The sequence below is a fragment of the Dendrobium catenatum genome, unplaced genomic scaffold, assembly GCF_001605985.2.
Source record: "Dendrobium catenatum unplaced genomic scaffold, ASM160598v2 fragScaff_scaffold_1220, whole genome shotgun sequence".
Taxonomy (NCBI): domain Eukaryota; kingdom Viridiplantae; phylum Streptophyta; class Magnoliopsida; order Asparagales; family Orchidaceae; genus Dendrobium; species Dendrobium catenatum.
Window position 1 is genome coordinate 675,564 of NW_021319682.1, and position 72,089 is coordinate 747,652.

Below are 72,089 nucleotides of genomic sequence, written 5' to 3' on the forward strand. Positions count from 1 at the left end.
TTACCTTGTTTAAGTTAATTTTTTTAAAACATCAATTCACCCCCCACCCCCCCCTCCCTCTTTGTTAGCCTCAGGCTAGTTCGTAAGGGCTTAACAACCCCTAACAAACTTACAAACCATGCACGACAGTCAAAATACTCACCAGCCATTTGCATGTCCTCATATACCTATTTTGTCAGAGTGGTCTTACCATGTCCGCCCATGCCTAACGTAGAGATGACCCTACACTGCTGCTCAACCCAAATAAGTTAATTTTTAAGATTTCTTCGAGGTTCATCAATGCCCACCAATTGATCCTCTTGCATTAACAAGGCATGAAGTCAATGTTCAACCAAGCGAAGGCCCATTGAACTAGAAGCATTATTGGAGCCTGAGGGTATTGCAGAAATGCCATAAAGCAATTTGCAATCACTTGAGTGAGCAATCCTATATTTGAGGTCTTGAATCTCAACTGCGATCTGGTGGCTAACATGTAACGTGCAAAGCGGTCGAAGCTAAAAACCCAACCAATTTAAAATGTTGCTGTAATAAAACAACAAACAATCTTAAGTAGTGCTCGTTTAGAAATGTTTAATGTTAACAAGTTATGGGTTTAAACATATCCCAAATTTCACCAAATGATAATAGCGATCTAATTTTAATAAGGTTCCTCTAAATTAATAAAAAAATATTTATTAAGTTTAATAAATTTAATTAGCTAATTTTTTAGTCTACACATTTGATAATAAGTAATCAGGTTTAATATATTTTAATGAAACTTATAATATCCAACAAAAAAAAAACTAAATCTTAAGATATGATTTAATTATTTTAAGATTTATTTATTTTTCTTTAATAAGGAATGGAGTTTAATTGGTATCTATATCTTAATAGGGATCAATTTGACAAAAGTATCCAAAATGCATATTTGACATCAAATCTAATTAAAGCTCGTCGAAACATAGAGCTCACTATGGAGGACTTATCAAGCCATCCTAATTAGGGTATTTGCATAAGAGGATGATTACGAGTTATTAAATTGCAAGGTCCTAATTCACATATTGAACTCTAACTTAATAGAGAAACCATACATTTAGTGTAATTATCTTGACATCTCGAATAAAATTAGTGTGAAATCCCCGGTAAAATTAATCTAACCCTTTATTTACTCTAGAACATAAGTACAAATTCTTATTAAATATTCTTCAGCCATTTATAAGTACTTATCCCATTTAAACTCTATCTTCTAAAATGATATTTTAAATCATACCAAATTAGCCTAAAATTTATTAGTCTTATTATTCCTTCAACCATATCCCTTTAAATCCCTCATCTTTTTATTACAAACTCAAGATTATCTTGTTAAACTTAAAACTAATGGCCCATAATTTTGTATTACTTTTAATATAACAAAAGGGCTACTCACCATCTTATATATTGTATTAAAGTGAAGCAAAGAAAGAGAAAAATATTATTAAAATATTTTGACAACAAATATTAAATTTTATATGGAGTTGCCTCAAAAAACTTGTGAGTCAATCTAAAAAGTTTAAGATTAGGGATTCCTTTTTGTTTTGTAAGAGTTTCATTTTATATCTATAGCTTGGAGATCCAAAATGATTTTTCCAAGTCTATATTGGTGGTATACAATCTGATCAATGAGTTTCACCAAAACACCTAAACAATATCCTTTTTGTCATGTTGAGTGAAAAACTTTCTAAGGCAGTGCACAACTTTAAGAAAATAAAACTTTACCCAATGCAAATAAAACCATATGCAACTTGCTTTATGGTAGTGTTCTTCTTTAAGAAAATATTGAGTTTAAAATATTATATGGTAAAATTAGGGCGATATTAGACCAACAAAGAAAAGATTGGATCTTTGAAGTTAGCAAATGGAGCCATCGTGGATATTATTTTTCAAATAACTTATTCTGTACTTATCAAAAAGTCTAAAATTTAATTAAATGCAAAGAAAAATATTTTGAAAGAACTAATGATTATTTTTGAAATCAACTTAATACTATACCTTTATTCATGTCAGTACTAGTTGTATTCATAATATATAGTTATTTTATACTATTACTTGTATGCATTCTTCATGTCATAAACTTGAAAAGTCTCTTTCATTAATAAGGAAAAGGGCTTAAATATATGCCTTGATATGGCTAATAAATACCGAGGTGAACAAGCCAAATGATGGTTATTGACTAAACAAGGATGACATGGCCTAAGAATGACGTGTCATCAAGACATTAAGAAATATTCGTTTTTTAGGCAATTTTTCTTCTTTCTCTTTGGGATAGGGTATGAAAAAAATTAGGTGTTTCACTTCCACAAAAGCTCATCGTCAACTTTAAGCCCATCAAGGGTTTTTCAATTCTAGGATACGAGTTAAGTTTCTTTATAAACATTTTTTATACTATATAAGTTTATTTAAATATATAAAATTATATATTTAAATCTTGTAATATATTATTATTTTTAATTATCATAATTTTGTTCTGTAAAAAAAATCACACACGCACAAGTTAAATGATTCTGAAGTAAAATTATATTATTAATCCCAAGTGAATCTTTGTGAAAATCATTCAGTTAGAAAAATTAGCAGCAAACATAATGAAATGAAATATGTGTCGACGTTTTAAGTAGATTTCAAACTTTTCCATGCAATTCTCCATGTCAAAGGAGACCTCTCTGAAGCGTCGCAGCCATACCCTCGCCATGGAATCCGTTTCCTGCTTCTCTTCTGCACTTTTGATCTCAAGCTCCTCAATTATATTGGTGATTTCCCTCCAAACACCTAGCAAAAGGCCCGCTTCCTTTGATGCTAGATTATTCAGGTTTGTCAGGTTTGAACTTATCACTCCCTGCACGAATAAAGTGATAACGTTCCGAGCTAGTGCCTCCACCATATCAGCTTGTCTCTAGTTCTTCTGCATATGAAGAAGAGCTACTGGGCTATTTATAGTCCTTAGAAATGATTAATACTTGAAAGCTAAGAATAGTTCGTTAAATTAATCAAGTAATGCTAAAAGTGTACTTAAAGTAAACATAATGCATAAGATAAAAAAGTGAAATTGTTCTTCCATAAAGCAAGTTGTTCCTTCCTCCAGCCTTGGACAACTTCAAATTTCTACTATTATTTTTTCTCTTTGAAATATTAAATGCGTCATTTACTTATTTAATTGTGCATAAGCTGAGTTAGTGAATCAAATCTGTCAACGGATGATCGCATACCCTACTTGAAAACTTGTTGGGCTATCACATAATAGAAAAGAAGAAAAGTGCATGTAAATGAAAGAGCATTGAAACTTTGATGCTCTATTCAAGTTGCTCTATGTGAATAATGAACTATTCAATCTGGAGATTGGGTCTGCGACCAATTGGTCAGCATAAGCAATTCCTCCCCTCTCACTCACACTTGAATCCCCTAAACATACCGAAAAAAAAAACCAATCTTAAATCTTTAAAGAATTGTGCTATTGGAAATACTACTATAAAAATATAATGATAAAACAATAGATGAGTTGGTTGTTATACATATGTGAAAGCATTAGCGATTAAACATTGATGATATATATCATACAATATCATATGTTATTTCTTATCTTTTTGTTTTATTTTTCATTATTTAATACTACATAATTAGTTGAATTTTTAAGAAAATAATCATAGAATTAATATAATCTAGACCATATAGTATGATTCCTGGGAGAAAAAAGTATTTTAACTAACTTTTAATTTGCTTCTATAAATTTATTTTATGCCCTTGTCTATATATATGAGGTTGTTTAGCCCACTGTATACCTGTACAACTATAACTAGACTAAAGAAAATGAAATTTTATAATTTGACACAACACTTCACCTTTTGAGATCTTCTTGTCTTTACCTGCTTCATATATATTTTTTTAGGGTCAATCAACCCTTTTCCTCATCCTCTGCCTTGCTTGTAAATATCACTTTGTTGTTCGCCTTTCCTTCCATTTAAAGTGTTAGTTTAGATATGAACAACCTACATAACCTGCTTCGGGTCCGGGTTTGAAAAATAATCAAGAATTTTAGACCAACTTAGTTTATATGAAAAATAATTAATAAATCCATTTAAACCATCCAATATCCATAAGCTAAACACCTAGTTATTGATTGCTTTTTACTTGGGCCTTTTTTAATCTTTTACATTCTTAGCATTTGAATGTTTATCTTTGGTGCTTTAATTATATTTAAATATTTAAGTCCTAATTCCATGATTAATGAGCTTAAATATTGAGGTTTGTATTGACCAACATTTTATTTTGCACGGAAACTGAGTTAGTATATTACCGTTTGATTTTGATTTAGTTTGTTATGATAGGTTGACGACCATTATGCCATCTATTTAATATTTTGGTTGAAAATTTTATCTCAAAAATTTTATCAAGAAAATTTTAAATAACTCTTCAAGGATTTTATTAAGCTAACTAATTTGTAAGTTTACCGCTGAGAAATTCAGATATATAGTATGTTTGTGTATGCTACAAAGTATGTAGTTCTCATTTGAGGACTGATTGTCAATCAAAAGATAAATATTGTCCATTCCATTCCATTCGTGAATTTCATTTTGGGCATGCCGCAATAATAATGAGCAATCCATTTTACTCGATTTTCTCAAACTCTCTCGACTATGAATATGATAAGAAAAATATTTCCACTAAAAGCTGGGCAAGAAGTATCACTATTCATGAGCATAGGTTTTTCGGGTCGGGTTCGAGTTGGGCGTTCGGGTCATGTCAAATATTGGCCACCTACATATATATAGGTATGAGCATAGGTTTGTAAAGTTAAAAAATACAAAAATAATTTTGCCTCTAGATGATTTTTTAAATATATTTTAATCTTAATTGCTTGAGAATATATTAATCAATAATTAAAATTAAAAAAACATTAATATATAATTGCAAAATTACTAAAATAGTTATTCTATGTAAGTTTATACATAAATCAAGATTTTAGAATATCCAATTCACCCCACTTAGTTTATATGAAAAATAATCAATAAATCCATTTAAACGATCCAATATCCTTATGCTAAACACCTAGTTATTAATTGCTTTTTTAAATATTGAAGTCCTAATTCCATGATTATTGAGTTTAACCATTGAGCATTGTATTGACCAACATTTTATTTTGCATCGAAACTGAGTTAGTATATTAACGTTTGATTTTGATTTAGCTTGTTATAATTGGTTGACCACCATTATTATGCGCTAATCATTTATTAATAAGAATCAATCTATCATATCATTTGAGTCTACAGCCTAGCTATATCCAGTCCTTTTCTGTCTTATACGGTTTATATTGTTTATCATGATATTTGTTTTGATTTTCATTTTCTTAATGATAAATGATTATTTTTAGTTCTTGACTATTTATGAAACTATTTATGAACTACAAAATCAACTTTTGAGTTTTTTTTCAAATACTATAATTCATGCTTGCTAATAAAAAATATCTTATTAGGCCAGGTTGACAATTTATTATTAAGTAGATCTAGATTTAATTATTTGATTTAATGAATTGTATAAATCACGATCTAAAATTTTCAAAATATCATACAAATATTCAACAAAACTTTTAGCACAGTCATTCCATTTGGAGTATAATTGGAATCAATTCCTCCATTGCTAAATCAAAACAATCATAATTTTGTTATTAAAAGAACAATAATTTTTTGAGAGATTTAAACCCCATACTAATTTTAAAAATATATTAAAAAAATCAATTTTCTCTAACATATATTGTCTAAAATACAAGTTTAGACCTCTTTCTTTATCTGTCGATATCAGGAACTTCCTTATACAAATTGGACTTAGATGGGAATATTGAACTTATAGTGATTAGGTTTTATTGCATTTGACCTTTTATTTTATGTTTATTTTAAGCTCACTATGTTTAAAAATCCTCCTAACAGCTTATCTAAAAAAATCATTCATTCAAAATTTTTATACAATCTAGCTGATCATTTGCCACTCCGTCTATGCAAATGCAGTCATTTTAGATATTACAACATACTACATGATATTCTCACATTAGCAACATATTACATGATTAAAACCATTCCAAGTTAATTTGATTAACTATGATTAAAATCATTCCAAATATTTCTAACTCTTAAGATTTAAGTTGGAAACAACCATCAAATCTCTTATTATGGCATGTAGGTAAACATTTTTTTTACTAGTTAATTGTAATAATTTCTTTCTATCAATTTAATTTGAAGAATCAGCATGTATATGATGTTCAAAAAGTTCTCTAGCATGGAGGTGTGAAAATACCCCTAGGCATATGCCTATTTGGAATGAGCTACCAGCTGTGGGCTCCAAAAATTCGACCCCAGCCACCGCCCTCGTGCTTTTCTTTTGGAGGAGTTTTAACACAATTATGTTACGGGGTAAATTTTGGGAAGGCAGATGGGTTTGTAGATACGACACTACCCATAGATTTTGCCCTTATTTTGTGAGGACTTTATGATCTGAGTTCTGATTTCCTATAGGTGCAAGGCCCTATAGTAAATTACCCCTCCCGATAATAAAGATAGAACTTTTGATTAACGCTAGTCGTCAACTAGATATATATGAATATGTGTTATCTGGCATATAGTAGTAGCATGGGCTTAATAATTTGAATATTTTATATTTAAAATAGAAATTTCATCATCTTGCATTTAAAGCAGATGGTAGGGGAATGGATGGTGGGCCTAATCAAGATCCCATGGTTCGTCATCCAGACCTGTCATGGTCCATGGTCTACTTAGTCAGAGGAGGTAGTCGACCCAACCTAACATAAAGAACCTTATCGGCAGCTATGGGTTACTTCATCCAAGGGGACCTTATAGACCTGGGGTGAATGTTTTTCTATGAGGACAAATTTGAATTCACCTTAGCTAACAGAGGGCTTTGTATCCCATCAATTATATCATATTGATTCATATCTCAAGTATTTGATGCCACTAAGGAATGTATTGGATATTGCCATAACCGCTATCTCGTGATGCCATTTGGCATTAAAACCACTCATTTCAAAGGGCCTTGGGTCATAATCGTTTATTCTACGGTGCCATTTAGTGGCAAAACTGCCTGTTATAGGACACGTACCACATCCTTATTGGTAGAAGACTTTTTAAAAATGGATCCTAGTTATATTTTCGACTACACATTAGCTCTATGTGAGCTGAAATAAATTTTAATTTTTTCCACCTCGATAAACTATTACAAAAGGTTGATGAATTTTTCTTTATGTAGTTTGATGGATTATTTCAACTTTAAATATTTGGATTTTGGGAATTTGGATTTTCATAGACGTTCAGGTGGAATTTAAAATATTTGAAATTGGCCTCTCGAATTGAGATTTACATTCAACACGGTCATCATCGGGGTGACTATGGGGTCATTCATTGACTAAATCTTGTCGACCCTATCAACTTGCCAATAGGAGATCGAGTTTTGTAGGCTTTATACCTTTGTTATAAAAATTTGTTTATTGAAGACCTATAAGGCCTTATGTGAACGTACAAAATGAATATTCCGGTCAACACCTTGACCATATATTTGTTTGAAAATTTGAACTGTATCGACTCTTATCTATCTATATAAAAGCATCAGGCTTAAACTACATTCATTTATAGACCTGCACTCTATCTCTAGACGTCACGTGTGTATCCCAAACACTCTCACCGGGGTCCATGTGAGTCTTTTTACTGCACTTACCCTCTTATGTGTGCATATGTATACAAATTACGGTGTATGTGTAATGGCATTTTAAGATATTTGCATGCAATACGAAGGGGTGTCCAACTGCATAAGTGACTATTATTATTATTCAATGCGAGGGGATTTATTTTAAGCTTTGTTTATGCCTTCTATATGCTTGTACAAAGGTTGCAGTTTACGTGGCATGGCATCTTGCTTCAGCGGCCTATAGACTTTTACTACTGGTTCACCACTTTTGCTTACAGGTAAATTATAGCGTTAATCTCTACATGTGATGAGGGACCTCATCATCCTGATGTTGACTCCCTTTTTTCATTCACTGGAAGATTTTTTTAGGCTCGTATAGGAATCTATAAGTAGCTCCTTAATTATGTCATCATCATTTTTTATTATTGGCTTAAATAAAGAATCAATCATTTCAACCTTAAATAATTTTATTCATACCAGCATCCTATATTTTGAAATCAGTGATCGTTCCATTCAAAATACTTATTTTTAGAGTCTTCAGTATATTGGATTTTTATAATATGTAGCTTCCATAGTTAAATAGTTGGCCTCTAAGATAAGCTGAGGTATCTGGGTGCTCTTGCCATTCCTGACTTCTTCAATAAGAATAATAATTTGATCTTCATGGAGGCATTGAAGGGATTTACACTTTCTTAAAGGAACGTTTGAACAGCAGGAAGTTTAGTTTTAATTTGCTCAAACATCTCCTCCATTCTTACAGGAGGTGTCCTTCTCATAGGAGGATTCTGTCCGAGTAGGTACTTATACTCCTTGGTTGAATAGTGTTAGAAAATGCATAGCACTATCAGTGTGTATGGTATATTGTGTCCCAATGCCAAACTTTGAAGGTCATTTGAACTTCCATGGCCCACATATTTCAGAGATGTTTTCTCTCACACAAAAGGCAAAGAAAAACTTTGGAACACCAGGAAGTTTAGTTCGAATTTGCTCAAATATCTCCTCCATTCTTATAGGAGGTGTCTTTATCATGGGAGGATTATGTCCAAGCAGGTACTTGTACACATTGGTTGAACAATGTTGACAAAGGCAGTACCATAGCACTATCACAATGTATGGTACATTATGTTGCAATGCCAAACTTTGATGGTCATTTGCACTTCTAAGGGCCATAGATGTCAGAGATATTTTTTATCACACGAAAGACAAAGAAAAAACTTTTATACACTAGGAATTGGAAACAGTTGTAAGAGTCTCTTGCATTTGAATCATGTCCACCTTCATCAATCTTAGTTCTCATTTCACTTGTTTGCAATGACAAGTCTTCTACTATTGATTCCCAGTGTCGCCTTTTTCAATTAACAGGCGTAGTGTTGCTTGTGTTAAGGATTTCATTAATGCATATGGGAGACACCTGTGCATCAACTATTATCATTTGTTTTGTTACGCATTATGCATTTGCAGGTTGTTGATGATTGATCCTTACTTTACAATTTCTTATCATTCATTCTCTCTTCGGTCTGCAGGCTGAGAGTTTTCCACCATGATTCCCCTGTTATTGACGTGATGTTTGTTTTTATTCATTTCAATGAATTAAATTGTTATTTGGCATTTGCATATTGATTTTGATTATGCATTTTAAGGTTTAGGGTTCAATTTCTTGTAATTCAGTTCAAGTCCAAGTTCTATGCAATTCAGTTCAAGTGCAGGTCCTTTGTTGTTCAAATTTGATCTCTTGCTCTTCATACAAGTTCTCTGTATTTTGTCCAAGTTCATTTTACTTGTATATAGATACAGGTCCTCTATATTGCTGCTTAAGTGAGGTCTTCTTATTGATTAAGCTTTGTGCACTTAAGTATAAATTTCGGCAGCATCCCAGCTTATCCCCTGTTTGGGGGAAATGTAGGGAACTGGGTATTCCACCACGCTACTAGAGCATGTATAGTAGGAGTCAGGGGTACAACGGGCCATACATCTTTTCATTCTGCTATGCTATAAGAGCGTGTATGGGGTCTTCAACAATACCCATATGAGAACTCTAGTGGCTTGATCCACCACGCTACAAGAGCCTGTATAGGGGTTACCCACCTCACCGTATGCATCACACCGGGCTCCCTCCTACCGTGCTACGAGAGCGCATATAAGTAGTTCTTTGGTCCACTGCAAACATCGAAATGGGATTTAAAATATTATACCTTGTGTAGCAGCCGTCGGCGGTGTCGATTTTGAGTACGAGGAAAGAGAAGATCTCGTGCAATTTAAGTTTGTCCCCACCATGCTACAAGAGCTCGTATAGGGCCTACCTGCCTAATCACTCCTGTTGAATCGGATCCCCCCCCCACTGTGTTACATTGAGTGCGTATTAGGCGATTCACTAGCACATCAAGCGCATCATGGCTGAATTTAGAGAGTAATTATACCTGCCATAGGAGTGATTGATGACTCTCAACGGTGTTGGCTCGTGGATTGATGCAAGGTAGGTGAAGGTATTTTATTATCATTATTAACTACAATTAATCATAATTAATTATTGTAATTTATAATTAATTATAATTAATGGTGTTTAATTATGAATAATTAATCACAATTAATGATATTTAATTATAAAAAAATATAATTACTTATATCAAACATAGTTAATAATAAATAATTATGAATAACTTAATTTAAAATCATAAAGTTATAATTAATTAAATCATAATAAATATTATTTATAATTTATAATTATAATTAATATAAGTATAATCAGATTATAATGATTTAGCTTATTCATAATTAAACTATAATTTAATTTAAATAATCTTAAATACAATTTAATTTACATTAATTTATAATCATCATAACCTTAAATTAAATTAGAATTAATGTAATTATTATAATTTAACTTATATAATTATCATCAAAATTATGATTATCATAACTATAAATTAAAAAAAAAAGTTAAAGCAATTAAAATATTAAAACAAATTACAGTTACTCTTAATTATAATTTTCTTATTATAAACTAAATTAAAAAGATCATCATAATTGTAATTATTTTAATCTTAATGATAAGTTACAGTTAACATATTCAAAACTTACACAATTATAACGTAGTTATATTAATCCGATATTACTAATATTAACTAAATAGTAAGAACAAATGATAATAGAAATAGTAAGTACCCGTTAGACTATGCAAGAGATACGTAGTAGCTGGATGGTTAAGGCTTAGGCCTTCTCCAGCAGTTCGGCAAACAGGCGAATGGAGAGTCTCAGACGTGCCAACCGAACTCCATTTTTGCCGGCATTCAGTCACTTATGAACAGCGTGACACCAATATTGGTGTCGCACTGTTCATTTTCGCCATTTCTTTCTCTCTACCGAACTCCGTCTGAGAAAGGCGCGAAAGAAACTACGATGATTTTGGGGCAAAATGGCATTCCACTGGAGATGAATAAAGACACTTTTTGGTTTTACTGCATTTTGCAGTGAAAAATGAGAGTTTCCGTTGGAGATGCCCTTAAGGTGACGAATGGAAGGAAGAAGAGGCCGGAGTTCCTCTCCTCGTTTTGGTGGGGATAGTGGTTGTAGGAAGGCTTCTTGGAAAGGCAACAATTGTCAAGTTTTTGAAAGGCAAGGGCACCGAGGCATGCGAACTGGTATTTCATTCAAGCAGCTGGTTTTGACACTTTAGGGTTGTTTGGTAGCATCCTGGATTTGATTTAAGTAGGATTTCGTAAATCCTCTAAATCCGAATTTCGGAAATCCTGAGAGGCTTAAATCCTAAAAACTGTTTGGTAACATTCATGATAAATCCTCTTAAATCTCATGTGACTGTTTGGCTATAGAGCATGATTTATTGAGCGGATTCTTCCTCTAGCACCATGGATTTCGTAAATCCAATAAAATACAGGATTTTGAAAATCTGGGATTTAGAGCGAATCGGCGGAATTTTTCGTCTAGGGAGGATTTTGTTTGCCGTGAGATTTGGATTTGCATTTTAGGCCGTTTGGCTGGATTTCGCTCAAATCCGCCTCAAATCCAGCCTAATCCTGCTACCAAACAGCCCCTTTGGCTGCAGAAGTTTCATCTGAGGAGCTGGAATAGATCTCTTTGAAGACCAGAATCTCAGATCGACTATGATGTCTATTCCAAAATTTTCGTCCGTTCGTGAGTTAACAGACAACTCCGTTCGGGAAATTTTGCCAGTTCGCATATTGCAGGACTCTTCAGTCCCGTCTATGGATGTTCTGAATGTGCTTGTATCTGGAAGTTTTGTTGATTCTGGGGTAGTTTGTGTGAATAGGTGTATAATTTCATTTGGTTTCATGTAAAACAATTCATAATCATGTTACAATATGTTTAGTCTAAATTGCTTTACTTCATTTGTCCCTTCGTAAGTAATACAAAGTCTATCCCATATGTCATTTACACTTTTGCAAGTGGAAACCCGCATGTAGTCTTCTGGCTTAAGTGCACAAAGAAACTATTTATAAATTTTACGTTAAATTATGTTAAGTCACATTCTTCTATAGTCCAATCTACAAAGGGTGTTTAAACTCTAATAACATCAACTAATCTAGTTGGTTTTATATACCCTTCTAAAACTAAAATACACATATGATAATCTAGTGACTGTAAAAATATAGACAAGCGTGTTTTTCAAAAATTAAAAGGAATATTATCAAACAAAGTAGGTATAGTGATCGAGTAATTATCTGGTGTGTTTTGGTTTCCAAATGTAGCAAAGTTCATTTTTTAAAAAGTAGTCTAAACTTATAATTTTGAAACAAATCTCTGATACCACTTGCTGAATCTTGAATATATTATTAAACCCAAGCTAATGTCCCACGACTAACCAAGAGGGGGGGGGGGGGGGGGAATTGATAATTTTAAAAATTCTATTGGATTTAAAATTAAAAACCTTTTAAGATTTTAAGCAAGTTAAATAAAGTTAAAAAATAACTTTTCAACCACAGAATAAAAACATGCAGAAAATAAGTAGCAGAAATTTAAATGACATAAAGATTTATAGTGGTTCGGTCAAACACGACCTACATCCACTCCCTAAAGACTCACTTCAGGTATTGCACTATTACCAAAAGTTTCTCTCCCTTTTCCCCCACAGCAAGGCGGAGAATCCTTTACAAAACTCTCTTCCACTAATCCCCAGTTCTGTAGAGAACCATCATCCTTTTACACTCTCCAAGTGTCGACAGAGAACCGTCGGCTGTTCACACTCTCTAAGTGTCACTACAGAACCGTTGTCCTTTTATACTCTTCAAGTGCCGGCAGAGAACTGTCATCCTTTTATTCTCTCCATGTGTCAGAAGAGAACTGTCGGCAGTTCACACTCTCTAAGTGTTGATAGAGAACCTTCGACTGTTCACGTTCTCCAAGTGTAGGCAGAGAACCTTTGGCTATTCACACTCTCTAAGTGTAGGTAGAGAACCTTCATCCTTTCACACTTTCTAAGTGTCGATAGAGAACCGAATCTTCTTCAAAGATCTACTCACGAGCAATCTAGAAAGACAAGAGGAAGAGTTAAAAAGACAAATCACACTAAGATCCTTATCTTTGAGTAACCTTGTGAATCCTTCACACTCAACTTGCAAGAAATCTCTCTCAAACACTCTCTCACACTCTCTCTTTCAATTTTCCTTGAAAAATCATGAAGACAAGACTCTTTCATGTCAGTTTTAGTGGATGTTTTATACTCAAGACATGAAAAATCATCTTAAAATTAAAAATTTTCAAATTTTAAGCGTACACGATCGTACAACATGATCGAATTTCGTATGTATGAACTGTTCAATAACTATTGTGTATGAACCTATTTTGAATTGATACAAAATCATTTTGTACGCGATCATCATTTGGTACAAACCAAGTTTGTTCGGGTCCAACAGTATGAATATTTTCAAATTTATCTATATGGAAGGTCAGGACAAAATGAGCAAGAATGAACCTGAGTTGTTCGTTCTTGTACGAAACTGTGATCGTCCCATACGAACCATACTTAGAAAAAATATTTTGTGCAAGAACAGATCTGAGACATTTATCATTAGATGAAACTAGGATCGTCCTGTATGAACCATACTTAGAAAAAATATTTCATGCAAGAAAAGACCCGAGACATTTGTCCTTGTATGAAACTGGAATCATTCTATATGAACCATACTTAGAAAAAATATTTCATGCGAGAACATACCCTAGACGTTCATCCTTGTACGAAATTGGAATCGTCCCGTACAAACAATAATTAGAAAAAAATATTCATTTATGTTCGTTCGACTGCTCATCGGTGAAAATACATGATAAGATTGTTTCGTACGAAGTACGAAGTGATATCGTACAGTACGATTAGTTTAAAAAATATGAATTTTAAACTCTCCTCCGGTGTGTGTGTGTGCTCAGTTACTCAATTACAATCACACTCTTTTAGACTATATAAAATGAAAAATATAGACTTCAACCATAATAAACTCTAAATTGATCTTGATTTAAAGTCTTCAACAATCTGTAGTAAGTTTTCCCTGAAATGTTAGTATACACAAGAGAAAAATAATTCTTCTGAAATATGTTAGGAGAAGTAATAATCAAAGTAATAATATTTGGAATCATAAAAAATATATAAGTTGCATAATATCAAACAGGAAGAACTAAGTAGCAACAATCTCAACAAGTGGACATCTTGGTTCTTAACTTTATTCATGACAGTTATTTGTTTACCACTGCCGCATCATTATATGATCGTTTTGAGCTTGGCCTATGACCCAGAGTATTATTGTTAGAGGGGAATGCAGAGCCTTCTTTACATGGTTACAGGTCTCCCACATTGGCAGGTATCGATGAGGATTTAATTTTGGCAGGGTTCTTAGCTACATGGTTATGCACTTTTTGTTCTCCCACTTAGTGTGGGATTTATACGTTGCAGTGTTTTCCTAGCAGCTAGTCAGCTTTCACAGGGGTAGTGCCTTTCTTTAGCTCCACCAATGCTTGCTAGGATTTTTAGGACTCTTCGTGTAGCTTTTGAGGTGAGTTCCCTTGAGCAACGTGATCAAGTTTTACCATGGAATTACCTTCACGGTTGGGTCCATCTACACATTAGAGGTGAGTTTTCTTTCCTGGAGTGCCCTCGATACTTCTTGAAGAGGGGATACCAGAAAGTCATGCATTTGGCATAGGCTACCTCTAATTTGGAGTCAGATTTAGTACGACTTTTCTTCTTTGCTCTGCACCTAGATTTGGACCATTTTGCTATGATTCATCAACCAAATTTTGTTAGTTTGACATATTATATGAGAGAGAAATTTATTACTGATGAACTTTACGGATAGAGGAGTTGTACTTTACTATGGAGTAGGAGCACTTTGAGGGTAACTGAGTACTTTGCCAATATGCATCCAGGCTGGCTATATTACCATTATGGCAACACCATGATATTGGAGGGATATCAAAAAAAAAAAGTTGCTCGCCATTTTGGCTTCTCACAGGCTACAACATATGATGGATAGGGGCTTATTCCTGTGGTTGTAGATACTAGGAACATGGACAGTGTTCCTCTAGATGTTCGGTTCTACGTGGCTTCTATAGTATGGTTGTATTTACTGAGATTTGGTACTAGCTCTACTTTTTACATAGCTCCTTCACACAGTTAGACTAGTGTAAGCTACACACACTTTACTTGGGTATAACTTTTTTTTGCCCTTTTTCTATAGTGTGGTGCTCAGACATATGAGCACCAAGTATAAAATTTGGTGTTGCCAAGGGGAAAAAGTCTCATGAGTCTCTTCATGAACCCTCGAATATAGAGGTAACTCATTTACTAATTTTTTCTTTTCCTTTTTTTTGTATTTAATTTATTGATTGATAATTTTAGTTTGAATCTTCTTTTAACTTTGATACAGGGAGACACGATGATTGTCATGCTACCATCGAGGGTAGTGCACCCTTTATTGTTAGGGCACGAGTTATAGGTTCTGACTCAGATCGTACCGAGGTACCTCAATCTTCTTGCATGCATTTTGGTTCCCAACAAGTTGAGCCTTCTTATACATATGTATATCATATAGCTAGTTCTACGCCATAGCACTTTTTGACTCCTGAGGAGGTATTAGTGGGCCATCGGATGTCTAAGGATGCACCATTTCTAGAGAGGACATCCATGGTCCTAGGATGTTAGGCTTTACTATATATAGTATGCAAACCCTTTTTTAGAGTTTAGTTTTCAGGTGGACCTGTAAGAGTCATTCTGGCATGGAGAGATGCCCGAATCTAGTATAAGTTCACCTGTGGAGCCTCTTGACGTGCCATCGTACATTCTTACTATCTTGGACCTAGTGTCAGTTTCTACAGTATCTTACCCTGAGGCAGATCTGTTATACACGCCTACAGTCTTGGACTTAGTACCAGTGGCTGCATTACCTTACCCTGAGACAAAGCTGTCATACACGCCTATGGTCTTGGACTTAGTACCAATAGCTGTAGTACCTTACCCTAAGGCTCTTCCTAGTGACCTTGCTAGCTTCTTCCTAGAGACTAATCCCAGTCACCTTGCTAGCTTCTCTTGAGGTATGCTATTATTATATTTTAATTTAATATTTCATGTATTTTTCATTAGTCTTTTCTTATGTTTAATGCTTGTGAGTTTCTTGTAGTACCCGTAGGAGCAGATTATATATCAGAGATTCAATGCCATGCTCCTGTAGCTCCTAACCCTTGGCATTGAGACATATTCGACCACTGTACAAATTTTTTATAGGACTTGATAGCTCGAGTAGATCCTGGATCACCTTATTCCATAGAGTAGTTCACTTCTACATCAAATTACACCTTGATTTACTAGCATAACTTGGATTAGAGACTTCGAAGATACAGTACTAGAAAACCATGTGCAGAGAGGCTGTGTTTCAAATAAAGAGGTTACAGTTCCTTTCAATTTTATGCACCAGAGTTTCACTATCAGAGTTACAGGAGAAAGTTGATTGGTGTCGGGCAGCAGTAAATTTGGCACATGATAAGCTTGATAGGAGCACTGAGGCACTTAGGAGGCACCATGAGAGTTCATCCAGTATGGTTGGTGAGATTGAGTGGTTTATATCTCATTTGAAGGACCATTGGAGGGACATCAAGGGAGTGATGTCTCATAAGACAAACCTTCAAGAGGCACATGATCGAAGTGAGCGGCTCATCAGAAGGGAGGACCAATGCAACTAGTTGTTATGTCAAGCAATGTAAGCTATCGATACTACACTTACTCGAGCTATAGAGGAACTGCACACTTCTAAGGCTGAGTAATAGATTTTGGATGAGGTTACTTCATAGTTGGGGGCTTTGTGAGCTCGTCTCCCCTGGTGTACTTTTCTCTTTTTAATCTTTCATGAGATCGACTTTTCCACCTCCTTTATTGATTATATTTTATCTAGATGATATTTCTTGATTATTACAATGAGCTTTTTCTATACTTTCTCTTTCTTCTTGTTATATCTTCATAAAATTTTAAATATTTATTTAGGAATTTTGGTATGCTGCATGATGTCGACCCAAATAAATATTTAAAATGTTCCCCTATCTTTAAGACCACTTGTAGATGTTATTAAGGGTACCCCTTCCATAATTTTGTCTGGAGTCCTAAGATTTTGGCTCCTTCAGCTCCGTACTTTGTGTGACACACTTAGTGAAGGATTTGCAAGCTTTGAGTTGAATTAATAGTACCATATGTATATAGTATTCGAACCCTTAACCGATCAAAAAGACATTAATCTGGGTTACATGAGTTCACCAGACTGGAAGATCTAGGACTCATTAGCTCTTCATCATTCAACTATTGAAATGAGGGTTCCATTATTATGGCCTTTTTTATAGCTTATTGAGTAAACATAGCTGTCAGCGATGGCCATATATCAGCTTGTCGAGTTTGACCTCACACACCTGTTCAAGCTTCAAACTTGAGCTATAGAGAAACGTACTCTCCAAACTGAGTTTGTTAAAGTTTGCAGGTTTGATGTCGGCCTTCATGGTTGTAGGTTTCAGAGCCTACCACATTTGATAACAATGCTTATTGGGAATGCATGCTTCCCATTATAGCTTTGACATTTTGTTCAATTAGAAGGATCTTGTCGACTACGAATATTGTCGCTTATTAAGTTAGATAAACCTCCATACTTTTTGCTATTCCTACAATCGAGTTGTCAAAGTGGGGGTTCCGCTACTATGTCTTTTCTTATGACTTGTTGAGTAGACAGAGCTGCTAGTAAATCGGCTAGTTCTTGGATTATTGAGTTCGACCACATATACCCATTCGAACCTTAAACTTCATGCTGCATAAGAACTTGTATTGCTACAACGTGATTTGCTGGAGTGCATAGCTAAGAAAGCCTTCTCTTCTAACCTTTAAAATCTTCGGATACTTGATAAGTTGATATCTTATGTATCTTAGATAATCAACCGTACGTATGTGTTGAAACCGAAGTTATTATTATTATTTTTTTTGACATTTATGAATGGTCTTTTGGGTCAACCAAAGGTTTTTTATATTTATCTAGGGATCTTAGCATGAAGTATGATGTCAACCTAGATAAATAAGATAACCCCCTATCATGACAGAGATCAGTAACTCTTGCTGTATACTCCTAGGTTTCAACTCATCTCTCTCATCAATTCCCTTCAAGTAGGTCTCCGGCTACGTCAAAATGACCACTTCAACGTGCCTCGCTGACAAAAAGATCGCTAAATTTCAGAAGAACATAACAAAGTGAGGATCTGTTCCTGAAACCACTATAAAGAAATGGAACGATTATCCTGTTGGCCCTATAGTTATTGGCTTCTTCGTTTTTGTGGTCATTGGATCATCTTTGTTTCAGATAATTAGGGCGGCCACTAGTGGCGGGATGGCTTGAGGAGAGAACCAACTGATGGATGGGAGTAGCTATTGGTTGGAAAAAAATAGAGTAATTGTTCTATAATATTCACAATTTGTAAGGTTTGAAAACTATATTACAGCGTGAGGGAGTTTAGAATTTGACCTTTGTTAGGTGTAATCATGTTACAATTGACAGTATGAACTTAGATCTGGATGAACAGTGTGTGTGTGCGTCCTATCTCTTTTTTTTTAAAAAAAAAAAACCAATTATGGAAGAAAGGGTAATATAGTTCTTTTTTAATATTTATTTATGTATCTCTGCCTGAAGCATAATATTGACCAAAATAAATAACAGGATGTCCCATATATTATAGGAGAGAATTTTATATTTCATAATTTTTAAAAATATTTTTTGGGGATCTCAGCATGCGGCGCGATGTGAACCTAAATAAAAATTTAAAAATCCTACTATGTTAGAGGCTTATTTTGAATATGCCTTGTACTTTGAGATTTTAAATATTTATTTTGAGATTTTGACACGTAGCATTATATTGACCAAGAGAAATATTTAAAAAGCCCCTAATCTGATGGAGGATTTTGAAATGTATTCTAGCTACACAAGAGAATTTCATAATATGAAATGTATATGCTAATAAACATGTATGAAATATAGCACATTAAGCATAACATTTTCTTGGAAAATTTTATAAATAGTATTTCTTTAGGTATCGACCATTGATCGGCAGCATGGGCCTCTAACCATTTAGATTTATCATCTGAGAAGCTCCTTCTTGGTACACCTTCTTGATAATGAAGGGTCCCTTCTAGTTGATATGAAATTACCACCAATCTTTTTGGTACGGGATGATTATCCTTCTATACACCAAGACTAATTCCCCTTCTTGAAATGATCGAGGACATATCATTCGATCAAAGGACTTTGTCAACCTTGCTCGAAAAATCTCTAGGTTTTGTTGATCATGTTACCTGGCTTCATCGAGCTCTTCCTTTCTCAACCAAGCATTTCGTTCTTAAGTATTCTCATTATAGATAGTGACCCAAAGAGACGATAGTTTAACTTCTAATGAAAATACTACTTCAACTCCAAATACCAGTGAATAAGAAGTGGCTTTGGTCGGGGTTTCGTAGGATGTACGATACGCCTAGAACACCTCTTCCATCATTATATGCCATTCTCTTTTATTCATGAAAAGAATCTTCTTCAACAATTTTACTAGTGTTTTGTTAAAGGCTTCTACCAGCACATATTCTATTGGATAGTATATGGATGAATACCACCAATCAATCTTATGACGATTGATAAATCTATTAATCTTAGTGCTTTTGAAAGTTATACTATTTTCCGAGATTATGCGGTATGGTACACTGAATCTGTATAAAATATTATGAGTGAAGAAATTAATAAGCTCAAAAACTTTTTAAGATAATAGGCCAAATTAAACTTGGTGATTTTGTAAACTTCTAGTACATGATTTATAACAAGTAGATAATCACCATAGATTTTTATATTTAAAATTCTAACATTGATTACAATCTCTAATCCTGTTATTAAAGCTTCATATTTAGCCTCATTGTTGGTCCAAAATTTAGTCAAGCTGAGTGAGAATCTCATTATACCTTCTTCAGGTGATACAAAATGAGACAGATTTTGTCTTGAGCTTTTTCCAAATTTGGAGGAAGAGTGCACTTAATTGACGATGCTCCATCGAAGTACATTTCCCATGCTCGTAACATCTCCTCCTCTTTGACATTCATGATCTGCTTGTCAGACAGATACTCATTGAGCAGTGAATTTGCAGGGATAGGATGAGCAACGAGAAAATCTGCCAACACCTATCCTTTCACTTACTTTTGTGGAATGTATGTGATATCGAATTGTAGGAGTATTACTACCCACTTGGCTAAATGACCTATCAATGCTGGTTTTATCATTAAGAACTTTAGCGGATCGATCTTTCAAGATCATTTTGAGAGATAACATATAATTGCGAAGTTTCTGAACTATAAAAATTAGGGCCAAGCAATACTTCTCAATTGAAGAGTAGCGTATTTCCGCTCCAATCAAACTCGTGCTAATGTAGTAGAGCGCATTTTCCTTGCTCTCTTTATTGTGCTAAGTTAATAATACTATGAGGGACTCTTTTAGTGTTGCGATATACAAAATTAGAGGCTTCCCTAAAATTTGAATCATAAGAATAGGCATGTTTAATAAGTATCTCTTAATTCTATCATATTCTTCCCAGCACTCTGCATCCCTCCCATTTGAAAAAAAAAAACATATTTCATTATAAACTTGGAAAATGGCTGACACATACCCGTAGTTTCGCGTTAAACTACCGAATGAAAGCTAGTTATCCTTGAGGAGCAAAATTATAGAAGGTTCTTTGGCGGCGGGATCTCTATGATTGTATCAATCTTGTTTAGGTCAACTTCAATTTGTCGATGGCAAACGACTTACCCCAGAAATTTCCCTAAGGATATCCCCAATGGACACTTGAGGGAGTTCATTTTCTGATCATATTTTTTTATCCTCTCGAACACTATTCTTAGTTCATTAAGATGATATTTATGGTCCATGCTTTTAATGACCATATCATCTACATAGTATTCAAGTTTTTTATGAATCAGCTCATCAAATATGTTCATCATTGCCCATTGATATGTGGCACCAATATTCTTCACGCTTAAGGGCATGACCGTGTAGCAAAATATGCTTATAAGTGTTCTGAATGATGTATGCTTTTCATCTTCAATCTCCGTTTCGATTTTGTTGTAGCCCGAAAATCCATCCATGAAGGAGAATATATCATAATTAGAAGTGTTGTCAACTAGAAGTTCTAATACTAGGAGCGAAAAGTCATCTTTCAAACATGCCTTTTTGAGGTCCCTAAAGTCGATGCAGATACAAATTTGATCGTTCTTTTTCTTCATGTGGATAATGTTGGAAATCCAGTCGGCATATTTTCCTTCTCAAATGAAGATCGCTTCTATAAGCTTCTTTATTTCTGCAATCACATATTCTTCAATCTCCAATCTCATTCTCCTTAGAGCTTGTTTGACGGATGTTTCATCTGCTTTGATGGCTAATCTCTGAACTTCTACATAAGGGGATAAGCCGGGCATCTCAGCATATGTCTAGTTAATAAATTCATAGAGAAGCTTCTTCATTTCTTCTACTTGCTATTCTTGCTGAATATAACTAATGAAGGTTGGGCGAGGGTCTTCCTTAATCCATAAGTTGACTTCTTTTAGCTCATCCATAGTAGCAGCCTTTCCACCATCTTCCCCGCATGTGATTACTTGGAAAGTCTCTTTCTGGAGGTATTTTCCTTTAATGAATTTGATACCTTCATACGCAGCTATATCCTTCTATCATAATGGACACGGATTCCTTCTCTACCAGAGGCTTAGGCATATACGAAGTTGTCAATTAGTTGTAGGAACATTGATTTACTTTTGTAGCATTCTTTGAATATCTTTGGTATTAAACCTAGTAGCCTCGTAAGTAGTAACTCTTCAGAATTAAGGAGTATACAACACCAGTAAGGATTATGTTCTTTACGCTTTCTCGCAAGAATCTGAACCTAATCCTACATTGACATGATGAATGTAGGCTGGGAGAACCTAGTTCATGGGGTCTTTACATATAACCAACATCTCCTACCAATGCCGTATGTGGAGTGGGTTTTCAAACTAAGTTATCTATATTAGAATATTTGATGTTTCTAATTCACTAACATATATAAAACTGTAGGGTATAAGTAGTCACATATAATACATCTTATCATGGAGATCCTTTCAAAACTACATTTGTGAAATGCAGAAATCATATGAATATCTTGTCTATAATCGATTAGATACATATGTACTAGTAGTATTCATAAAGTCGAGAAAATAACCTCCCTTTTAGTCCAAAAAGTCCAAAAATGTCGATGTGGCCAATATAACATGTCTTATAACATTAGCATTCAATGTATTCAAATATATATATATATATATATATATGTGCATACAAATGAAATGAACATATATGTCGTTGTATTATTTATGTTTATATCTTATTATTATTATTATTATTAATCAATGAACAATACATGCTTCGAGAGATTTAACGATCCTTTGGAATTATACCATTCACATTTATTTAAAAAAACAAAAAGAGTTTCTAGATTTGAGATACTAACTACACCTAGCAAGGCAAGAAACTGCTGGATGAAGGCAAGATGCTACAAAATATTTTTTTTACTAAGCTCCTAATGATAAAATTTGGGATTAATGTGCTTCTTTTAAAAATTTATTTAAACATATCTAAAATTGAACATTCTTTTAAGATTTCGACTTCGTTTGGAAAAGCTTTTTGATTCTTTTACTTTTGAAGACACAACCATAATATTTATTTGATCTCTGGTTTTTTACAGTTAAAAAAAAATTATATTAAAAAACATGTTTTTCAATTGCTTTAAAATTATTATTTCCTTACAACAACTTTATAAAACAGTTAAAAAGTTGTATCAAATGAAGCCTTAAACACTCTAAAATCTTTAAATTTTGAATTTATCAAATTTAATAAATTTAATTTTATTATTGATATTATTGAGAATAATAAATAATAAAATATTAAACTATATTGCTTAAATTCTTGACATTGGAAAAATAAAGGATTGCCACAAATTCATTCAAACCTTAGCCACTATTTTTATTCTTTTATACTTTCAGGTAAATGGGGTGGAAAACTATGAACAAATCAGATGGCCATAATTCGACTGTGTTAGTTCTAATATCTTTGAAATTAAGTAAGAATTAACAAACAAAAGAGAATCACACTATTTTTTCATGGTAACTCCTTGCACATGGGAGACAGAGCAGGAGACTAAAAGCAAGGAGTGCATACGAAGATAAAAACATGACTAAATTTTTATTTATGTTTAACAACGCAAAATAGTTAAAAACCATATCAAATAAACCCTTAAACACTCTAAAATTTCTTTTAATTTTAATATATCAAATTTAATAAGCCAACTCATTATTCTTGCATTAGTGGGAGTTCAAGGCATCATACTTACACAAGATTTTTGCTGCTTAAACTTATCCAGTAAAAAGCATTAGCTTTCAGAACTTCCGAATTAGTACACTTTATATGAGCAAGAAAGCATTACACTTCATTTTTTATACCTTAAACAACTATAACAAGACTAACGAAAATGAAAATTTATTAATAGGCAAAACTCCCTACCTTTTGAGATCTTCTTATCCTTGACTGCTTAACATTTTTTATTTAGGGTCAATCGACCCCCTTTTTTATCCTCACTCTTGTATGTCAAATATTACTTTATCCTCCGTCTTTCCTTCCATTTAAAATATTAGTTTAAATAATAACATAACTAATAGTACTTGTAATGATCAAAACCTTATTTTGTGCACCAAGAACATTTTGAAATTATCATTTTACCTTTATCTTTTGAAAATGATTGTGGGGCCCATTCCATGTGTTGCTTTCACAATTTAGTGTCATGCTTAAATTTCATAGAAAATTTGTATGAATGTGCAAATATTTCAAATTTCATATGCATTCAATGTGAATGAATGGAGATCTGTATTTTCCAATTCTAAAAATCTTTTTTAATTGAAAAAAAAATACAATATACACACAATAACAATTTGTTCAAAAATCATTAATTGTTTTAATTTTTTTTTTTTGCTTTTTGGGCTGATTTATGCTTCATTGAGGATAATGTTTTTACAGTTTTCTACAACAACTCATAAATATGTAGTGAAAATATAGTCGTCAAAAGTTATCCAAAGCAAGACCATTAATATGCAGAGGGTTAAAGGATTTGGTGGCTTGGAGAGGGTTAAAGGATTTGGTGGCTTGGTTTTAAATATCATATATCCCTAAATATTTTGAACATATTTTATTTTTAAATAATATTTTCAAAATGTTCATGCCTTTTAAGAAAATTTTAAAAATATTAATGAATTCTAAAAATGACTTAAATATTTTTGAATATATATTTTTTATGGTTAAAACACACAGAGTGCTTATGTGCTAATATCAAAAGAAGAATTACAAGTCCTTTGAAGGATCCACCACTCAATACATGCTAAAAAATTTACAATCAAAAGAGGAAAAAAACTAAGGAGTTCTGGATCCATATCTAATTAAAATAAAGAAAATAAAATTAAGGTAGGCAAGAAGCCAAATCCCAAATAATAAAAGCCCAACATATTGAGTATATCAATCAACCACTGAGGTGTCGACATATTATCTACATAAAAGAAAGTAGTAGAACAAAATCAAAGAAGCAGGTGCATACAAAACATACAAAGATTAAGAAAATCACAAGGAAATAAACAAGGCAAAAACTACCACACAAGACAACAACCAGAGGAAGAAGTAACAATAGGAAGAAAAAAAAAGACAACCAGAAACTAGCAATAAGAACCCTGCAAAATTATATGGAATGCCCAGAACTCACCAAGCCAAACACAGAAAGCCAACACATAAGGAAATAAACAAATTACAAACCCAACAAACAAAAATTAGACAAGACAACCAGTAAACCACTATTAGGGGAACACAACTAGCCAACAACCCTAAAAGTCTGACTCAGCAGAAATAAACAACCAACTCAATATAGAATAAGAAAAAAACAAAAAAGAATCAGAAGCTAAAGAACCACAGATAAACACTAGACTAAACAAACCCAACTAGACATAACATAAGAAAAACCCCATCATAACCCTGATAGGAAAATCTAATTGAACGAGTAGAAATAAGAAACCCCAAAGATGAAATAATAGAAAGATAGACCAAAGGCACGATGAGAAGGTAGGATCCACCAAGAAGAACCGACAACCTAATTTAAAATGTAAGACAACCACGAAGCATCCAATATAATTTAGCCTTCAAGAATATCAGTAGCATTTTACATGTTGAAAAGGCACAAAATTATTTCTAATAGAGCCTTTCTCAAACAACCACACCATGCATGCATTACGAGCCCTTTTAATTTAAGAGATTCTAAAAGAAATATTAATCATTAAAACCATAATCTTTTGAAAAATATAAAAGTTATTAGTGTTAAGAAAATTTTTGGAATTAATCTAAGAGACCAATCTTTTAGAATTTTTTTCAACCCAAATTTTCTAAATGTTGTTGTCATGGAAAATCCTAAACCCTTAAATAGGGCTTACAAATCCACTCATAAAGCATCACAGTTAATAGTATTGGAGGCAATTCCACTCACCATCTTACCATTGTGACTACAATTCAACCCACAAAAACCATTACTAGAACAAAAAAAAGAGCTATGAATGTTAAGTTTACTTATTAAGAGAAGGCAGCTTGGACCACTAATAATTAAAGGAGGAGAAACCACATTAGAATTATCACAATGAATATTAAAGAAAGTAAGCAAATAATTCCTTTATCTAAAATTCTTCAATGTTAATAAACCAAATTTGAAGAGTTGTTGAACTTCGAACAAAAAAGAACTTAAAACCCTTTGGTAACACATTTTAATAACAATGTGCTAGCTCTTATTCCTTTTATCCCAAAGAAGCTATTGGACTAGTAACAGAATGCAATAAAATATTCCTTTTAACTTTAAAATGAAAATAACCATATAAAAAAGCAATAATAACCTTATTATTAAAATCAATTTTAATCTGTAAACCTTTTTGTAAAGCAGTTCAAACTTTAGCAGCAAAAGTCCCATTAAAAAATATGGCTAATAGTCTTAACATTATAACAACATTGATATTTCGAAACCAAATATAAGTCTTTTCCATTTAATCTACTATCAACAGGAATATAACTTTTTTAAAAACCTCCAAGCTAACATAGAATTGTTTAAAGGGGTAGAGGAATTCTAGTTTTTACCAAAAGTAGGGATAATATCTTTTTTGTTTCTAAAGAAGTGCCACACTTTGTTAAGACAAAAGTTGCCATCCTTAGATAAATTACACATAATTGGATCATTAAAATTACTATTAATGGGAATGTCGCACAAATTGTCCACCAAGCTTTGAGGAATATACTCAAAAAGATTATTTTTAAAGAAAATATCATTGCTGATGAACCAATATACTATCAATGAGGATGTAGAATGAGAGTTAAAGTGAGCATCTAGAGACCCATCACCAGACTAATAATCTTGCTAAATGAAAGAGAAAATGTTTTGTATTCTACGCTAAATGATTAATTCGGCAAACCATTTATGTTGCACAACCTGTCCCACACAAAAGAATGCACTTGCTTAATAGAATAAGAGGTCAGATGTTTATTCTTATAATATTTCTTGTTCATGAATTTGGCTAAAATATAATCATTTTTCTTTAGTTTCCACCATAACTTGAAGGAAAAGCTATTAACCAAATAAATAAAAAACTTATAACCTAGACCCACTAAAAAAAGGATCGGTACAAGCACCTTAATTGGACCAATGCATCTTTTTAGAATTAAAAGTGGAGCCCCAAAAAAATTTATTCATAGCTTTCTCCAATCTATCACAAACACCAAAAGTAGGATTAATGGTTTGGAGGAGATAAATGGTCATAGATCATAAAACACTCTTAATAAGAATAAGTCCAGCCCCCATAGAAAGAAATTTAAATTCATAGGTAGATAGATTTTTCTTGATAGCAAAAAATATGTTATAAAAAGGGATTTCTTATGACCTTTATACAAAGGAGTTCTATGGTAACAGATAGGAAGAACCTGATTATAGAAGTTAGTGCATAATTTAATATTATTACAATACACCAGAGACGTACCTTTGCCCCCTATGAAAGAGCATTTCCTATTATTAAAATTAAGACAACTTTCCATTTTAAAGGTAGATATAAACTTCTTGACCTTCTTGACATACTTAATAGAACAATTGCAAAATAATATAATATCATCAGTAAAGCAGAGATGAGAAATATCAAGACCACTATAAGGAAAAGTTTTTGTGTATAGGTAAAATGATGATAAATATCTAGATTAATAATCAGCAGAAAAAATGTAAAGAGTAGTAGATAAAGGATCTCTTTGCTTAATATCCTGGGCACCTTTGAAAACTCCAAGAGACTTGCAAGTAATGAGAATAGAAAACAAGAAATTTTTAATAATACTTTTAAATAGTTTAATAGAATTAAGATCAAAACCAAATTATTTGATAATACTAAACAAAAAAGTCTAATTTATTATTATAAGCCTTAGAAATATATAAGTTTAAGGATTATATTATGGCCATGGACTTTTTGGTTGATTTCATGAAGCAATTTTATAGAAAGAAGAACATTATAAGCAATGTTCCTACCTTTAAGAAACCTCATTTTATTTGAAGATATGATTTTAGGGAGAAAATTAAATAAGCTAGATGCTAATATTTTGTATAAAATTTTATTAAAGGTAGTAAAAAGGCTAATAGGTCTATAATTATTCTATGATTCAGGGTTAATCTTTTTAGAGATCATTACAAGGAATAGGAAAACCTTTTAAAAAAATGCTGTCACAGCTTTTCATAGATCCACCTTAATAATATTCCAATAGTTTTGACAAAAAGCTGCAGATAAATCTTTAGGATTTTCCATAGAGTCCTTATTCATGCTCATTAAAGAGTTAAAAATTTTGAGTTCATCTAGCAAATTAGAAATAGTATACTTGCGCTCAAGACAATAGAAAAATGAATAACATGAGGATAAGAAATAGGCAAAACATGCTTGCTAATGCCTAAAGATTTCTTAAATAAGGTAATAGAAAACTCAAAAACTAACGGTTGATTGTCGCACCAGTCACAAGACCCCTATTTGATCCTATTAATGAAGGATTTAGTTTTTTTAGCATTAGCCATGGCATGAAAATACTTGGTGTTCCTATCACATACCAAAATAGGCTTAGAACTTGCTTTTTATCTCAAAAATTATTCTTCCATAAGCTGAATATTAACCAGGCTAGCCTTGGTAGAGCAAACTTGATCCAAATTAACATCCCTAGAAAGAACAACAAACTTATTTTTAAGGATATAAATACTCTTTTTTATCCATAATAATTTTATTAAAAATATTGCCAAATTTAAATTTAGTCCACCATTTTAAAACTTTGTTTTATTCTATTAGGATTTAAAGAAAAATATATCATATAATTGTTCACCTCGTAGTAGTAAGAAAGAGGATCAACCCAATTCTCTTTAACAAACATAACAAAATTAGGAACTTTCAACTACATATTTTGAAAATGAAAAGGAATGAAACCACTAGAATTAATTGAAGAAAAATTCAAAAGAGAAGGAGACACATCAAAATTAGCCTTGCTAAGGTGATCTACAACAAATCAAAGCCAGTCATTAATAAATAAAATTCTATCTAATCTTTCCCATACTCTATTATTAGACCAAGTAAAATTGGAACAAGAAAACTAATATCAGATAGACCATATTCCAACATCATATTATTGAAATCCTCTATAGCATTAGGATTAGGAGAAGTGCCCCTCAGCTTTTCATAAAAATTAGAAATGATAATAAACCCCCTCCAATAAACCAAGGACCCTTATAGTAACATACAAGATCAACAAGTCTTTGCCAAAGAAGCAGTCTACCATATTGTGCCAAAAGAGCTTATTTGTAAAGGTTTTCCTAAAGCATATGCCAACAACAACCTTACCGACACCTTTGTCAAGTGTCTCAATAAATTACATGCCTTAAATCTATTAGTTCACTTTAAGGTACCTAAATAGCTTGATTTTTTTGTAGTAATTTTTCTTAAGAAGGTAATTGCACTCTTTTAAGTATAATAGGAAAAAGTCTTCTCATCTAAAAGACCTTGAAGAACATGTTGATTTGGAATCCTTTATGTCACCCTTTTTTGGTAAGGTCCACACTAGAGATTCCTAATTATAAGGGCTTATAATCATATGAGCCAAAAAAGGAAATAATTCAATAAATAAAAGTAAATACTAGACAATTCCATATATTTATATATTAATGATACTCTATTTCATTTAGAGGTAATATCTCTTAAGGGCCTTAATCATGCTTTTCATATTCCATGATGAGCCTCCTAAGCATAGTTTGGAGACCATACAATTACTTCAACAACCTTGATAATTCAGTAAGTGCTCTACCTACTAACTTGGTGTATTGGTTTTTTGGAAAAATATATCTTCATTCAATTATCTTCATTTGCATTAAGTGATGGTGAGTATAATAATGAGAAGAATGCAATTGGAAAACATGATTTCAATTTTTCTTGTTACTTAAATATTTTTAATTCTTGCACTAATAAAGCATGTTCCATAGTTTTCTTTTGATTTTTTGTTTAAACATTTAAAGCCAATACTTCCTAAATATTCCTTTGCTTTTTTTCTAATTCTGAATTAATAAAGTTATGTGCCTTAAAATTTATTTTAATGGATTTAATTTTGGACAGTTGTCACATTTTATTTTACTATACTTTTACTACTTTAGAGAGAATCCTCTTAGATTATTTGTTCATATAAAATATTGGCATTACGATATAGATTTGGCCTATGTTAGAAAGGTAGAGGTAGACCTAAAGACTTGGTTTAAAAATATTAAAAATTACATGTTTTATTAGATTTAAAAGATAATTTTACTCTTAACATGACACAATTAAGAAAAAAATTTCAAGTAGCCGAGCCCACATAGTGGGATAAAAAGTTGGTGATGTTGATGATGTATAAATTTATAATTTTTTTCAAGCATTTTTATGACGAGAGTTATTTTATAATAAATATTTGCTAGAGTGGGATAAGTATAAGAAAGTTATTAACTATTTTTTTTCAAATGAGAAAAAGGCAAATTAATATTCTTAGTGACAGTTCTATAACTATTTTTTATAACTCTTACATACACTTGAGCTATCTGAAGTAAATCCCGAGTATTTATATATATATATATATATATATATATGTCCTTCTTAGTGACAGTTCTATAACTATTTTTTATAACTCTTACATACACTTGAGCTATCTGAAGTAAATCCCGAGTATTTTAGTGCTAAATTTTAATTTTACTTTTGAATCCCAAGTTAGGTTTGTTGAGATATCAAAACTTGCACCATCTCAACTAGAACTTGTTAGTAGTATTGGATTCTTAATATTTGCTTTGGAGAGGATGATGAATGAAATGTTTTTGGGTGAGGCTTCATTTGGTTATGTTCAAGTAAGGATGGAAGGCATATTGTTCATGTGACTGGAAAAGCTTGACTTTGCTAATACAATTTTCTCCCGCTTAAAAGACTATTTTATCTCTTTCTAACCAAATTCATCTCATGATTTGATCTTCCACAAGTAAGAAAAATAGAAACAATTAAAGAAATGTTGGTGATCATTATAAAAGTTTGTATAGCATCTCATAATAGTTGCTATTTCTTGTAACTTCTATTTAAGGTTGCTTACATAATATATTTTTTTTTACATATTCCAAAAACAATTGGTGAATAATGTCATCATAAGATAAGTTCTATCACGAAGATGAATAAAATGATAATTGCCATGTATTACATTACACTTTGTAAACAAACCATTCATTGTGTTTTTACTCTAACCATCTAGCATATAAGGATTCTAAAACTCCAAAACCTAATTAACTCATCTTCAGTCTATACGAGGCTTATATATACAATAAAAGCCAAAAGGATAATAAATTATTTATGAAATTAGTAACATGCTATAATTTTTTTGTTTTATAATATATGGCAAAATTAGCAACATGCTCTATAATTATTTCTTTGCTTCGTATATGAACTAGATATATTTTGATTGAGTGTAATTAATTTACAACATACGAAGCTTAAATGATTTTTTTTTCTTTCCAAATTCCATGGAGAATAATTTATCATTAATGTTGATGGTTAACTTTAGCAATTGTATGTGTATAGATTTGTGTTATATATATACATAATAAAATATAAACATCTAGGTGTCAATTACTTTTCCAATAATATCATTTGATAATAAATTTTGCCTTCATTAAATTTATAAATCACATGCTTAATTTGTGTTTTGCTAATTCTTAAATCCTTATCTTGTATGCAATTTTCTGTTGCAAATTTGGACCCAAGTCTTACGATTTTGATGATAACAAACATTATTAGATTTCTCACTATGCTAAATGAATTTATTGCATATCTATTTTCTCCATGCTCACTAACATTTTAGGTCCACTGTTCACTTACAACCTCGATCAGCCCAAGATTTGGTAGTTTAGGATTTAAGTCTGTATTTTTATTCTTTATGTACTTTTTATCTTTCTTAAGTCAATTATATATTCTAGTGGATCCTAAGGCTAAGGAGCCTTACATAGATACACACTCAAGGGGGTGAGTTAGTGAGTTAGGAAAAAGTTGAGTTTTTTGAACTAATCATAAAATATGATAAATTAACCAAAAATACTTAAATAGGACACCCGTGATAATTAAAATTGATTAAAATAATCATATTGTATGACTCCTATCGTAAAGTATGATCCATTATAATCATCAAAATAGCTACCAATCATAATTTGAGCAATATATTTTATAATACAAAATTTGTGTCTAATCATACCGTATGATATGTATCATACAGTTTGATATATGATAGTTATGCCTAAATTGATCAAGTGATTAGGGGAGTAATTATGGTTAATTTGATCAAATAGATCGTACAAGATGATCTATGATGATCATACTATATGACTTTATTCTTTCTTGGGATAAAACGTTATCATCTCTTATCGTCCAAGACAAATTGTTATAGTTTTTAAACTAATCATATAGGATGTCCTCCAATGTCATATTGTATGAATTGAGCTATACATGGGACAAAAATTTATCATCGCATATCATAGAAACTCTTGAACTGATAGTACAAAATAATGCAATTTGTAGTATCTAAAAAGGTTATTTGCTATTAATTATACTGGACAATACTCTTAATTATCATGGATGATTCGTTCATCTCTTTAAACTGATCGTACATAGTCTATCTCTTCATAGAGTACTAACAAGAGTACTTTGAACTAATTGTACATGATGATCTTGGATTAAACTGGACAATCATAGTCGACAAATTAAGATTGTTGCCTTTCTAAGAGGCTCTTTTTAAAAATCTAATTTAGTATTGTTTCCAAAAAAGACTTTTGTTGCTAAGTGCCTTAAGTGAGAGCATAGAGAGGGAATTAAGGAGTGCTTAGGGAGAGAATAGAGGGAGAGTTATTTATTAGAGAGAGATGTGAGGGATTCACTAGGTCACTCCAAGCAAGGATATTCCCTATCTTCTTTAAGCCTTTACCTTGATCCTTTGGTGGCTCTAGGGAGAATAGTAATAGTTGATGGTTCTCTGCCATCAATAGGTTGGAGAAAAAGGATTCAGGTTCTTTGCCTTCAAGAGGAGGGTAAAAAATGATTCTAGGTTCTCTGCCTTCACTAGGAGGGTGAAAAAGAGTAAGGTCCCAAGCCACACCCGGTTGTTTGAAGAGATTTTAAAGGGTTTCTCTGCCTTTTTGTGGGGGAAAAAGGAGCGAAACTAGTTTTAGTGGAATACCTGGAAAGGAGGTTTCTAGGGAGTGGACGTAAGTTAGGTTGGACTGAACCACTATAAATTATAGTATGTTTGTTCTTATTATTTTCTATGCTTTATTTTTTTATGATGAATCGTGCGGTTGAAAACTCAAATCTTTTTATTATTGTTAAATTAATTCACTTCTGCATGACGAGATAAATTTTTTTATTTTTTAGATATTGAAATTTTTTTTGTAAAAGAAAATTTAAAATTACCAATTCACCCCCCTCTTGGTTAGCCTCAGGCATTTTCTTTGAGGTCTCACAACCTCTTCAAACTATCATTATATATATATATATATATATATATAATTGGTTTCTTGGTAACGTACGAAAAATCGATAGAACTTTATGTTAAATTTTTATGTAAATTTATAATTATCTTTTGAGTCCCTCGATAGTTGTTGGGTTTTAAATAAAGGTATGAAGAGTTTTATTAGGCATTTAGATTATGATTTCATCACGGTTGATTAATGAAATTGTACTTTTATGATTCTAATGAACTTTGGATTCTTGAATTAATGCCTTTATTTTAGATATCTTCTTATCTAATACTATTTTAGTCTTTTGCTAATTGCTAATAGTGGAATCAACTCATTATTGTAATGTATAGATATTTTTTTATGTTATTTCATATAAATATGATTTTTGTTTTGTTTAAATAAAAAGTTTTACTCATTCTGATAATGATTTGTCCTTTGCAAAATGGGAACTATTGAGAGGCTCGGCTTGTTTATTATAACCTGAATTGACAAATGGATCTTATCTATATGTTTAGTTGATATAAAAAATTAATAATGATAGATTTCTTATATATTGAAATGATCAATTCTTAGGTATTAATTTTTTGTTATCGAGTAATGTGTAATTTGGAGAAAATGATTTTTTATTGAGATACTTTCATTTCTTAATTTTTCCTGATCATTAATACTTGACAATTGTGGTACTACTGAACAATCTTTTGAATCTTTCCTCTATTAATTGTGTAAGCACATACTTTTATTGTAATAGAAGGAATAAATCTTATTATCATTTATTTTCAATAAGGCCTCTATCGAGAGTAAATTTTCATTACATTGTGTCTTGTATAGTTGGCTCGTTTCTTTTGTCGATATTTTCCAAGGCTATATTGGATGTTTCCTTCGAAGAATGATTCAAGTAAAATTGCAATACCCTCAAATGTAGTATTTGAAAATTTAATTAGCCCTGGCCCTCATCCCTTTGTTCCATAACACATTATATTATGTTTTTCCTTTTGATCATAAGAATTTGAACTTAGATGTTCTTTTAATGCAAATTCACTACTTTATAAGCTTTCAACTTGTCCAGCTAACTACGATCGAGTACATAATCCGTCTGTTCTCTAAAATATGTTTTTTTTCACTTGCATAAAGGAAAAGCTCATTTCCTGATTAATGAGCTTTCAATTTAAAATAGTAAGAAGATTATTTTTTATCCACTCTTTCGATTAAATTTAAGAAAATTTAAGAAATCTGTAAATATATATTCTCTTATGAAATATTTTGCACTCATTTTTTTATCAAAGTTAAAAAAATAGTATACTTCACTAATATAATTAAAAATTAGAATTACTTATAGGGATAAATTAATATTTTATCTTTTTATCATAGAAAATATAATTTACATTTTCATAATATGAATTCTTATATTTAAATTTTTATTCACATGCATTTAATGCACGTACAATAAAACTAAATATCTCAAATCTTTGCTACAATGGGTTCTTTTAAAAATCCAATAAAACTAAATATCCCAAATCTCCACTACAATTGGTTTTTTAAAATATTATCTGAAATAATTTAAGTTTCAATATTGCCTCAGATTTACATATAAGTGACGAACTTCATATTGGTGAATTGCACTAAGTGCCATACCAATTTCTATTTACAATTAGCCGTTTCTCACATAACTTTGCACTTTTTAAGTGAAATTTCCCTTCACAATATTGTGTTGGGAAAGTAATCCACACAGTCTACAAACAAGAAATGGAAAATGCAGCAAAAAATGTCATGATTTAATGTGGAAAATTTTGAAATTTGAAAACAAAAACTTGAGCCACACAACACCAAGATGTTCACAATAAAACTTGGGAGAATTTGTTCATATCTCCTTATTTCTCACTCTCTCCTTGTCTCTCCTTATTCCATACACCATTCTCTACACATAATAGATAAACAAACAAAGATTGAACTAACCAAGGGGCATAATACTTCAAGTTAAACAAGAGAAACCAGAAATAAAAGGTCTAGCCCCACTTGCAACATTGCATCGCCAATTTTGGAGTGCCACAAGACTCCACTCTATGTCTCTTGTATGACTAACCAAGTAACTACATCAAAATCTAGAGTGTTGTGACCTCTCTCTGTCTATCTCCAAGACAACTATACAACAACGCAATAATGTATGAGAAAGGAAAAAAATTTGGTACAAAATAGTAGAACCCAAGCACATAGAGAAACTATGTAACCCCCCCCCCAAGAGCTCAACCAACATAATTGAGGTCCCATACAATAATATAAATTGATTTATCAAAACAATCAGATTCTATACAGAGCTAAAAATTTGTTATATTTATGAGTTAGATTTTTCTATTTTGTAAAAAAAATAATTATTTTATATAAAATCCTCTAATTAACAAATAATTATCTTGTGCCCCAAACAAAGTTCTCACTCAGAATACTTTTGAAATTTTTTTTTCTTTAAAAAATAACAAGTTATGTCAAGGGAAAGATGCAAGCATATTCTAAATTTTCAACACTCATCATTAGTTGTTATGTTTATAGTTGATCAAACATAGGTCCAAATCAAACATCGACGCCATTCAAAAAAATTTAATTGATATGAATGCAATTAATTTATACCTTTATTGCAAACTAAAACTTAAGAAAAAAATTAGCAAGTTGGTAATATAAGAACAAGTCCAAGCAATAGACATTTGTTTCCTTCTTTATAGGCCAAAACATTTATTTGATCTCTTCTTCTACCATATAATATTCCCTTAAAATAATGACTTAATTTATAAACTAAATTCATAATAACTCCATTATGTGCAATAATCCACTGCCTATAAAACCCCACCTTCTCTTGGCTTACTCCTTCAAGTTATGCTAAGTAGAGCTTCAAAGTTCTATTCTCATGGCGATATTTTCTTCTATACTCTTCTATTATATTCTTCTCAATTTATTATTCTCTTTTCTTCTAATAGAAAATAATTCTCTAGTATCAACACAAAAGCTTGTTGGAGAATACCATGTCATTGACATCAAGTCACTGTTGCCGAGCAACTCCTGCTCCGTGCCTAATAAACGTTTGTGAGAAATTTCTATAATTTCTTAATACCCTATTGAAGGCTTATTTTTTCATAAAATAATTAGAATAATAAGAAATCATGCAACAATTGAGCTCATTTGATAGATATTTCAAGATTTAGCTCATTTGATAGATATCACAAGCTTAAATGTGATGCTAAAGAAAAAAAACTCAATACATAGATTAATTAGTTGTTCCAATTGTGACAGGCACGAGCCCTTCCAAGCTCAACGTGGTCCACTTGCATGGCTTATGCTCATCCTGGATGGGCCAGGACAAGCCGTCACATGTGGAGCTCTTCCGTCAGGACCAAGCCCGCGTAGACTACATCCATCACCGGGCATCCAACGCCATCACCCACCTAAACCATATTGGCAACTTTCTTTTTACAAGAGTTCCAGCAATCATCGATTATAATATTAGTCGCTATAGCTATATTGTCAACATAGGCCTAGGCACTCCTACCAAGTTCTTCTCATTTACATTCGACACCGGTAGCGATCTCACTTGGACCCAATGTGTCCCCTGCGTTAATTGTCATACCCAAAAAAACCCATTTTATGACCCAGCCCAGTCCTTTACCTTCACCAACATCCCATGCAACTCTAATTATTGTACCCAACTTGATCAATTTGGTTGCTCCTCTACCTTCACCTGCCTCTATGAGGAAGAATATGTCGATAATTCTAAAACTAACGGCTCCCTCATTAAAGATGCCTTACACTTATCCAATGATATTATTTATAACTTTGTCTTCGGGTGTGGAAATAACAATACCAGAATTTTTGGACATGAAGACGGGTTATTAGGCCTCGGTCGTGGGCCTATTTCAATTATCAACCAAACACCTCAATTGTATAACAAAATATTCTCATATTGTCTACCATCAAGGCCCAATACATATGGATATCTCGAACTAGGTAGCTCAGTCGTTGGTGTGAAGTATACACCGATGCTAACCATTCCAGAAATGCCATCCTACTACTTCCTTAATCTCACTACCATTTCAATCAGGGGCAAAAAGCTCGCCCTTCCACCTACTATCTTCAGCAAACCTGGAACTATGTTGGACTCTGGAGCAACATTCAGCCACCTACCACCCATTGCCTACTCCACCCTCCGTAGCATTTTCCGAAAAGAAATGAGCAATTACCCAATGGCGCCGCCACTATTCAATCTTGACACATGCTATGACTTCACTAACTACCAACATGTGCTGGTGCCAGAGATTTCATTGATCTATGATGGTGAAGTGACAACAAACTTACATCACACAGGGATACTTTTTGTGTTCAATAAATCTCAAGCTTGCTTACCCTTCGTTGAAAATATGGATGATAGTGATGTTGTGATAATTGGTAGTAGGCAACACCTCACGTTCAATGTAGTCTATGATGTGGGGAACTTACAAATTGGCTTTGGGGCTAATGGCTGTAGCTAGTGATGGATAGACCATGTTGATAGGGTTAAATGCAATGTATTGATGTAGCTAAAATGAATAGGTTCCATCATAATGGTTATAAAATCGGGGTGTACGGGACAATAAATATAGTCTTGAAAAAAAGTTCAATTGTATCCAAATTTTATGAAATAATTAAATATCAAATTAAAAAAAAAATTTATGAGTTGATGAAAACCATTAAGATGTGATTAATTTCTTTATAACTAAGGGAACATGATGGCATTATTTTTTGAAGGTTAAAATTTTGATTATCAGAGGTAAAATGACATCTTTCTTCACAAAAGAGCTTATACTTAAAAAGAATGAAGACTGCTGGTTTTGATGTTTTTTGTTCAGTGTTAGACCCTTACAAAGTCAAATCATCACATTTTTTCTAAAACTTCATCCTTTTGGTTCTTATTTTGGCTTCAGTTTTCTTTTTTGTTATGTTCTGTAAATGGAAGCATTTAAGTTTTGTAAGTTTTTCAAACCCATTTGGCCATACAAACTAACACATTAAAGCTTAGATGCAACCAATCCCATATTCCATAAATATGGGGATATTTGACTAAATCAGGCAAACTCACATACCAATCACTTACACTACCTTAGAACACAAGAACTCGGGTTGAAACCAAAGATCCAAACCAATAGATAATTGATAGTTGCATAATGATTAGTTATGTGATTTACATTTTTGTAATTTTGAAGAATTTTTTTTATGTATTATGCCCCCACACAAAGAAAATTATGACTACACCACTATCTGTATGCATCATGTATGAGTATGTTCATCCATAATTATTATACAATTCTCAAACATATGTTCATCCACAAAAAGAAAAGTTCTAATCTCCATCATATGCTTCATTAAGTGGGGCCAAAGGCATTGACATTGAAGCCCTTTCCAAAGTGTCTTAACGACATTTTGAACTTCATTTGATTAGTGATATAATTTGATATGTTACAAGCACATTAAGATTTTATAGTAAAAAAAAAGGGTGAATTAAGGCTGCATGAGAAGGCTAATACTCACATTAATTATTTTTTTTTAAGTTTTTATATATCATATAAATTAAATTATATAAATAGAATTTTTATATAAAATTTTTTAATTTCCATATCTAAAATTTTAGAATTTAAAATTTTAAATAGTTATTGAAGAAATGTAGATAATTTTTTTTTAAATAATTAATTTGTGTTTTTGATTAAAAAAATTATGACTCTGCCACTATCAAAGAGAAACTCTATATCACCAGTAAGCTCTCTATGACATTGATTTAGACCACCAGTATTATACCATAGCATTGATTTTGTTCTTCAACACTTTCGTTGCTAGGCCACTAGTCCTGGATGAGAGAAGTGGAGAGTTGTGTTAAGTAGTCAACAGCCAGCATAAAACTTGTCAAATAATCATGACATGAATCTTTTAAATGGTGAAAAAAGGTTTCACATAGCCAACCCCGCATAGTTGGACAAAGGCTTGATGTTTTTGCTGTTATTATTGTACTGATTTTGTTCTTCTATGGACATTTTTTCATGGAAGACTACTAGGACAAGGAACGTGTCGTTGAGATCTTTTTTTAGTACATAGAGGTTAAACTGAACAATTTAGTGAAGTATGTTGCTTGCAGGTTGAAAGAAGGTGCTAGTGCTTAGTGGGCCAAATTTTTTCAAATGAGACACAAAGAAGGAAAATGATGGATTTGGAGTTGGTATAAGATGAAATAGCTTTTGAGTGGTCATTTCCTTCCCACTAATTTTGATCAAGTACTTTATCTGAAATATCAAATTTTGTTTGTGCAATGGGATTGTTATGTAAGAGATTATACATAAGAATTCTACAGGTTGAGTGCACGAAACAATCTCAATGAGTCAAATATTCAAATCATTTCATGATATATTGGTGATCTAAATGACATCTTATACAATAAATTGGAGTTGAACTCGATATGGTCATTATCTCATGTTGTTAATTTTGCGTTGTAAGCCAAAACACAACTAAGTCAGTATTTAAATTCACACTCTTCTCATCACCAGTTCACTAAATTAGCTGTGGAAGGTAATAAGTTCAATAACCACTAATTAAAATTCATGTAGCTTTGTAAGAACCAAATCACCCAACCATCTCAGCTGCGATTAATATGGATAATAAATTGAACCCAAAACTTAGAGTACAAACCTGTTAAGTGATATGCTATTTGATACTTCATGACATTTCAAATATGCTTATTTTTGTTTACATGCTTTCATTTTAGGCTTTGAAGGTGTATATTGCCCAATGCTACCACTCCATGAAACATTTCTTAAAGCTAGATGATCAGATACTTTAGTTGAAGTGGTGACCAAATTTGGTAATACACATAATAATCAAGTAACATTTATAATAATTGATTCAGAAATAATGAATCATGGTTGTAATTCATTATTAGATTAAGATAATCAATAATATTGATAATTTTTTTTTAAATTTCATATTAACGTAATCATATAATATATGCCTTATGTAGAGTATTTCTATCTGATCATCATGGAGCTAATACTTTTTATTTTATGATAAATATCTTGGCCTCAAAAATTTATAATAAGATATCATGATATATGTTTTGTATGCTAATATACTTTTCGAGGGAGTGGAAGTTGCTAGGAAGTTCCCTTTATTCTATTAAGTAACATTTTTTTGATTAGATGGAGAAAAATATTTTATATATTTATATGTAGGTCTTCATTGCTCATGTGGGATATGAATATTAGAGATCAGTGAAAGAAAATGTTCAAAATCACAAGCTAACATGCATATGCAGCAAAGTAAAATATTGGAGGAGCTACAAAAAATTGGGGGCAGTTTAGTGGAAAGCAGCCAACAATGATGAAGAAGAACGATGATACAGATTTTGACTTGACTACATGTGTATGTAAATTTTATGTTGAATTTTTATTCTATAAGAACTAGATGTTAATTATAGAAATATTTGAACATTTGTTTTTAATTGAACAGGTAATTACTTGAGCATTAATATTCTTGTGCAATGTTGAAATGTGAATGTAGAAATATTAAAACAAAATTTTTTGATTGACTGTGTTTGTACATATGTTATGTTCTACAATATTTAAGGCAAGGTGAATTATTTTTTTTGCTATGGTGAAGGTTTTAGATGTATTTTTGACCAAAAAACCATAAATAATGACGATATGATCTATTTCTGCCAATCATTATCCGCCAATAATACTGGTAGAATTCCCAAAGCAGCTTATGCCATAATTTTTGGCTACAGGTGTTGTCCAAATTTTTTGCGGTTGGTCATCAAACAATTGAGCCAATATTACTAGCAAAATTATGATGGATAAATTTGCCAGAATTACCAGTAGAATATTTGTATGTAATTTGGATAAAAGGCGGCATTTTATTGCCATGGTTATGTCAAAAATTTGATGGTACAACGTAAAAAAAATTTCCTATGAAAAGTTTATATAGTAGGCCACTTTCCAACATGCATTTCACTGGGAAAAAGAAATCTAACGAAAAGAAGTTGATTTGGTAAATGGCTATTGGAAATAGGAATTTTTTTCTTTAGTGAACGATTATTCACCGGTGAGTGCTTTAAAGGAAGAGGAGAGAGAAGATCCACGAAAGTAGGAAGGATTTTGAAGAAGGCTTTGAAGATTTTGGGTGCTAGTGTTGGAGATGGATGATGGTGGCCGGTCATCTAAGGATGACTGGAACACCAAAACCTGCTTTCTACCACGAGTCCAATTATGTTGGATTCAAAAGGTAGACTTTCCTTCAAACGCATTTCTCCTTTTCGAATTTTGGAATCTCCTCTAATCATAAGAGAGGGAGATTTGAATGCAAGGCAAAAGCCTTTGCCGATTTCAGGCAAAGGTAAAGGAGTAATTTCATCGTTGAATGATAAGCCAAATCCATTGTCGGCTATCATCTCTGGAGCTAATGATAAGGAGGCATCTTCTTCAGGAGGAAGTTTTGCTAAAATTTTGAAGAAGGATATTGATCCTATCAATTCTTCAAAAATGGATAATTCTAATGTGTGGATCAAAAAACCTCACATTAAAATTAATTTTAGTGGAAATTATGAATATTTTGGAGATGCAAATGTTGTCAAATTGGACATTGAAAAGGAAAATTATAATGTTCAACTTTTGAACAAGTCTTTAGTTGTTAAAATCCTTAGGAAAAACTATCCTTTTTCTAAGTGTTCTTTTGAATTAAGAAAGCAATGGTTGAAATATGGGGGATTTCATATTACATTGCTTGGTTTAGATTGGCTCCTTTGTTCTTTCCAGTCGCTTTAAGCCATGAATGAAGTTCTTAACGGATGTCCTTGGTTTGTAGGAGGGTTTGTGGTAGGTTTAGACAAATGGTCATCTAACTTCTCACCTAATTCTTTGGATGGAATTTCAGCTCCAATTGGGTTCGTCTTCCTCATTTACCGTTACACTGTTGGGATGAATCCAATATCACTAGAATTGTTTCTAGAATTGGAACACCTATTTTATTGGATGGTAACATGTTTAGATGGGGGAGAAGGGAATATGCTAGAGCTTGCATACGAGTTAATTTGAATTCTAAACTACCATTTGGTATTTGGGTCGAAGGCATTAATGGTAGGTTTTTTCAAAAATTTGAATTTGAAAATCTATCTTCATTTTATTACAAATGTGGAAAGATTGGACATATTGATTTCGTATGTCCAAATTCAACACAAATTCAAATTCAACCTGTTATAGATGGTGCTTACGGTTCTTCTCTTATTGATAAAAACCCATATGGGCCTTGGATGCATGTGAAGTACAAAAATAAAAGAAGAATAAATACATAGAAAAAAATTTTAATGTTCTCTCTTTCAAAGTTAAATTAGATGGAGGTTGTGTTAATGCTAATAATGCTGCCTTGGAAGAAGATGAAGGTGACAGTTTCACTGGAGCAGAAATTAGCATTGATCAAGTTGATGCTATTATTAAGGAAGGAGATGGAAGAACTGTTAGTCAAGGAGCAGATTCTGCACTCAAACAGCCGTTCATTGCTGAAGATTTACAAATTATTATCCCACAAGTTCAGGAACAAATCCAGTCTGGTCAGATTTTAAGTCCTAAAATTCCTAGTATTGTGGCTTTACCCGTGGGAGGTTGTTTAAACATTCCAAATGAAGATGCTAATAAAAAGGGAAACATTATTTCAGATAGCATATCAAGTAATTTTTGAATTCAAATCCAGAATTCAAAAATACTGAAATGGTGGAAGATATTATGCCTAGAAAAGATACTGATTTTTTAAATTCAAATCCTGAATTCAATAATGTTGTAATTATTATTAAAGATGCAGATTTTAAATAGAATGTTGATAATCAGGAAACAGTTTTTTGAGATTTAAAATAGATAATGGGAACTTATGCTTTGACTCCTACAAAGGATACTGAATCTCCTCAAGATGCTGATTTATTGGGAGCTCACAAACTAGAATTTGAACTCAAAAACTTTGGTTCTCAGGATAATGTTACAGAATCTGTTATAAAATTTCCATCTACAACTTTGGAAGATTTTGAAAGTGTAAGAGGTAATTACACTAAGAATTCAATCCATGATTCTACTTCTCCTCCATAAGCTATTAGTTTGAATTTCAAAAGAACAATTCTTAAAAAAGATAATAACTTTTTTACAAAAAAGAATGATTCCCCCGGATCGAAGCATGTTTTATTCAAAGAACTTCAAGCTTTGGGACTGGTGAAAGAACTACCTAGAAGGAAGATAGCAGAACTCAAGGTGAAGAACGATTTAAAAGGTTCTTCTTCCCTTTTATCTCACTAAATTGCAAAAGTTTTATCCCATGGATAGGAACACAACAGAGAATTTCTTGAAGATGGAGCTTATCGTACTAAAGTTTGGCTTTTTATTACCAAACTTTTGGAATTATATTTTGAATTGTAATTTTCTTTTTAGATTTTATTTCCTTATCCTTTTTCTAATTTGTTATTTTAAACTTTTCCTAAATGTTGATGAGATCTTTACTATTTCTTATTCTCTAACTGGATGGGAACTCTGGGATACTAATCAACCCTCGGGTTGTCTTATATTTTGGTATGCCCTGCATCTCAATAGTTTCAAAATAGGATACAGTGGATTTCATTACATTTATAATAAGTTTAAATTAACAAATTTATTTTTAATATGGTTCTTTTTTCAAGTTGGAAAAGGGATCATTAGCTTCTTTTACCTAGTTTTTATTAGGTTATATACTCTTTTATTTTAAAGCAATTTCTGCATTTTCTCAAAAAAAAAAAAAAAAAGATAATATGTTGTGTTGAACTAGCATCAAGAGGCTACTTGACATCTCTAATAAAGAAAATAGAAGCAACCATGGAATTTAGATCACCCTCCTCACACACATCAGTATTTTCAACATCAACATCTTGAGCTCCAATAATGAAAGTTAATCTACATAATGCCATTTTTAACATATTGGAGGACATTCATTAAAAAAAATATTTCACTTGAATGAAGAAATTGAACACATGATTCCTTATAGATATTTAAGCTTGTACTTCCAAGACTAGTTTGACAATATCCACCCTAAGGATGAAGGGAATTATAAGAGCTAGGAATGAAGTCAATAGTGTTGTGAAAACTATTATGAGATAATAACTATTTTTTATCATTTCTCTAGTTTAGAAGAAACATCAAAAGATACTCAAATTATATTTGATAACTCTAAATTTGAAGTAATATGCTACACATATTATGATTCTCTTATCATCATAGATTGAATAAATGTTCCTCAAACTTATAATATAAATGTTCTATTCGACAAATATAATTATGAGGACATAATAAACCTCCTTATCGATCTTCGTATGTCTTGAGAAGGCCAGTGTTAATCTTTATTCTAATATATATTATATAGATAATTTTAAAGGTCAATCTACTTTAACACACATGATGATAACCCTATTAGTCACCTTATAGGAACAATTTATACAATCAATGCCTAGTTCATGTAGTGGATGTCGGACAATCTACATTGCAATTTTCAATCATCTAGTGATGTCCATATTCATGAAAATTATATCTATTTTCCAATTAAATTTGAAACTCTCTCCATTATGAGGTATATGAGAAATTATAGGAAATATATCATTGGCTCGCTCCTATTACCTCCAGTAGCTATAATAAGCGAATCATATCAATTTTAATAGTTGAAAAAATGATTAATCCTTAATTTTCTTACTATAGGAAGCTTGGGAAATTCATAAGATTATTTTAAAAGAATTTTCTATCTTTCATGGTGATTTGAACAATTAACCTCTTATTATATTCGAACACCATAAAAGGAACCACCTAACAAACATTAATTAATGAGAACAATTGATAACAAACTCAAAACTGCACACAAATAATTCATTTATGTCCCTACATTATGAAATCCATCAATGCATTTAAATCATTAAGCTTGCCTCAGAAATTAGATGGATTGTAAATCACTACACTCTATAATGTGACTCTCACAATAGTCTCATTTAGTTCCATCAACTCCACCAAGAAATGCAACCACCTTTAAGAAGATAGTAAACATGCTAATCTTCCAACTATTTATAGAATAATTCATATTTTGAGTTATGATATCTTTTTTTTAATAGATAAAAGCATTCCTTTTCAATTAGAATTTTTTTTGGAAAAGAAAAACAATTTTCCATGTTATCATTTAGGGACCATATATATATATATATATATATGTGTGTGTGTGTGTGTGTGTGTTCTCAAGCGTGCTTTTCCAAAAATTTGCACCCCAATCTCTATTGCTTTCTAGAGATTTTTAATGAATTAAGTTTCGAGGTAAATTTTCATAAGGTAGATTGGGTTTGTAGATAAGTGACACCTAGAGATTTCTCACCTATTTTGTGAGGACTTTATGATCTGAATTCTAGTTTCATATAGGCGCAAGCCCCAATAGTAAATTACCACTCCCGATAATGAGAGAGAACATTCGATTAAGGCTATTCATCAATCATATTAATAGAGATACATGATATCTGGCATATAGTAGTAGTATTGGTTTAGGTATTTGAAGGTTTGATATTAAAAAATGGAAATTTCATCATCTTGCTCTAAAAGATGATAATGGGAGGATGGATTATAGACCCGATTAAGATCACATGGATTTGTCATATCTAGTCATTATTGTCAATGGTCTACTTATTTAGAGGAGGTAGTTAACCCAACCTGATAGAAAGATCAATTTTAGAAGCTATGAGTTGTGTCGTCCAAGGATGCCTTGTAGACTTGGGGTGAATATTTGTCTACGGGGACAAATTAAAATCCATATTAACTAATAACGGGCTTTATGCCCTATCAATCAAATCATATTGATTCCTATCTCAAGGACTTAGTTCCACTATGAAGATACGGGCTCTATCTATGACCATAATTTAGTGGTGTCATTTGCTGGTAAACGTGCCATATCCAGAAGGCCTCGGTCATAATAGTTTAAATGTGATGCCATATAGCTATAAAAAAATAAATTAGAGGACACGTGCCATATCCTTACAGCTAAGGAACTATTTTAAAATGAATCTTAGTAATATTCTCGACAAAACATTAACTCTTTTTGAACTGAAGTGATTTTTATATTTATCCACATGAGAAAATTGCTGTAGAGGGTGGATGGATTTTTCTTCAAGTGTTTAATTGTTAATTTAAGTTTTAAATATTTTGGATTTGGAATTTCTTATAATTTTGAACTTCCGTTGGTATTTGAGTGGAATGGAACAATTGGAATTAACTCCTCTAGTTAAGATCTATGTTCAACAAGGCTATCATCATGGTATTAATAGGAAATTATATTATATATATTGAACCTTATAAAATCTGTTCGCTTGTCGATAGAGGATCGAGTTCTCTATTGGATTTAAGCCTTTATTAGTGAATTTTCATGATTATAAGCCTTGATGGCATAATATAAACATATAGAACAAAATATTCTAGTCGATGCTATGACCATATATTCATTCTTTTGTTTAAGTCATGTCAACTCCCATCCTATAAAGAAGAAGGATTGAACTTGAACTTAAATTCATTTCTTTACCCATGTAGCATCCTCAGACGTCACGTGTGTAACTACAAAATGCTTGTTGGTGCCCATGAGGGTGTTTAGGGGTTATTTTTGTAATTATTTATTGAACCTTATTAATTTTGTCTGATTGCTGAGAAAGGATCAATTACATTATCAGCTTGATGCCTTTATTGGTGAATTTTCTTTATTGTAATTTTTGAAGGCCTGATATGAACATACTAAATAATATCTCAGTTGATGTCGAGAACGTATATCTATTTAATGGTTTAAGTTGTGTTGACTCCTACCCTATAACATAGAATGATTTATCTCAAACTTAAGTTCATTTCTTGACTCACACATCATGCTCTACTATCATGTGTATAAATAGAACATGCTCATTGAGGCCCATGTGGGTATTTAGGGCACATGTTTATAATTATATATTAAACCATATCATTTTTGTCTAATTTCTGACAGAGCATCAGGTTTAAACTTGGGTTTATCATTTGGCATGCATAATATCCTCGGATATCATGTGTGTACCCATAACATGCTCATCGGGGCCACTGCAGGTTTTCTATAGCAAATATATTTCTTCCTTTCTCTATGTATATATGTTATGGTGCATATATTAAAGTAATAAAAATATTGTGGTGCATGTGTGGGGGCATATTTGGAATATTTCAAATATGCGGCTAACTATGGTTTGAGTGTGCGCACTATTCCATTTTAGAGCTTATACATACCTTTTATTTTCTTGCATAGGTTTTGCAGATCTGGTGGTCTGGAATCACATCATAAGTTATTTGATGCTTCTTATAGATGGGAAGCTGTTAATAAATGAGCAGGGCTTTATTTAAAAATTTTCATAAGCTTTCTAATTGCTTGTATGGTTATTGCGGATTCAGTGGCATGGCACTACATCATAAGTTTTTCTTGCTTCATGTAGCTAGATTATTGTTGGGAAATTCATAATACTTTTATTGAGAATTTTCACTCGCCTTCTATCCTCTACTATGGATGTTGCAGATTTGGTGGCATGTGTTACTTCATAAGTTATTTGTTGCTTATTGCAGGTATGTTGCCAGGAAACATTGAATTCTTATTGTCATGTACTGCCCATTTGAAAGATGCACGAGTTTCTTTACAGAGCTTATAAAAACCTTTTTGTATGAATGTTGCAGATATGGCAACATGGCACCACATAATAGTTATCCTCATGTTTCATATAGGTAAACTATCATGCACTACTTGTTATTTTATGTAGATAGATTGTTATGCACTAACTAGTCTCCTGCAGTGGATAGTGTACACTTGCATTCATCATAAACTTTTATACTTTCTTGTAGGCTAATGGGAGTTCTTCAGGAGACACCCTGTCATACGTGGGTGTATTGCATTCAGTGTGACATAATTTTATGTTGCTCATACGTACTAGCACTGGTCATAGGTTTATCAATCTTACTTGTACCATATCCAATACCTTTCTATAGCCATAGCCTTATACACTTTGTTTGTGGACAAAATACTGGATGTATGATGAGGTTTTATTATCTCTTATTAACAAACTTGTTGGATAAAATGTATTCATCATCAATCATTGGATTACGCATGCTGATTGTTGAATGGTTGCATTAAACATTTTTACATGTACGTTGACTATCATTATTCACAAAAGGTTGTTGTATTCATTTAGATGTGGATTAGAGTTGATTGCAAGAAATGTTGTTGTATTCAATAATTTCCAATCCCTCTACTTGTATGGAACTGATGGATTTGAGCGATATTGGATAATTATAGGTTATGGAGGTGCTACAATATCTTCGCTACAACAACTTGTATGTAGTTTCAATATGCTGCCTTTGCCTACATGAGTTTAGGTGTATTTGATTTCAATTGTATGATTGTTGAATACGAGGGGACAACAATAGCTTGTAAGTTCCTTGCATACATATACTACATGTATACTGCGTTTTACTATAAAATACATATTGTATGTACATCTGCATCTTGATGTTGATTGCAGGATACTGATTTTATTGAATTCCATCTATATTTACCAATATATGGGATATAGTGTACGTGTTGGGTCTCTTACAGTGGCTCATGGGAGCATGTATTTTTTCTATATCATCCTCGCCTGCTTACAATGGATCAATGTATTTACTGGCTACTAAATGGTAATTGGTTGTAGTGGTGTCGTAACATGCACAATATATTGACCATCATCTGTATATACATACTAATGTGCAGATGATGTAAATTCCATCATCATCAGTAGATATCAACATTTATCATATGCGGCGCTATATATGTGTGTAAAAGATTATGTTGCTTGCAAGCAAGCTGATTCATTAATGTGCTGATGTATGTTGTCAGATAAGTTGCATTTCTCGTTAACTTTTCTTTGTACATGTTGACTATTATCATTCACAGGGACGTGTTATGTTTATTGCATATTTTTTATATCTCATTGAATGCATATAATCATTATGTTTATGGTACATTGATCTCCTCTGCTTGCAGGGGATCGATGCGCTTGCTTACATGTCAACTTGCAGTTTTTTTCGGACAATCACACTAGAACTTGCACCTAGTATCTCTTTGATGGGTTAATGCATTTATTGAAAGCTAATAGTGCTAACAACATTAAACATGATTATATTTACTTGTTTGTGAATTTCTTGGAATTGTGTTCAATACAAGTTTCCCATTTGCTCATTAATTTTCATCAATTGAAAGGGTTAATTGCATGTCAATTATTTTTATAAATTCTTCCCCCGCAAGTACCCTATTTGATTAATTAAATTCATCATTTAGTGTTTGTATTTTTGTCAAGATGTTGCATTTGTTTATTTGATGTTCATTTATTATTTAAATTTCAGTTATGTTACCTACTGTTCAAATGAAGTTCAAGTTCTTTGCATTCAATTCAGTCCAATTCCCCTATAGTTCACTTAAGTTTACAAATTTAGTTCAAAGTCACTTTTGTTTAAGTTCAATTTATCATTCACTTAAGTCCCCTCCATTCAATCATGTTCATTTTTAAATCCAATATTTCCCTACCTCCTATGCAATTTTAATGAGGTAGTTAAGCCCAAGTGAACTTACCTAGGAAATTGAGAGAGTAGGGGGGGGGGGTGGTTGGTGGGGTAAATTAGTGAATTTAAAAACTAATTGGTTAGTTTAAAACAAATATAATTTTTTTAAAAAATTTCAATATTTTGAAAAATAAGTAAAAATTATCACTTAATACGGAAGCGAACAAATTTACCGAATCATATAAGAAATTATGATGATATTCTAATCAGTAGAACAAAGCATTGAGTCCAATTTTCACCAGATAGTTATAATAGAACTAAGTACAAAAGATTAAAGAAAAGGAATAAAAATTAGAATAAATATACAAAAAATTTATAGTTGCTCGGTCAAACAATGAGCTATGTCCAATCTCCAGTCCTCCTATTTGAGTATTTCATTATCACTATAGTGTCTCTCCTTTTCCCCGATAGCATGAAAGAGAAACCCATGAACCAATCACTTCCATAAAACTTAGTGTGGCGGAAAGCTAGAAGATTTGTCAACTCTCCTGGTTATAGCATCAGACCTTCAATCATTTTTCTCCCTCCTAGAGAAGGCATAGAACCTCAAACTCTTTCTCCCTTCTAGAGAAGGCAGAGAACCCATACCTCCTTTCTCACCCTCCTTATGATGGTAGAGTACCATGTCCTTGAGCTAGAAAATTTATCCCCAAGGCCACCCAAGAAACCAAAACAGACACTTGGAGGAATAAGGAAAGACACAAGCTTGGAGCAACCATTTGAACCCCTCACACTACTTCTCCCTTACACACAAACTCTCACTCTTCCTCCAAAAGCTCTCCTAGTCCTTTTTCTCAAATCTCCCTCTCAAGAACACTCAGTAGCCAAGAACTTGAGAGAGATTAAATACAAGACCTCACAAAAACCCTAAATTTGATTCTTGCAACTCTATTAGTACAAAAAGAATAGAGTACTCCTATTAGTACTATTCAAAGAACTAGATGTTGCATAATCAATTCAATGAATTGAGTTGGTCACCCATGATGATTTAGAGCATCGTTCAGTATTATTAGTTCAAATGACTTGGATTTAGAGCAGCATCTACTTTACTAGGTGAATCTTTCAAAAATAGGGATTTTTTTTGTTTTTTTTTTTTTAAATTATGCATAAAGAAAAATCACACTTAGAGTATAACCTACGAACAACAAACTACTCTCCCTTTTGACATCAAAAAAGGAGTAAAAAATGAAAAAAAGTTCCCAAAATAAAAAAATATACATCATAAATCAAAAACATAAAAATAATACAAATACAAGAATAACCCAGAAAAAACTAAAATTATGAAGTCCCGATTAAGTGGAGGTGGAGGTTGTGGTTATTGGAATAATTAGTGACTGGAGGAAAACTGCTCTCCAAGGAAAACATGTCATTATTGTGCTATTGTGCTATATAGTTATCAAAGCGATTCATATCATCACCATGTTGTTGTTGTTTCTCTACTACGTAAGTGTCAAAATGAGCGTAGCACTAGTCAAGCCTCTGAACAACATATTGTATTGAGACTGTTAGTGATCAAGTGGTGGTGGTGGAACTAGTTTTGGACCTCCCTCTGCTTCCTCTCGCTCGATGTCCACATAGTGAACATTAATGTGGTGAGTACTGTAAAAGATGTGGAAGGATTTATTGGAATATAAAATTTGAGGGTGATCTATTGGTGTATGTTGAGATTGTTGTAACTTTGTATTTCAATTGTTGATATTCTTGTAATATGTATGTTTTTGATGATTCCAAATATTTTTGTTTCAATTACAATTTCTCCTTACATATTTTGGTTGTATTACTTTTTGTTATTTGTGTGTACTAATATTTCAGGAAAATCATAGTCCACATTGTTAAAGACTTTAAATCAGATTAGATTATGGGTTCATTATAAATGGATTTTATATTTTTTTATTTTTATTGAGTCTGAGATAGTGTGATTGTAATTGAGTAACTCTGCACATAAACACTAAAAGTGTTTAAATTTGATAAAAATTTTAAACTAATCATACTATATGAATTTATTTCGTACGGGATGATTTGTTGAGTTATGCTCTCCTACGACCAGTTAAACGAACGAGAGGAGAAAAATTTTCTAAGTACTTATCATATTGTATGAAGGGTACTTCATACAGATGACGTCCAGAGTATAAAAAGAATGGGTCCCTTTTAGTCCTGACGAATTCAATTTTTTTTGAACTGACCGTATTGTACGATATCTTTTTCGTATAGACAATGTCCTAAGTACAAATTGGATGGGTCCCTTTTCATCGTGACTAATTCAAAGCTTTTTTTGAATTGACCGTAATGTATGATATCCTGTTTGTACAGACTATGTCTAGAGTACGAACTGGATGGGTCCCTTTTCATCCAGACAAATCCCAAAGTTTTTTGAACTTATCGTACTGTATAATATCCTGTTCGTAGAGATGACATCCAGAGTAAGAATTGGATAGGTCCCTTTTCATCCCAATGAATCCCAAATTTTTTTAATAGATCATTTTCTATGATTTCATATTCAACATTTCAAGGGGAAAAAGGAAAGGGTAAAGGTGAAGAAAGAGCCATGGTTGATGAGGTTGATGAAGATGATACAATAGATTCAACTAAACATCTTATGGTGTAGTTATGTAAGAAAGATGAATAATTGTTTCTAATGGAAAAGAAATTGGAGGAGATGATGGATTTGATCGCTATCATACAAAGCAAAGCATCTCTTATACTAAACGTGTAGGTTAAATATTTTCCACATGAATTAATGCTAGTTGGCATTAAAGGGAGTAATAGAGAATAAACTAGTAAAGATTAAAATAGAATCAATCCAATTTGTGAAAATAAAGCAAATGGTAGTACAACAAATCTAAGAAGCGCTAGCTAAATCTCGATAAACTTCATCTGCTCTAAAGGGTAGACCATACTTGAAAGAATATGATTTAGTTGCATATCCAAAAGGATTCATACTACCTTATTTTAAAAATTTTGATAGCAAATGTAATCTTAAGTAGCATATTACATATTTTCGGGATATTTAATTCTTTAGTAGTTTACCTTCAATGAATTGGAAAGTTTTTTATAAAAAGATTTGTTAGTGTGAAACATCATATCACCTTTATTGATCTTTTAGTATATAAGCAAAAACCTGGTGAAAGTCTAGTAGATTATAAACTATGATGTAGAAATTTTAGCATGAGATGTAAGTCTTACTTATAAGAACAACTCGCTATATAGATTCTATTAAAAATGTTTCACTCTCTAATTATATTTTTTATGAAAAGTCTTTACAATTAAAACCTTTGAGATGTTATAAGTTAAAGCCTCTAATCTCTAAGAGGAAGCCTGTCAATAACACTTCTTAAAAGATCAATCATCTATACAAATGAAGAAAAAAATCCCATAGGGTTTTAGTAAATAAATTAGGAATAGTGTCTACAATTAATGAAGGAAAAACAGCCGATGCAAATTTAGGTAGAGAATCTAAGTTGACGTCCTAAATATTAGTAGTATAATAAACATCATAGTGATCAATAATTTTGATCTTTACCATATCTCACTCTATAAGAAAACATACAAAGGTTTGATGCACTTAAAAGTAAAAATTATTCATTTAAGAGAGAAGCTATTAGGAAAATCTTCAAAAATATGTTAAATAAATTAGAAATTAAGTTTTTCATCCTAAAAATCCAAAAAAGTAAGTAAATTGGGGTAATCCAATTATACCCATATCACCAGATGATCAACTATGAGTAAGAAGACTGGATAACTTTTAACGAATGACTTAATAAAAATATTAAAGTTGGGTCAGTTATGATACCCAAGAAATACTTAGCTTGTTTAAGTCATGGATTCATTAAATATATAATTGATGAGCCTTCTACACCTTCATCTATTTTAAAAACTTATGATAGCTTGAATGTGTCACAATCCCATTCCTTCAAAAGAATTCTAAATAAGATATATTGATCATGTTTTTAGAATTCTCAAGGAGCGCAGAATTTTATATAAGTTGATGTTGTAGCTCAAGACGGAGTGTAGAATAAAGTTTATATAAAAGAGTCTAAGAAAGTTCAAGCTAGTTAAACTTATGGTCTCAAAGGGGGGACAGAAGAATAAAATTAATGTTGTCTATGACAATACAATTATTTCTATAAATAGAGAATCCAAATCTCCCAAACATTTAATATTGTATGAATTCTATTTCATCTCTTATGGGAATACGAAAGTAATGGAAAAGGATTCAGTGCATATTTTGTTTTCTTTTGCAGATTAATACTCAGATCATAATAGAAATAATGAAGAAAATAATTCTCAAGAAACACCTTTAAATGAATTAGAAGAATGGTTTCAATACTTGTTTAATAGTGATGTCCATATTATAGATGTTCAAGGTTATCCTATAAATATCGAATTTGAAATATCTGATTTAGAGAGTTTACTAGAGGAGAATTTAGAGCAAATTGATTACAAGGAAATAAACTAATTCGATGCTTCCCTTCTCAAAGGGGTATTAGAGTCAAACTTCATAGTTGTAAAGGTTTACCTCCACAAATTCAGCTACAGATAATGGAAATTAAGTTGTACATAATCTAAAAATTTCAATTCAAGATTTATATGTAGTAAATCCACAAATTCTAAATGTAAGTTACAATGTTGTAGCACAACATAAGATCCTTGTGAAACTAAGAATTTATGATGCTTTGGTTCTCTCTAAAGAAATGAGAGGGGCTTTAATCAAGCTTTATTCAACCAAGATATCTATATGGCTCAGCTATTATCAAAGCAATTAGAAGAAAAACTATATTTTGAGGAATTTCTTAGAATCACATTTTTTGATAATGATTTGTTATTGGGAACTGTGGATCATAACCGTCTGTTATATATTTCTTTGAATATAAATATTTTTTAATTATTTCATGTCCTTATTGATCCAGGTGCATCAGTCAACATCATGACTGTTAAAACTTTCGTATACTTAAAAGTGGATACTCATAAACTAAGCTTTGATAAAATAATTTTGTGAGGGTTTAATAAAAAAGTCGAGAGATTTTTGAGTTATACAATCCTTAATTTTGGAAAAATCCTTCTTTATGGAATAAAAACCTTGAAAACCAAAGCCAATTTCTTTATAATAGACTCTGAGACTTATTTTAAAGATCTCTTGGGTAAGCACTAACTCCATGAATATAGAATGGTGTCTTCTACCTTACATTAGTGTATCAAACACTCCTGCGAGGGTATAGAACATTGTATTAAAGGTGAATTGCAATCATTTTTAATCCATGAAGTTGTTTTATACTAAGATGCTTCATACTATCTGCCTACGAAGAAGACTATCTTCTTTAAAAACCTCAAACTTGATGTGGTAAAAGAAAAAGAAATGAATGAAAAAGAAAAAAAGAAAAGCATTCTTATATTGAACATGATTTTTGCTGCTAGTCACCTGCTCCTTCACAAAGAATTAGTAGAATGGCTCAATAATCTAGAGAAAGAGGTAAAGGCTGGAAAATTTAAATAGTACAAGAAAATAAAAAAAAATGTTACATGTAAATAAAGGAGCCTATAATACATATCATTTTAGAAACTAGCTTGAAATACTAATCCTTTGTGTTTTATAAAGACCCACAAGGTGTAGAATAATGGAACTATATATGGTAGCCAATATTTAATACTTTTATAAAAGTTGAAAAATGATGACGATAGGATCCATGCACTTGGGAAGATAACTATATCTCTACTATAGAGAGATTAAAGATCTATATGGAGAATATTACCTAAACTCCACTATCTCAAATTGATGTAAAAAGGTTTGAGATAAAATCCTCTCTTGCATTAAACTTGGATTTCAAAGCTAATACTTTTGTACCCTTCACTAGGAAAACCATAAAAATCGATGTAATACTCGATAATCCATTATGACTAAGATAATATATTTTATTTTTAATTGGTACTCAAACTATTTAAATAAATTTGCTAAGCAAGATTTAACTCCATCAGATTGGACTAGAGATAAAGCCCAACAATTTGAACATTTATAAAATATGAAGTATGACAAATATGCATTATAACCAAGTATCATCTTCATAACTCTATGCATATTTGATGATGATGAATTTTTATTTGTCATATAATATAATCTGAAATTTGATAGTCTCTTTTGAGCAAATGTCAAAACTTTTAACAAACTATAGTTAAAAACGTCATATGATCTGAATGACTCTCAAGTTAGGAATGCACCTCCATAACATAAAGAGGAGATTAAAGCTATAATTGATGATCTAAAATAAATATATGTGAGTATTGAAGAAAACCCATGTCTTATTATCATAAGCTCGTTATTAAATATGAATGAGGAGAATAAAATGATTTAGCTTTTATAAAAATTTAAAGATCATTTCACCTGATGTTATAAAGAAATGCCCAGATTATCACCAAACATAATAATTCACAAGTTAAAGAGTCAACCAAAGATTGTTTTAGTAAAATAAGCACCTCGATGGATGCAACTTGATGTGGGAAAAAAAGTAGTTGCTAAAGTCAAAAAGTTAATCGACACTAGCTTTATAAAAGAAGAGAAATATCTAACCTAGTTAGCTAGCATCATCTCAATTTAAAAGAATAATTGTTTGATTCATTCCCGCAACGACTTTCGAGATTTGAGCAATTCTTGTCCTAAAGATGAGTTTTTGATTCCTGTACTAGAACTCATGGTTGATATCATTTCCTCATATACAATATTTTTCTTTATGAATGGCTCATCCATATACAATCGTCAAATTAAAATGCTCCTAAAGATGAAAGATATAGAAAATTTTGAACATCGATGGGTGTTTACTTCTACAAAGTCAAGTCGGTTGAATTAAAAATTGCTAGATCAACATACTAGCAAGCAATGAAGAGGATTCTTTATGAACCTCTGCACTATCAGGTGGATTATTTTGTCGATGATCTTGCATTAAAAGTCTCAAAATAAATAATTTTTTATATGACCTGATAATTATTTTCTAAATATTATGTCAATATAATTTAAAATAATCCTTTGAACTTTGCATTTGGTGTCACTTCAAGAAAAGTTTTGGGTTTTATGGTTTGACATCATTGAATCAAAATTGATCCAATCAAAATCAAAGCAATAAACTAAATGCTACCACCTAAAAGCCTTACCCAATAAGGATATTTTGAAAATCAATTAGTGTACCTTAGGAGATTTATATCAAGCCTTTCAAGGAAAATTGTGCTCCATATGAATCCAGTGCTCTAATTTAGTTTTGAGGAGCATAAATCCTTAAAGAAGATACCTAAAATTGGATCTGACAAAAAATGAAGGCATTCGGTAGTAGAAATTGTTTGAAGATATAAAAGTAATGATTTTTCAATCCAAATAATCTCCCAAATCTCATGTCAATGCTTCTAATAAGATTGGAAGAATATCCATCATGTACCTTTAGAGTATGCACCCATATAGTTTGCTCCCATTCATAAATTGCTCGTATATACTCTAAAGTCATGGTGAATGGAACTTTTGGTTTTAGACATTTTTCATTTCCACCATCCTTTAACTCTTAAGAATATCATCCTAAAAATCTTCTTTGAGTCCATCCTTGATTTTATATTATCTTTATATTTATCATTAATGTCAATTGCTATATTGAATACATTGTCAAAAATATATTTCGCTATATGCATCGCATCTAAGTTATGTTGGATTAAGTTTGTTCTTCAATATAGGAAGGACCAAAAAATGCACTTTTTGGTCAAATTGTGATTACTCCATAACCTAGCAATTTATAATCATCTAGTGCTGGAGAATCAACTATCATGGGCATGTAACTTACTTTTTCAAATATTTTTTCACATGTTAACCAAGAGGAGGTAGAACATCTCCAAATTATTTTTAGTAAAGACATTGTTATTTCGGCCAAAAGGATGACTTGTAGTAAAGAACATATGACGACAGTCAAACCAAGTATTCTTTCCTCCATGCTTTCAAGTGAATGAATTAGTAAATTCCATGCAATACAGATAAGCTCACTTCCCAGAAGTGCTCCAACCTGAAAGCATACCATATATAGAAAAGTCACCAATTTCCAAAGTAATACTACCCTAATTATGGAGTTTTGTTTAGTGGAGATATCTTATATACTTACTCAATCCCAAAATAAATTTAAATTATTGATTAAAGTTTGTAAGTATACATCGATCTTGGCTTTTGGATTATATTGTCCTGGAATGATCAGTGTCAGGAACATGGAAGGTGTAGCCATACATAACTCTAGAGGAAGATTATAAGGGATGAGTATCATGGTCTAGCATGAGTAAGGTGAATAATATTGGCTAAATGGAGTAAAACCATCTATGTATAAACCTAATCTTATATTTCTTGATTATAAGGAAAAGGTAGGATGTTTACAAGCAAAGTGTTTTTAGCCCTCTACTTCTAACGAATTTGTTAGAACACTTACTTGTGAGATGTGTTTGTTATGTCATCTCATATGTGAATGAGAGCTCATAATTGTATATAAATATTACAGTTTATGAAATATAGGTGAGTAAAATATCCTACTGACTAGTACATCCTTCTGCTATCTTTTCATCCAAAAATTTGGTTTAAATCTTGGTGTATTGTAATGGAACCATGCAATCTCGGATAAATCATATTTATAATATAACATTCATACATTAATATAATAATCTATTTTCATATATTTTAAACTAATTTTGAAAACCAACTTCTTAGTCTGATATAAATTTGTAGGAATTATATTATCTATCGAGTTAGTCTCCTTAAGGAGCCCAATAAGTTGTTTGAAATACTCATGGGGAAATTATATTCTATCTTGATGCTTAATATCTTCATAACACTGGATAACTTTTAGTGAATAGTGCACACTATCCAAATTGGTTGTTTACCAGCGTACAATAAATCATAAAAGTTTTGTGCCTCGTTATTATAAATATAGATCATGATCTTATAATTTTGATGATAACAAAGATTATTAGTTTTTCTACAACATTTTCTCCTATTATTATTATTATTATTATTATTATTATTATTATTATTATTATTATTATTATTATAGATTTATTTTTATGTACTAACATTTCAGATCTACCGTACATCGTATAAAGTGATCAACTCAAGCATAGGTAAAATAGGATTATAATTTTTAAAAAGACTATATTTTTATTTACCTCTTTTTTTTAATATTTCTTGAGTCAACGTCTTATTTGAGGGAGATACTAAACTGTTTGACTATAAACACAGACACAGGGGAGTGAAAAACAAAGTTTTAAATTTTTTTAACAAATTATAATGTATGATTTAGATTGTATTGTATAATAAGTTTAATACATAAACACTAGCTACCAAAAAACTCAAGAATTTTTTAAAATTTCTTTTCATTAAATAATCTTATTATATGATTCATATCAAATGGAATAAATTAGAAAACAAATTTAAATTAATCTCTGTGATTAGTCAATCAACTCAATGTTTAATAAATATTGTAAATCGTACTGGATGATCTACAAAGATGAAATCCTATCATCCTGGATATCATCCTGGATATCATACTAGATGATATCTTGAATTTTGAACTAATCGTACATCAAGATGCCAGTCATACTAGATGATTTGCAGAGATAATTTTCAATCATCCCAATGATCATGTTATACAAACATAAAGAAATTGAACTAATCATATCATACGATCGTGAGGTCGTATTGTGCGATCAATACAAAAAAATTGAGCAGTTCATCCCATACATGTTCCATCATACTAAACAAACCCATTTTTTGAACTAATCATATTGTACAATCCTTCATTATAGTGTATGAACAGTGATAGATAAATTAAAAAAATTAGTTTGTTTAATCCTTATTTAGATACTTTCTTAATGAACACTTTGAGATTCTTTAGCTATTATATTTTCTAAAGAGAGATCTTTGAGAATGATCTTAGAGAGCTTTTGAAAGGAGAAAGGAGAGGTTGTGCACAAGGGAGGAGTTCAAGGGGTTTCCATAGGGTTGCTCCAGGCAAGCATCTCATTGTCTCCTCTAAGAGTCTTGTTTCATTTCTTGGGTAGCTTTGAGAAGAAGAACTTAAAGGCCAAATATCATCATGGCTCTCAGCCTTCACCAAAAGGGTAAAAAATAAGTTAAGGTATTCTACTGCACTAAGATGGTGAAAAGAAATGTAAGGTCTTCTCTGCCTAGCTAAGGGGCCGGGGCTCTAAGAAAGACACTATAGTTTTTTTTTTTCAATACTTAGATAGGAGGACTCCATAGAGTGCGCATAAGTAAAGGTTGATCGAACCATCATAAAATTAAGGTGTGCTCCCTCTACTCTTCTTTAACCCGCTTTTATTTTTCAATTTAATTTTTTATGAATTTTTTTCTTAAGAGATTCATGTTGAGAATGTTATGATTTTTTAGTAGATTGATTTGATTGATTTAACATCATCATTTTGAATATAATTACATTTATTAGCTAAAAATATCAGAAAAATTTTTGTTAAATAATATTTTTAATAGCCTAATTCACCTCCCCTGTCATAGTTTATCATGGGTAGTTCGACGAGTTTTAACACCCTCCATTTAACTTTTTATTGGTACCATAGTGGGTCTTGAATTATAGATTTAACAATCTTTAAGAAAATATCAAATGGCGTAATTTGGCAATAGGAATACCTTATAGGGTTATTCTATAACTTGTCCCTCGTCATTCGATAACATACTATTCAATTTCTGGAAAATTTGCACTAGTACTTTCTTTAGTCTGTTGGCTTTCGCATGTGATTGATGGTAAAAGAAGGGTATAATACACCATTTAGATTAATTAATGGCATCAAAATTGAAATACCCTTTACTGAATGAAACAATGAGGATACATAATCTGTAAAACTAAATGTTAAATATGTAAATTACTTTTTCCACGCTCTTAAATCTAAAAACTATATGAGAGTATCCATATGTACTACTGTAAAAAGAATTTGGAATAGACTTTGCATCACATATGGGGGTACTAGTGTGGTGAAATAATCTATATTGAATAATTTATTACATAACTACAAACTTTTTTGCATGAACCCTATTGCAACTATATTTGACATATACACTTTGTTGACCAAGTGAGTGACATGCCTGCATACTTTAGGTAGAGAACCTTAAAAATCAAAAAAGGTTAACATAATTCTTCATAGTCTATTTATTAATTATGATGTTAAGGTTACTATTATTTTTCAATCAAAAGATCTTAATGTTTATTTTATAGAAAACTTTCTAGGCTCTTATTTCCTACTAGCAAGATGTAAGCCAGAGATTATAGGATGTATGAGAAAAAAGAATGGATAAAGTGGTGACACTAAAAGAAAATGAATCATAAAGTGATAGCTCTATATATGGTTAAGGAATATGATGACATAGCACTGATTAAAGGCCAATTCAAAAGCTTTTTGAAAAGAAAATAAAAGCATCATCAGTAGTGTAATAAAAGTAAATCAAATAGAAATTTCAAAGCATTGTTTGATACTTTTTTTTTAATGTAGGAAACATGGCCACTTGAGAATAGATTTCCCCAATTTAAAAGCTCACCCAGTTCAGGAGAAGGTTGAGGAGAAAACTTGTATAAAAAAGGGGAAGAAAATGATACAGAATGTAATTTTGATAGACTTTGCTTTGGACTCATTAGAACTGGAAGTTGAGGAGAAGGCAACTAATTTGTGCCTTATGGAACATAATTATCTTGATCATTTTGATGAAAAGGAGGTATGTAATCTTTTAAAAGATGAATTATTTGAAGTTTCTATAAACATTCATGATTCATATAGAAAGCTTAAAAAAATGCATGTTAGTTTAAATTCTAAATTTTTAAGCTAAAAAAAGAGCATGATAGCCTTAGACTAGAATATAGTGTATTAGATAAAGAGCATATGTCTTTACTTAATGAATTTGAATCATTAAAAAGGAAGCATCTTGAGTTAATCCAAGCACATGAATTCATAAAATTATATCATCTTGAGTTAAAATATTTTTACAAGTAGTTAGAAGTACTTGTAACTAAATTAGATCAAAATGATCATGCATTAAAACTTGAAGTTAAAAGTTTTGAAAGGGACAATGAGTTCCTAAGAACAAAAATTCATACACTTAAAAATAATACAGCACCACCTTTAATAGCACAATGGACTAACCCAAAAATATAACATGTATCATCGCATGCCCCTAGGAAGAGGAACAACGCCTCAAATAGATTGGTAAATTCATTTTCAGGTGTTAGGTGTTATTATTGTGGAATATTAGGTCACATAGTCCATACATACATAGCACACTATAGTACAAATCTTGCATGGAGGCCAAAATTATTTCCATCACAGCATAACATGCATGCAAATCATTCATTTAAAAATAAGGTAGAACCCAAACTCAATTAAGTTCCCAAATCTAATCTTTGATTGGCATTATAGGGGTGCTCTCACAAAAAACGTAGTGAGAGAATGTGATACCTAGACAATAGATGCACATGACATATGACTAGAGATATGAAGCAATTCATTTTGCTAGAAGCTAAGGTAGGAGGTAAAGTTATACTGGGAGGCAATACTAGTAGGAAAGTGGTAGGTTCAGGTATGATTGGTAATTCCAAATTTTTATCATTCATAATATTTTACTAGTAAATGGACTAAAATATAACTTGCTTAGCATTAACCAATTGTGTGACAAAGGATATGATATTAAGTTTTTATCTATTAGATGCTTAATTAGCTTGAATGTTAAACTTAATCTAAGATGGTAAAAGAATTAATAATATTTATATAGTTAATATAAATTATATTAAATATTTAGATTTTTATTTTTGGAAAATGTTGTTGATGAATCCTAACTATGGCATACGAGACAATGTCATGCAAGCATGAATACACTTAAAAAAATAACTCTAAGTGACCTAGTTGAAGGCATACCTTAACTTAAATTCTATAAGGATCAACTTTAAGATGCCTGTCAACTTAAAAATAAATCAAACTTTCATTCCATCTAGGAAATCACCACTAGTAGACCTCTAGAAATCCTTTACATGGACCTATTTGGACTAATTAGAACTGCTAATATATGTTGGAAAACATATGGATTTATGATTATTGATGAATACTCTAGATTTACTTGGGATGGATTTTTACTTATCTATATGGATTCAAAATAAATTAAGGTGTGAAACTATTCATAGTGATCATGGTGGGGAATTCGAAAATGATAGGTCTGAATCCTTTTTAAGGAGCTAAGGATAGAACATAATTTCTCATCTCCTAAACACCCTCAATAAAATGGGGTTACTTAAATAAAGAATAGAACCCTAGTAGAAGTTACTAGAGTCATACTAGCTTAGTATTCACTCCCTTAATATATTTGGGCTGAAGTAGTAAATACTACTTACTATATTCTTACAAGGCTTAATATGAGATCCATACTCAAAAAGACACCCTATGAGCAACTCAAACACAGGACACCCTGTCTTTCTAGCCTTTATGTATCTGGTTATAATATATTCGTTCTATTAAATGTAAAATCTTCTTTAGGAAAACTTGACCCTAAATCTGATGAAGGAGTTTTTTTAGGATATCAATATGTAGGTAAAATCTATAGAGTTTTAAGTAGGACGACCACTATGGTAGAGGCCATGCATGTAGTATTTAAAGAATTTGATAGATCTATTGAGATTGTATAAAAGGAAAAAGAAATGGTATAAATAATATAAGGAATAAAGTCTATTAACCATAAAAATAGAGTAGAGTCTCAGGACCCTTTCCCTAGTGATTGGAGATATTCATCTAGTCATCCTAAGGAGGTTGTTGTGGGAGATCCATCTACAATAGTTAGAACTAGGTATGAATTTAGAAAGGAAGTTAGTCATTCTGCTTTAATTTCTATGGTAGAACCCTCAAATATAGATCAAGCCATATATGATGAATTATTGAATCCTAGTTATGTAAGAATAACTAAATCAATTGTAAGGATTGATGTTTAGGAGTTGGTCAGCAGACATAAGAACCATAATACATTATAAACCAAGGGGTTTTTTAAGAATAAGATGAATTACTCGGGAATAGTGGTTAGGAAAAAGGCTAGATTAGTAAATAAGTGGTATAATAAATTAGAATGAATTGATTTTAAAGAAACCTTTGCCCCTATAGCTAGGTTAGAAGCAATTAGAGTTCTATTGGTTTTTTCTTTCTCTAGAGGTTTCAAACTATATCAAATGGATGTTAATAGTGCATATTTTAATTTGGTAATTAAGAAAGATGCATATGTAGAAAAAATCACATTGATTTAAAAACTCAACCTTTCTCGATCATATTTATAAATTAAAAAATGGCATTATATGGATTAAAGAAAGAACCCAGATCTTTGTATGATATGCTTATTACTTTTCTCCTAGATGTAACCTTTCTTAAGGTAAGCATAGATACAACCCTATATATAAGGAAAATAGGTGATGATTTAGTCATTATTCAAATTTATATGGATGCCATTTTATTTCAATCAACTAATAAAAATCTTTACGATGAATTTTAAAAATAATGAGTGAAAATTTTGAGATGAGTATGATGGGAGATCTTACATTCTTTCTTGGATTTAGTGTGAAACAAAGGGATAATAAAAATTTTCTTAACTAAAATAAGTATTGTTGCAACTTAATTTTCAAAATTATGTTTTTATACCATGTGAGTTTTTAATGATACTAAAATATTATTATGTTGATTACTATTTCTCCTAACATATATTGGAAAAACTTTGATTGTGTTGTTTGTGTACTAATTTTTCAGGGAAATCATGCTCCAAACTATCAAAGACTTTAGTCAAATTAGATAAGGGTTCCTTTTGATTGAAGTATGTACTTTTTCTCTTTTTCTTGAGTGTAAGAGAGTTATTATAAAAGGGTAACCATGCACAAACACACATTGGGGGACACTACAATCTTATATTTTTAAAGCTAATTAAACTATATAATTATGTAATCTTACTGAACAACTTGAACTGAGTGTTCCTCTAGAAAGAAGTTAATCGAATCATGCCTTAGAAATTTCTTTTGAAATGTTCGTACTATACGAACTTTATTTCATACAGATAACGTCCAGAATACAAAATTGATACATAACAGTTCATCCCGAACAAGCTCATCATTTTCTGAATGAATTTTGTTGTACAAAATTAGTTTCATACAGATTACATCCATAGTAAGTAATGGGTATGTATCAGTTTGTCCCATACAAACAGGTAAATTTTTTGATATGTTCGTACTGAACAAAATTAGTTTCATAGATATGATATCCAAAGTATGAAATTGGCTCGTCCATGTTTGTACTATACGAAGAATGATATTATTTAAATTATTTGTATTGTATGATGTGGGGTTGTATAAACGATGATCAGGGTATGAACTGGGTTCGTATGAAATCGTACTAGACGAACTTGTTCAATTTTTAACTATTCATAATGTACAATGTCAATTTGTTAATACAACTGACATAGTACAAAATTAGTTCATCTAAGGTTGTACAAGGATTTTTTGAATTATTTGTATGTATGAAGTAAGATCATACTGTATGATCCAAGATGGTCAACTTAAAATTTTCAATTTTCTAGATGGTTTTTCTTGTCCTTTTTATATAAGTGTCCTAAAAACTGATTGCCACAAGACTTCTATGAATTTTTCTCTTAAGAGTAAGAGTGAGAGTGTTTTGGGAGTGTTTGGGAGCGAGGATTGAGATATCTTGTGAGTTGAATTTGTGAAGGGTTTATAAGGTTGCCCAAAGTTATGGATCTCTTTGTAATTTCTTTGAATCTCTACTCTATTTCTTTGAAGACTCTTGAGAGAAAATCTTTGGAGAAGATCAGGTACTATGCCATCACCAGGAGGGTGAGAAAGGACATCGGTACTCTGCCATCACCAGGAGGGCGACAAAGGATGTTGATACTCTGCCATCATTAGTAGTGTGAGAAAGGATGTCGGTACTCTTTCATCACCAGGAGGATATTGGTACTCTGCCATCATCAGGAGGGTGAGAAAGGATGATAGTACTCTACCGTACTGGGGTTGGTGGAAGATAAGTTATTGTAAAGGCTTCTCTGCCGTGTTGTGGGAGCAAAAGGAGAGTCCCTTTGGTATATTATAATACCTGAAGAGGGAGTCTTCAAGGAGTGGACATATGTCTAGTTGGATCGAACCAATATAAAATTCTATGTTCTTCTATCTTTACTTTTTATCTCATTTTTTATTTTTTTTGCATGTTCAAATTTTAGTGGTTGGAAAAATATTTTGAGAAAATTTTATCATTGTGAAAAAAATATTAAATCAGTTTTCTATATTACCAAGAGTTTTTTAAATTATCAATTCACCACCCTATAGGTTAGCCTTGGGATAAATGTATTAGGTCGAATGACCTAATTGTACTTTTAAGTGGTATCAAGTGGTATAAGAGCCTATATTCAAAAATTAAGATTTTAACAACCTTTTTAAAAATGATCATGGCTACTTTGTGAAACTGTAACACTCCTGAATGATATTCGATCACTAGACCACCATTATTTTATAACATCCCTTTCAAATTTTTGGAAAACCTGTATGTCTACTTTTTTTTAATCGCTTGGTTATCACATGTGGATTTAAGTACATGATGGTTGTACTAGACCCACCAGACTTTTTGATGGCATTAGGACTGAAACATTGTTTGGACAATAGAGGAAAAAGAATTAGCTCAGTTAAATGCTAAATGATTAAATAGTTTTTTCTAAGCACTTAAATCTAAGGACTCTATGCGTGTTTCAACCAGTAGAACAAAAAAAAAGAAAATTGGGATAGAATTTACATAACTTATGAAGGAACCAATGAAGTGAAACCATTTAGATTAAACATTATCTTACACGACTATGAACCTTTTCATATGAAACCGAATGAATAAATTACTAACATGTATACTTGCTTTACACAAATAGCCATTTAATTGCATGGTTTAGGTAGGGAACTAATGAATTCTAAGAAAGTCAATAAAATACTTCGTTGTTTACCTACAACTTATGAAGCAAAGATTACTTCCATAACTAAATCTAAAGACCTAAGTGTTTATTCAATTGATAATCATCTTGTATCACTAATTTCTTATGAGAAAGGAGTGACACAAAGGCAGATTATTGTAGGTGATAAGCAAAAAGAGAAAAAAATTGCATTGAATGTAGATGACTTGAAAAGTGATTAGTCTCAGCCTAGGGATGAAGGTGATATTGCACTCATAATGAGGGAATTCAAAAGTTTTTGATAAGAAAGCAATGGATAGGTCAACAGTGGAATATAGTTAAGTTCCACAAAAATACAAAAGCATCTAATCAAGTAATTTGTTATGAATGTAGGAAGCCTGTATGCATCAAATTTGATTTTCTGAATCTTAAAGCTAATCCTAGCAGGGAAAAATTTAAGGAGAAAACTAATGTTAGCAAGGAGAAATTTAAGGAGAAAAAAAATGTAAGGAAGGGCAAGAAGAGATTGCAGGGAGAATTATGGGCGGACTAAGCATTAGATTCCTCAGAAATAGAAGCAGAAGTGGAAGTCACAAACATGTGTTTAAGTGAAAACAAGCTTGATCAATCGGATCAAGAGGAGTTATGTGATTTAAGTTATAATGATTTATTTGACATTTTTTAGAAAATCCATACTACATATAGGAAACTCAAAAAGCTGTATACTAAGTTGAACATATAATTTTTAATTTTCAAAAGAGCATGAAATCCTTAGGAATGATCACACATTAATAGATAGCAACCACATTATATTATTGGATGAGTTTGATGAATTAAATAAAAAGTATAAACTATTGAAATCATCACATACTGAACTTAAAAATAATTTTAAATTGTTTATGGCTTAATCAGATAAAAAATAACATGTGTTAAAATTTTATAATTTGACTTTAAAAAATGCAAACTTATATCTTGTAGAAAAGATGAAAACCATTAAGGTTGGTAAGACCTCCATCAGAAGTGTAAAATTTCAGAACCTAGGAAAAGATAGTATAACCCACGTAGATTCATAAATAATTTTCCTGGAGTTAAATATTTTTCATATGGAATGATTGTTCATATCTCTCACACTTGCATGATTCATAGTAGAACACATCTAATGTGGGTACCTAAGATGCATTAATTACAGTATATCAAACATGCATATAGATTAATATTGTCATGAGGAGAACCAAAAATTATTTAGGTTATCAAGTCTAACGTTTGATCATTTTGTCAAAACTCTCTCATACAAGACCTCTTGAGAGCATTTGGTCCTTGGATAAAATATGTTCAAAGCATATGACTGGAGACACATCACAATTCATATCACTGGAAGCTAGGAATGGAGTCAATGTACCACTAGGAGACAATACCACTAGGAAAGTGATAGGTGCAAGTATAATTAGCAACATGAAGAATAAATTTTTCATTAAAAATTTATTATTGGTAGAAGTCTTAAATTATAACTTGTTGAGTATTAGTCAGCTTTATGATAAAGGTTATAATGTTAAATGTTTTCCTACAAGCTTCATTATAAGCCAAAATTGAATTTATAGGTTGCATGGAAATAGGGCAACGAATGTGTACAAGTTTTATTTAAGTTTTGTTAAATCTTCTAATGCTTTTTGTCTCAAAATAATTACTGACGAATCTTGGTTATGGCATAGAAGACTTTATCACGCAAGCATGAAAAATCTTAGGAAGATTACCTAGAAATAGTTGGTTAAAGGGATACCAAAACTAGACTTCACTAAGGATCACCGGTGTGCTGCATGTCAACTAAGAAAATATGTGAAATCCTCCTTTCATTCAATTAAGGATCTTAGAACTAGTAAACTGTTGATATTCCTACACATGGATGTTTTTTGACAGGTTAGCACTATGAATCTAGGAGGTAAAGCTTTTAGGTTTATAATTGTTAATGATTTTTAAAGATTCACTTGGGTTAATTTCTTATTTCATAAGAGTGAATCATTTGAGAAACCTAAAAACTTTTATACTTAAATTCAGAGAAAACTATAAAATGAAATTTTATCAATTCAAAGTGATCATGGAGGAGAGTTTGAAAATGAGAAATTTGAAGATTTTTATAAAGAACATAAGATTGATCACAAATTTTTTGCATTTAGAAGCCCTCAGTAGAATAGAGTAGTCAAAAGAAAGAATAAAATTTTAATAGAAGCTGCTAAAGCCATTTTGACAGAATACTCACTTCAAAAATATTTTTGGGCTGAAGTTGTTAGTACGACTTGTTATGTTCTGAATAGGGTGAATATTATATCCAAGTTAAATAAAAATACCCTATGAACTTCTTAAGGACATAACACCTAATCTTTCACATTTTCATATTTTTAGATGTATGGTATTATGAGTAAAACTCCTATAAGAATGTTTTATCCTAAATCTGATGAAGTAAATTTTCTTGGATATTTTAAAGTTAGCAAATCCTATAGGATTTTTAACAAGAGAACTTTGGTAGTTGAGCAGACCACACATATAGGTTTTAATGAATCTGGTGTTTTGGTAGAGCCATGGTTGAAAGAAGATCTCATTGAAGATATCTCCCAAGGAATTAAAATGGCAAATTTGGAAGAGAATGTTGGAACTAAAAATGTTTTTCCTAGGAAATGAAAATTTTCTAAGAATCACCCTAAGAAATCTATTTTAAGTGAACTTAGTGAGGGTGTTAGAACTAAACATGAACTTAACAAAGATGTGAACTATTCTACCTTTATATTGATGATTGAACCCACTAATATAAATCAAGCACGTCTGGATGAATTTTGGATTTTGGCCCTGCAAGAAGAATTGAATCAATTTGTTAGAAATGATATTTATGAATTGATTGAAAGGCCTGAGGATCAAATTCTTTTTGGAACTAAGTGGGTCTTCAAAAATAAAATGAATTATTCAGGTGTTGTGGTTAGAAATAAGGCCAGATTGATGGCCAATGGGAATAATCAAATAGAAGAAATTGATTTTGAAAAAACTTTTGCCTCTGTAGCTAAACTTGAACCGATATGGGTTTTACTAGCCTTTACCTATTTTGAAGATTTTAAATTGTAAAATGAATGTTAAAAGTGTCTCTCTTAATGGGGTGATACAAGAGGATATTTATTTTGAGTAACCTCCAGGCTTTGAAAATTCAAAAATTCCAAATTATGTGTTTAAATTGAAAAAGGCATTGTATGGACTAAACTAGGCACATAATGCTTGGTATGAGAAGTTAAGCACTTCCCTATTAAAAGGTCTTTTATTAAAGGAAGTGTGGATGCCACTCTCTTATTGAAAAAGATAGGAGATGACATACTCATTGTTCAAATATATATTGATGATATCTTGTTTGGATCCAAAAATAAAAATCTTTGTGCTGATTTTTTTAAAATAATATCTAGTGAATTTTAAATGAGTTTGATGGGATACTTGAGTTACTTTCTTAGTTTTAGCATCAAACAAAATGAGAAAGAAATATTTCTTAGCTAGTTGAAGTATATTAAAGACATCCTTAAGAAATATGAAATGGATAATGCTAAATCAGTTAGTACACCAATGAGTTCCTCAGTGCAGTTAAATAAGGACCCTAAAGAAAAATCTTTTGATCATAAGAATTTTAGAGGAATAATTAGATCATTGCTTTACTTGATTGCTAGAAGACCAGATATTCTATTTAGTATTTATTTGTGTGTTATATTTTAGGCTAATTTTATGGTGTCACAACTAACTGATGTTAAGAGAATACTGAGATATCTTTTAGGAACTCAAAACTTAGATATTTGATATCCTAACCATAACTCTCTTTTAAAATCATTGGATATTTTGATTTAGATTTTGCAGGACGTAATGTTTATCAAAAAAGTACTTCTAGAACTTATCAATTCATACAAAACTCTTTAGTTTCTGGGTATACCAAAAAATAGAATTTTGTAGTCCTTTTACTACTGAAGCAAAATATATTATCGTAGGTAGTTGAGTGGTACAGGTTCTTTGGTTAAAACAACAATTGTTTGACTTAGGATTTTCTATTGACACTATTCCAATTTTTTATGATAAAATATATGTTATTTGCATTTTAAAGAATCATATTCAATATTATAGAACCAAGCATATTGACATTATGCATCATTTCATTGTAGATCATGTGGCTAAGGGAGAAATTGAATTACATAAAGTTGCTACAGAGAATAAACTTGTAGACATTTTAACAAAACCACTAGCTTTTGAAATGTTTAGCACCATAAGAACCAGATTAGGTGTGATTAATTTAAATGATTAAAATTGAATTTATGTAAAATTTGATTTATAATTTATTGATTCCTTTGTTTTTCTTCTTTGTTTGTTTGTTATTAGTGTTTGTATGTTTGTGTGTTTTTGTTTATTTGGATGTTTTTCATTAGTTTTTAGTTTTTACTTGTATTTTTCCTGGTAGCATTTCATCAGAACACAGGAATGGTTTTTTAAAAGGTTTTCTATTTATCATGTCTTATTTTAAGTGTTCTCTTTATATTATATGAAACTATTTTTGTACTGTACAAATTCTATAACATGTACATAATATTTTTCTGAGTTGAGCATGCAAAATTGAGTTTTTCATTTCAATTCATATTGTATGATGTCATCATTATATGTACGATATTTGTTCTTTCATCTGTATGATTGGGTATGTTGTTTTTTTAGAAAGTCAGTTATTGATTACAGATCGTACAAACAAAATCGCACTTCTTCTATACAATCCAATTGTCAGTTTCTCATGTGGACGAGCCTAATCGTCATAAATTGATCTTTAATTTTTTTATCGTCTTTGACGAACAGGTGTTCCTCTCTACGACCATTTGGTCAAAAAGCCTGTACGAAATGATGCCTCGAAAATGGCATTTACGAGAAGCCATTTCATTTTTTTCCATTTATATTCATATGTACAAAATGGTTATTATCCCGTACGATTTTAAAATTATACGTATGATCAAAATTTCATACAGTATGATAGGTCATTTTTCCTTAAATTGAAAGGCCTTGGATGGTTT

At 31.5% G+C, this 72,089-nt stretch overlaps 1 protein-coding gene and 1 pseudogene across 1 annotated transcript; both read left to right on the top strand.

Annotated features, from left to right (window-relative positions):
* Positions 1-18,368: 18,368 nt before the first annotated feature.
* Positions 18,369-18,771, top strand: LOC110115809 (annotated as a pseudogene).
* Positions 18,772-36,704: 17,933 nt separating this feature from the next.
* On the top strand, positions 36,705-37,880 carry LOC110115802 (aspartyl protease family protein At5g10770-like). Its single transcript, XM_028699113.1, has one exon. The coding sequence runs from the start codon at positions 36,705-36,707 to the stop codon at positions 37,878-37,880; it is 1,176 nt and encodes a 391-aa protein (XP_028554946.1).
* Positions 37,881-72,089: the final 34,209 nt, after the last annotated feature.

Coding starts and splice junctions, on each gene's coding strand:
- LOC110115802 (XM_028699113.1), top strand. CDS start 36,705: ATGGGCCAGGACAAGCCGTCACATGTGGAGCTCTTCCGTCAGGACCAA.